Below are 72089 nucleotides of genomic sequence, written 5' to 3' on the forward strand. Positions count from 1 at the left end.
GTAGGAATTTTTATTTCGGTGTGGACGTTATTAATTGCCACTGAGACTTCAGAGGCAGACTCCTCAGATACAAAACCTTCATGAGAGGCTGTGTCGAGGTGATAATAACTGATGATGGTGAACAGATACAGCTTCCAGAGCTGCTTTCAATTACCTGCTTTCCTGCCTGAGAGAGCCCAGAGGTTTCCTGGGAGGGCTGGCCCGGAGCTCAAAGAGTACAGTGTCAGCCGACATAAAAACAAGGTTGTGCTCACAAGCCCCATGACCTGACCCCAATCAAGGCACTCACAAAAGAGAAAGATGCAAATTCACTCCCTCTTTCTCCAAGAGAACACTTGCCTGTGAGATGAGTCAAAAGACATTACAATTCCTAAATATTTTGAAAGTTTCGAAACAAACAAAAACAACCACCCCAGGAGTCAATGATCTGTTTGATATATTAAACCTCCAGGAAAGGTTTCCTGAAAATCAACCACCTCCCTTCAGGAAGAAATATCCTTTTTATCTAAATACCTCTGCTTACCACCTGATTGTGGCTGGAAATGATTGCCTGGTGTGCCAAAGCTCAGCAAATCCCAGCTCTACAGAGTGAATTACCGATGACACACAGACACTGAGATTAACCTTCACTACTGCCTGGTCTGCTCCCCTAAATACTATAAATTAGGTGATAAGAATGCAGATGTGTGGGGCTGCTGAAGGCAGTTTTCTCAGCTTCAAATCACCCAAGAAAATACTTTGCTTTGACGAGTTTTCATTGTTAGGGATGGGTTCTGTTTTCAAAGAAAGCATGTCACAGCCATTGATTCTGTCTTCCTATGTCTTGTTGTTTAGTCACTAAGTTGTGTCTGATTCTTATGTGGCCCCATGGACCAGGCTCTTCTGTCCAGGGGCTTTCCCAGGCAAGAACACTGGAGTGGTTCGCCATTTCCTTCTCCAGGGGATCTTCTTGATCCAGGGATTGAACCCGTGTCTTCTGCACTGGGAGGCAAGTTCTTTACCACTGAGCCATCAGGGAAGCCCTTCCTAATCTCTTAATCATTCTTAAAACCCAACCCTACTCTGACTCCACAGTCCATCCTACCTGACAGAGCCTTGCAGCCAATTGACTGAAGACAACGACAGATTAAAAGAAGATGCAGCGTATGTTCATCTTTCTCAAATCTGGACAGCCATGGTTACCCATGTCATTTTTCTCCTCCATTGCCTTTGTGGTTCATATAGCCCTTCCTTGGGTTTATAAATCCTAAGTCAGTGAGATTTCTCCTAGAAAGCAGACTTGTTAGTAACACACTTTTTCAAAAGTGTTTACACACCAGAAGATGATGAGAGCCTAAAAACACAAAATTAACTTTGCTTTATATAGTTTCAGATGAAGAAGCAAAAATTGTTCCAATGTAGATGTCTCCCCTGGAGAGGTATTGTTCTTCAATTACTTAAAAACCAGTCACTTTCTTCCAGTTACTCAGCATCTCAAATGACCACCAAAAAACAGATAACCGACACAGCAGCTAACAGCCTGAGCCAGAACAAAGCAATAGGTTCGTCATTGCCTATTCATGCCATTTAATTTTATTTCCCCTGTATTTATAGGGTATAGGTCTGAGGATACAACAAACCATCTGCAAAAGAAAGAAGTGAGCAGGCCCAGTTCCTGATCAAGGTAAACCTATGAAATTCAGAGTCTGAGTATGTAAAAAGCACTTGGAAGAAAGTGCTTCAGCCATACTTCCTTTGCTGAGTGAGGACCAGGATCAGATACTGGGCTCTTCTGTGAAAGGCTAAAGTTGTCCAGAGCGTCTTGGTTGGAAACCAGAAAAATTAGCAGGTGTATAGAGAAAATGAGCTGTTTGTATTAATGAAAGTTCTTCACTTTCAGAACAATTCATGCTACTTTCTACAATCCAACTGAACAGTTAGTTAATTTACCTCCACCCCCCCAGCAATCAAGTCTACTTTCTGGTTCAAAAGAATTAAGGAATCAAAAAAGAATAAAAATGAAAGGTTCAACCACCTTTGAAAATTCAACTTTGGCATTACAATGGAATAGTTCACCTGTGAAGAATAAGTCTAAGCTCATACAAGTAATCAGATACCACATCGAAAAACTGTAATAGTAAGGCTCAAAGACAGTGCTTTCAAAAGCCTGTGCTTTCCTGATTTCTTAAACAGTGTATACTTCTCAGTGAGCCTTTTCAACATGTCTAAAATTTCAGTTATTGATGCAGAAATAGAGGGTATACAGGTCTATCAACTGTTAGGCACTGGCTAATGGGTGGAACAAGATCAAGAACTGTGGCATGTTCACATGTATAGACAAGTACAGAGAGGGAGACAGATAAGACAGGTCATTGGAGTAGAACAAGCATGGAGAGAAAGAAGATCAAGACAAGAATATGAAGCACAGAACCTCGATAAGATTAAAGAAAATGGCAGGTTCCCATTTATGAGTTGCTGAGGTTCAAAGTAAGGGCTTTTGTAAAGTCTGGTTACCAGACCCAGAGTCCAAGCTCAGAACATTTCTGAAGTGTTTTTTAGTCAAATAATGTGCTAAATTTGAGCTTCCCTGGAGGCTTCCATGGTAAAGAGTTTGCCTGCAATGCAGGACACCCGGGTTCAATCCCTGGGTTAGGAAGATCTCCTGGAGAAGGAAATGGCAACCATCTCCAGTATTCTTGCCTGGAAAATCCCATGGACAGAAGAGCCTGACGAGTCCCAGTCCATGCAATCACAAGGAGTCGGACACGACTGAGTGACTAACACTTCAATGTGCTAAATTCAGGGTCCTTAAAGTGTTTTCTACTTAGGAAGCAACTGGTCTCAGGATACTGAATAAGCTGAAGCTTTTCTTGGAGAGTCAGACGGTCACAGCTGTTGGCAGAAGAAGGCTCTTCCATCAAGAGTCAAGAGTAGTTATGCCAGGATGATCATCTCTCAGTACAGAACTGGCCTTGAAAAATGATTTCCTCACAAAGTCCCTGATGTCATGGTCATTTGTCTCTTTCTTGTGAAGACTGCATAAGTCACCTAAGTTGCAGCATCTCCTTGACAGTGAAATATTGCTTGCTTTTTGCATAAATAATTAGTGAATTACAACTGAAGGAAGTAGCCTCTGTGTAATTAATTTTTGCATCCTCCAAAACCATTTGCTCTGTTACTTAACAGGGTCTTTTAACTTTTCACCACCTTTCTAGGCAATATTTACATTTTGCAAACCACACAGCAGTACTCTGGACACTGCTTTTCCGGTCGTCTAAGCCATACATTCACTGATTCGTGGATCAACAGAAAAGGAATAATCAATATCATTTCTAGAATTCACATTAAGCTGTTTTGAAGAAGGTTCACTCCAAAGCTTGTAAGTGCCTTTTCAACATTATTGGAAAATAACACATTTTTAGATGTGAGACTGGGGTCAGATTTCCCCAAAACTTGCCTTAACGCCTACTTTCAAAACCCTTCATCAGTGATGCCTGGCTACCTCTCTAGCTTTGCTTCTCTCATTCCCACAAACCCACCCTAGTTATAAATATATTGTTGCTGTTTAATTGCTAATTTGTGTCCCACTCTTTTGCCATCCCATTTACTGTAACACACTAGGTTCCTCTGTCCATGGGATTTTCCAGGCGAGAATATTGGAATAGGCTGCCATTTCCTTCTCCAAGGGGGTCTTCCTGACCCAGGGGTCAAACCCTGATCTCCTGCATTGGCAGGTGAGTTCTTTAACACTGAGCCATGAGGGAAGGCCAGCTTTAAACATACCAAACTATCAATAGCCTCCCAAACATGATATGTTGGGCTTCCCTCCTGGCTCAGATGGTAAAGAATTCCCCTGCAATGTGTGAGACCTGTGTTTGATCCCTGGGTTGGGGAGATCCCCTGGAGGAGGGCATGGCAACCTATTCCAGTATTCTTCCCTGGAGAATCCCCATGGACAGAGGAACCTGGCAGTCTACAGTCCATGGGCTTGCAAAGAGTCAGACACGACTGAGTGACTAAGCACAAACATGATATGCTCTTTCAAATGACTGTGCCTTTACACATGCTGTATTCCTTATTTACCTGGAACATTCTCCCCTGGCTGAAGTTTCTCTCCTGCTTCTACTGGAAGATTCAGAGCAGCCATCACCAACTGCTGCAGACACCTGTGACTTGCCTGGATGCTACCTGAGCAACTGTATGTATAGGCCTGTCACCTGCCATTGTTTGTTTACTTATCCGTCTGCCTAAAACATGAGCTCCCTGAGGGCACTCCTTCTGCCTTCCATTCCAGTGCTGTCCAATGGAAATATCATGGCAGCCGCATATGCAATTTAAAATTTTTTAGTAGCCACATGATAAAAGGCAAAGGGGAACAGGTTAAAGTAATTTTAATAATATTTTATGTAACCCAATAGATCTAAAATATTATTTTTAAAATATGTAGCCAATATAAAGAACTATGAATAAAGACATTCTACATTCTTTTTTTCCCATGGTGAATCTTCAAAATCTAGCATATATTTTCCACTTGGAGCACACGTCACAATTGTGTTTGGCCCAGCCACTGTTGAAGTGCTCAACAGCCAACATACGGCTTATGTCACCATGTTGGACTACATAGCTCTATGCCATTGCTTCTAGGGCAGTGTCTGCAACCCATAAGATACTCAAGAAATGTTGCTGACAAACGAGCATCCATCACAAGCAACAATAATTACTGCATCTTTAGTGTCATAAGGTTGAAAATTCCTTGTATGTCATTATGATAAAAATTTTTTAAGTAAATCTTCCTATAATCTCCGGGTTCTATAAATTACTAGGTGCATGGATTGATTCAGTTAATCATGTCTCATAATAAGTAACAGTATGACCAACAATCTTACTGTGCTTCAGCCTTCTCCTCCATACTGTGTGGAATAACTTAGGAAGAGAACACTTTTCCAAGAGTTAATTGTCTTCTTAGGGCACAGATTCCCACAGGGTCCAGAGATATGCAAGCTTCTTTGATTCTAATTTGCTTAATTTTCTTTAAAATGTCTTCTGTCAGATCAGTTGCTTGGGCACAATCCTGTTCACTTCCTGCACCCTTTCTGTTTCTCAGTGATTACTCTGTTTACCAGCTTTCCTAACAAGGCAGAGGTGGGGCCAGTAGCACAAATGGAACCCCATCTACCACATATCTAAATACTTACAAACCATATGAACAAACTGTTAAATAAAGTACATTCACCCTTCACTGTTAAATAAAATACATGCACCCTTCACCACTGACAAACGTATACCAAAAATACAAAAATTCAAAATATTCATGTAAGGTTTTAATTTTTTTTTATGTTCTATTAATGGGCCAGTATTGACTCATTGGAAAAGACTTTGATGCTGGGAGGGATTGGGGGCAGGAGGAGAAGGGGACTACCGAGGATGAGATGGCTGGATGGCATCACGGACTCGATGGACGTGAGTCTGAGTGAACTCTGGGAGTTGGTGATGGGCAGGGAGGCCTGGCCGTGCTACAATTCATGGGGTTGCAAAGAGTCGGACATGACTGAGCAACTGAACTGAACTGAACTGAATGGGCCAGTGATATTTAGAAGAGTAATGAACATAAAAATGTATGATTGATAATTGTTCACTTAAAATATAAAAGTTATTTTTCCTGAAGATATACTGTGTTATTATAATTAAGGTTTTCATATACTTTGTGTTCTAGAGAAGGGACTGATTGAAGGCAGGAATCAGCGAACGTTTTCCGCAAAAGACAAACAGTCAATATTTTCAGCATCGTGGGCCACATGGTCTGTTGCCACCACTCAGCTCTGCTGTTGTCATGGGAAAGCAGTTATAAGCAGCACATAAACTGTGACTGGGTCCCAATTAAGCCTCACTGATAGACATTACAGACAGAATTTCATATGATTATTTTATACCACAAATATTACTGTTCTTTTGATTTTTTTCCAACTATTTAAAATGTAGATACATCCTTAGCATGCAGACTACAAAAACAGGTACACATTTGGTCTGCAAAGGATAGTCTGCTAAACTCTGCTATAAATAATTGAAAAACAAAATGCAGTTGATTTCAAAGTGTGCAAAGTTTGAGTCTAGTATAGAAAAATGTAAATTAAAATAAACATAAAAATACAAAAATAAATAATTTCTCATGCTTTCAAAAAAGTTATTTTTATTTTAAAATATTAAAATTGACTACTAAAAGGCAAATATACATTTCAATCACTCAATATAAAATTTTAAATTAAAATCATTTAAATATTTCAGAAATTCTCAATTTCCATTTCAGTCCCCATAATTCTTAGTTTTTTTAATGCCAGTGCCAAATATAGTCCATTTTCAGCTTTTATTTGAAATGGAAGGTCTTTATTTTAAGCCCCTTCTGTTCACTTCCCAATTCTAATTAACAATTTGCACACTTGAGAAATACAGCATGGTTTATTTTAAGACTAATTTTTTTCAGTGTCCTACTTAATTTGTACTCAGCCTGAGAAATTACAGATAACAGCTTTTAATTACTGAAAAACAGATCTACAAAATGCTTAGGCATGCCATTCATATATCCTTTGACAGATATTCTTTGACCAATATGAATACCTCAATTTATCATCTATTTCAGTAAAACTCAAATGTATACGATTGTCTTTTGCATAAAGTTGTGTCTTGGACATTCTGGGAGATGACGCCAGTGGGAAAAGAAAAATTACCAAAGGTAGATAATGATAATACATTCTATTATTGCATTAGTTTGCAAAGCACTTCCATATACACTATTTCTTTTAATTTTTAAAAATTCATGATGTCAGAAGTGCCCCTATGCTTGACTTCATTCTCCCCGTAGTACTTTTGGCTACACTTCTCAGCTTGAAATTCCCTTCCTCCATGAAACCATCCCCAGTTTTATAAAAGTCCTACCTCTATGTGACCAATGCTCCTTGTACCTCATTAAACTAACCGAGCTGTTTGGCAAGAGCTGGGTCACATCTGCAGACTGTGACCTTCCTAAGGGTTAGGACTGCAATTTTATTCATATTTGGATCTCAGCAGCCAGCATGATGCACAGCAAGGTACATGTGCTCAGGAAATCAATGACCAGTTCATGTGTTCATTTAACAAATATTTGTTAAATGCCTTTTATGTTCCAGCTAAGGTTCTTTCTAGGTGCTGGAGATACAACAGTGAAACAAAAGAGATAAAACCCCTGATCTTGTGAAGCTGTCATTCTAAGAGGGAAGACAATCAATGAAACAGATCAGGAAAATATACAGTATGTTTGATAATTGTAAGCACCATGGAGAAAAATTGAGCGGGGAGGGGCATAATGAGTGTTGTTGAGACTGGGTTACCTCATTGAGAACGTGACATTTAAGTAAAGACTTAAGGAAAGAAGGAAACAAACCACACAGATACCTGGGGGAAAGAGGGCGGGGAGGATGCCTGGTCTGTCAAGGCCAGAGTGACTGGTACCAGGTGAATGAATGAGAATCAGTCAGGGTAGAGGTCAGGGGAGAGACAGGCATTCAGATCCACAGTCTCGAAGATTACTGCAAAGACTGAAATCCATTGGAGGGTTTTGAGCAGAGTAGTGACATATTCGATTGAGGTTTTAGCAAGATTACATTCATTAAAAGAATGTACATGTGGAGAAGCTGATGCATAAAGAAAGCATTTTGCCTGAACACACATTAACACTTAGAAAATGTGGGATGAGAATTTAGGCTTCCTAACCTGTCTGATAGTTCTCATGAGTGTCAATATGGTTGAAAAGAATGATTTTTGTTTCCCTGTAAATTGTTCATTGATTATGTTAGGGCCAGTTGATTACTCACAGGAAAAAGAAATCGATCAATTCTGATATTTTAACTGGATAATCCCAACTTTCTACATATGTTGAATATTTAAAATTGTGCCTTTTTTTTTTTTTTGGCATTGTCCAGACAACATATTTGGAAGTGAGATAAACTGTTTCATTTTCATTTAGCTACCCTTGGGTTATTTATGTACCAAATTGGTCTCTTCAATTTTATTTATGTTCATGACAAGTATCACTTGGGGGCAGTTAGCCATGAATTTGAAAGTTATATGACATTCATTTCTAAAAATAATTCTACATATATTTATACATAAGTATCATAATATCAAACGAATTTGTTTTATTTTCCCCTACCCTCCTCCCAACATCTGAATCCTTAGGTACAGATTGTCAACCTGATGTTTAGGTCATATAGACATAACATTGATTACTTATCTCCCTGAAATATTATCTCTGTTCTTGAAAGGAGAAAGAATATTCACTTAAACAGCTGACAAATGGTATATAACATGAGATATTATCAGTATTACAATACTGCTAAATTGCCATTATTGAAATAAAACTTCTGAATAGTACATTTTTATTATTCAACACTTCACTGGCAAAAGGATATCACGGATGATGGTTAAATAAATTATTGAGATAAATAAAAGTGATGACTCAACAGGGATTTAAACAGAGTAGGAGCTACAAATATTTAATGAATTTTCATTAAAGACAATGGACTGAGAAAGAACCCTGAAAATTGTCATCAATTTCATTAAACTTTTTAAAATTTCAACCTTATTGATGTATAATTGACATATAAAACAGTAAAATATTTAAAGTGTACATTGTGATGATTTGATATAAATATATTTACGTATTGTGAAAGGATTCCCCTCCATCTAGTTAGCTAATACATCTATCACATCACATATTATTTTATTTTAGTGAGAACATTTAGTTCTACTATCTTAGTAAATTTCAGTTATAAAATAGAGTGCTATCAACTATAGTCACCGTATTTTACATTTGATCCTGAGATTTTATTCATCTCATAGCTGGAAGTATGTACCCTTTCACCAACCTCTCCCTATTTCCTGCAAACTTCAGCCCTTGGCAACCACCTTTCTACTCTTTGTTTCTATGAGGTTGATCTTTTTAGATTTCACACTGAAGCGGTAACCACACATTATTTGTCTTTGCCTGATTTATTTCATTCAACACAATACCCTCGAGTTTCATCCTCATTGTTGCAAGTGGCAGAGTTTTCTTCTTCCTTATGAGTGAATAATATTAAATATATATCTAGATACATACCCAGTAGTAAGATTGCTGAATCACATGGTAGTTGCATTTTTAATTTTTTGAGGACCCTTCATAGTTTTCCATAGTGAAAGTGAAAGTGAAGTCACTCGGTCGAGTCCGACTCTTTGCGACCCCATAGACTGTACCTACCACGTTCTCTGCCCATGGGATTTTCCAGGCAAAAGTACTGAAGTGGGTTGCCATTTCCTTCTGCAGAGTATCTTCCAGATTCAGGTATCAAACCTGGGTCTCCCGCAGTGTGACCAGATGCTTTACCGTCTGAGCCACCAGGGAAGTCCTTTCCATAGTGGCTGTACCATTTGCATTTACTACCAACAGAGGAGGAAGGTTCCCTTTCTTCCACATTCTCAACAACACTTATCTCCTCTCTTTTTGGTGACAGCTATTTTAACAGGTGTGAGGTAACAGATTTTTGTTTTAGTTTTCATTTCCCTGATGACTGGTAATATTGAGCCCTTTCTCATGTATCTGTTGACCATCTGTATGACTTTTTTTGAAAAATGTCTGTTCCGTACCTCTGCCTAATTTTTTTTTATCAGGTTTTGTTTTGTTTTGTTTTTTGGCTATTCAGTTGTATGAATTCCTTATATATTTTGGATATTAACTCCTTAGAAGCTATATGCTTTGCAAATATTCTATCCATTCCATAGCTTAACTTTTCATTTTGTTTATGATTTTCTTTGCTATGTAGAAGCTTTTTATGATGTAGTCCATTTGTTTCTTTTAACTTTTGCTGTCTTTGCTTTTGGTATTGTATCCTGAAAGTCATCATCAAGACTAATAAAGGAGCCTATCCCTGTGTTTTCTTCTAGGAGCTTTATGGTTTCAGGCCTTCAGTTAGTTCAGTTCAGCCACTCAGGCGTGTCTGACTCTTTGTGACCCCATAGACTACAGCATGCCAGGCATCCCTGTTCATCATCAACTCCTGGAGTTTACCCAAACTCATCTCTATTGAGTTGATGATGCCATCTAAACATCTCATCCTCTGTTGTCCCCTTCTCCTCCTGCTTTCAGTTTTTCCCAGCTTCAGGGTCTTTTCAAATGAGACAGTTCTTCACATCAGGTGGCCAAATTATTGGAGTTTCAGCTTCAGCATCAGTCCTTCCAATGAATATTCAGGAATGATTTCCTTTAGGATTGACTGCTTGGATCTCCTTACAGTCCAAGGGACTCTCAAGAGTCTTCTCCAACACCACAGTTCAAAAGCATCAATTCTTCGGCCCTCAGCTTTCTTTATAGTCCAACTCTCACATCATACATGACCACTGGAAAAACCATAGCCTTGATTAGATGGACCTTTTTTGGCAAAGTAATGTCTCTGCTTTTGAATATGCTATCTAGGTTGGTCATACTTTCCTTCCAATGAGTAAGTGTCTTTTAATTTCATGGCTGCAATCACCATCTGCAGTGATTTTGGAGCCCAAAAAAATAGTCAGCCACTGTTTCCACTGTTTCTCCATCTATTTCCCATGAAGTGATGGGACCGGATGCCATGATCTTCGTTTTCTGAATGTTGAGCTTGAAGCCAACTTTTTCACTCTCCTCTTTCACTTTCATCAAGAGGCTCTTTAGTTCTTGTTCACTTTCTGCCATAAGGGTGGTGTCATCTGCATATCTGAGGTTATTGATATTTCTCCCGGCAATCTTGAATCCAGCTGAGTTCATCCAGCCCAGTATTTCTCATGATGGACTCTGCACAGAAGTTAACTAAGCAGGGTGACAATATACAGTCTTGGCATACTCCTTCCCCTATTTGGAACCAGTCTGTTGTTCCATGTCCAGTTCTAACTGTTGCTTCCTGACCTGCATTCAGATTTCTCAAAAGGTAGATCAGGTGGTCTGGTATTCCCATCTCTTTCAGAATTTTCCACAGTTGATTGTGATCCACACAGTCAAAAGCTTTGGCATAGTCATTACATTCACATCTTTAATCCATTTTGAGCTGATTTTTGTGTGTGTTGTAAGGTGGGGTCCAGCTTCATTCTTTTGCAGGTGGCTGTCCAGTTTTCCCTAACCATATATTGAAGAGACTAATACTCTTGCCTCCAATGTATATTCTTGCCTCCTTTGTCATAAATTAATCAACCATCTGTGTATGGGTTTATTTCTGGGCTCTCTATTTTGTTCTCTCTATTCTTATGGAAAAACCCAAATGAACTTTTTGGCCAATCCAATAATTAGTAGCTTGTGTCTAGACATACCTCTCTGGGCTTAATCACTCACTGACTCTCCAGACACATCTCTCTCAGGCCCCACTGGATTTAAAGTTAAGCATCATCTGATAAAAGCTAAGCTACACTGTTACCCTGCCCACATCTCTCACCACACTTGCTAACCTAGGCATTGTCAGACCTGTGGATTGCATGGATCAGTGATATTTTAGAAGACAGTTTTACTGTTGTTGTTAGGGACAAAGGCTACTTCATGGGTTGCCTTACTTTTATTTCACTAAGTTACAACAATTTTAAAGTACCAATTTCTAGAATTACCATTTTACTCCATGTGTTTTACTGGCCCAGTGACTTGTTCAAAGTTAGTTACTATGGGCTCTTCATTACTTAAGACTTGGTCTTCTGATCCAAGGTCAGTGTTAAGAACTGCAATTTCATTCTAAAAACACCATAGGTCTGCTAACCAAAAATCATGATTAGATATCTGAAACAGAGGGAAAATGTGGTGGGGAGAGAAGTTAGAAAATGGGCTTGAACAGGTGCATGAGAATGGAAGAAAAAAGAGGTAACATCCTTACAGTAGCACAAACCAGTTAGAAAATGATGATTAGGTAAGTAATAATTGGGATTCTGTGAAAAATAATAGAGGTTATGATAATCATAGATGATACTTGATGAAAATCACTCTATTGGTGCATTTAGAAAGTGAAAAGTCTTAATCAAAGGAGTTGGAAGGACTTAAGTAAAGAGGAGATGCTGGAGATGGCAGTTAGAAAGATTGTGGATAAGGTCAGGAATTAGACAAGAATCAGAAAGTTGGAACAGAAATATAGAGAGGTATCTGAAAAAAAAAGTAGTGAAGGCAGCAATGTGCTATTTTACAAATAAGTTAGAACAAACATTCAGAGCCATCAGTGAGCGCTCACTAATTCTGGGCTACTGAGGCATAGATTTTCAATACCATTAATTTGGCAATTAATCATATGCTGTCTTGTGACATTCTTTATATTGTTTGAGCAGTTATTACATCTTGCATTATTGAGCATATCTGATTATACCATCTCTTCAGGATGTTCTGGGACTGAGGACATTTCGGGTGAAGCTAGCTGGTGGGAGTGAAGTCTCAATTCTATGTGAGATGGAAAAAAATTCTGGTTTTTGAACAAATTTTGTCTGGAAGATGGTCTGTATGCCCCAATTCTATGTAGATTATGCAAGGAAAGTGTCTAGTATGTAGGCTTGTATCTATTATTTGATGGTAGTGAGGAGATACTCAAGTGAACTAAAGTAAATTACAACATACAGGTCATAAGGTTTCAAATGGGATTAACATTTCTGACAGATGGTAGGAGAATATTGAAAGGAGGCTACAGAATCTTCCCTAGAAGATTTCAAAGTATCTTGAGATAGTTTGGAACATAATAAAGATGGGATTTCAAATGCCAGACTGTCACCCAGTGCTTTTCTGTACAAAATTTTCACCAGTCTCCAGTGAAATGAGAAAAACAAACAAAGAGAAAGGCAGCACAATAGGTAAGGATGCAAACTCATAGATGGCACAGTACAGGTACAGTTGCTAGATGCTCTTTTTGGAGAAGGACTATTCATTCCGTACTGCAAGATTTTATCCTTTCTAGATTTGGCAGGGGGGGGGGCCGGGGGACGCGGATTAAAATACTTTTAGTAAAATCATGGAGATAGGAGAAACTAGTATTTTCTAAAGGTCATTAATTATTAAGTAAAAATTATCATTCTTAAAAACTTTTTTCCCTATCAAAAAAATGTCTTTTTAAATATTTGTTGTCCCATGCAAACTACAGGTGGGCAACACCTAGGGTATTGGTCATGGAGGGAGATATGGGCGAGGAGACAGGCAGCTCTGCTTTTGCCAGACGATTCTTTAAAATGAGTGGGGCCTATGACAGATGGGTCCAGAGAGTCAGCAGATGTATCAGCCTGGGGAAGTACATCTAGACACAAATTGCCAGTAATATCAAGAGGCAATGGTTATTAAAAGATTACTCTATGTCACTATGTGAAATGAATATTATCACTAACTCATTTTTACAGATAAGGAAACTGAGAGGTAAGGAAGATTAAGTAACTTGTCCAAGGGCACAAACTGGCAAGTGCTGATAGCAGGATTTGAACCCATATTTGCACAAATTAAATGCTTGAGTTCTTGTTTACTGTGCTATTCCAACTTCCATTAAGTTTAAGTGGTTGTTAGAATCCCTCAGTACAGAAAAGCCTGCCAAGAGGACCAGTGTGGAAAGAAATTTAAAAACCAAGAGAGAGTGGTCCTTGGCTAAAGGCAAGAGTGATAGTGAGACAAGATGGTAATTCACTCTGTCCAGTGTAAGAGGGAGCTAAAGCACAGAAGCTATTGGTTTTGGCCAACATGAGGCCACCTGAGGCCAACCTGAGGTCACATCAGGGAATGGAATGAGCTATTTATAGAGTTATTTAGCTAGAAGCAATATCACAAAGAAAAGAGGCGACTGATTCAACCAAACCACACATCTGGATCCCGATAGATGGTTTTAGATCAGAGCAACCAGCTAAATAATTCAAAAGAGTGCATAGAGAAAGCATGAGAGCAAAGAAATCCATGGTCAGATTTAGAATTATCAAAGAATACATTGTTTATTAGTTCAACAAATATTTTAAGTGTTCATCCTATGTCAGGATTTAAACACCAGGGTGCATTGGTAAACAGGCAGACAAATTGCCTGCCCTCATGGACCTTACATTCTAATGTGACCAAGGGACAATAAAAAATAGATATATAAAATATGAGAAAATGATCAAGACAAAGGGACAAAGAGTAGCAGAGTGGGTGCAATTTTAGACACTTAGTGGTGATATGCATCATACACCCCAGCACTCTACAACCACTCTCAAAAACTTTAGCACATCTCAAAATACTACCCTCTAACATATTTAACTTATATGCAGAGTACATCATGAGAAACGCTGGGCTGGAAGAAGCACAAGCTGGAATCAAGATTGCTGGGAGAAATATCAATAACCTCAGATATGCAGATGACACCACCCTTATGGCAGAAAGCGAAGAGGAACTAAAAAGCCTCTTGATGAAAGTGAAAGAGGAGAGTGAAAAAGTGGGCTTCAAGCTCAACATTCAGAAAACGAAGATCATGGCATCCGGTCCCATCACTTTATGGGAAATAGATGGAGAAACAGTGGAAACAGTGTTACACTGTTTTGGGGGCTCCAAAATCACTGCAGATGGTGACTGCAACCATGCAATTAAAAGACGCTTACTCCTTGGAAGAAAAGTTATGACCAACCTAGATAGCATATTCAAAAGCAGAGACATTACTTTGCCAACAAAGGTCCATCTAATCAAGGCTATGGTTTTTCCAGTGGTCATGTATGGATGTGAGAGTTGGACTGTGAAGAAAGCTGAGTGCCGAAGAATTGATGCTTTTGAATTGTGGTGTTGGAGAAGACTCTTGAGAGTCCCTTGGACTGCAAGGAGATCCAACCAGTCCATTCTAAAGGAGATCAGTCTTGGGTGTTCTTTGGAAGGAATGATGCTAAAGCTGAAACTTCAGTACTTTGGCCACCTCATGCGAAGAGCTGACTCATTGGAAAAGACTCTGATACTGGGAGGGATTGGGGGCAGGAGGAGAAGGGGACAACAGAGGATGAGATGGCTGGATGGCATCACCAACTCAATGGACGTGAGTCTGAGTGAACTCTGGGAGTTGGTGATGGACAAGGAGGCCTGGCGTGCTGCGATTCATGGGGTCTCAAAGAGTCGGACATAACTGAGTGACTGGACTGAACTGAAATGAACAGAGCGACATATGTAACAACATGTAACATATAGCTTCTGTTAGAGAATATTTTAAAAGCAAAATATCGGTCAATAGGACAATATCACAAGAGACAGACCAAGATGATTATACTTTATATTAGAAGACAGTCCTGTCAAGACTCATCTCTTGAGTTGGGTACCTGCCTATATCCTTCGCCCTTCAGGGTGTGTAGATGGTAATGAATTCAGTACAATACAGGCATCACTCCACAACATCACTGCCAGGTTCAATTCTTGACATAAAACTAAATACCAGATTAAGAGCCAGAATATACAGGATACTTTACTCTGAGCCTATCAAGTGTTTCATTTTGCGCTGAAATGGTTTCAAAACATTATGAACAAACCAGGATGTTTAAGACAACGAATGGACATATACCCCCATCCTGTACACAAATCTATATTAGCTATAATGTATCCAATGACTATGACTTTGAAAAGCATTATCTAGATCCAACCAGTCTATCCTAAAGGAGATCAGTCCTGGGTGTTCATTGGAAGGACTGATGTTGAAGCTGAAACTTCAATACTTTGACCACCTGATGCAAAGAGCTGACTCATTGGAAAAGACCCTGATGCTGGGAAAGATTGAGGGCAGGAGGAGAAGGGGACGACAGAGGATGAGATGGTTGGATGGCATCACCGACTCAATGGATATGGGTTTGGGTGGACTCCAAGAGATGGTGATGAACAGGGAGGGCTGGTGTGCTGTGGTTCATGGCATCGCAGAGTCAGACACGACTGAGCGACTGAACTGAACTGAACTGAACTAGAGGGAAAGGGCCACATAAACCCTTGAATGATGGGTGGATTAATTAGTCAAGTGGAGGATCTGCGATGAATTTTGATCTCATGAGTCACTTCCACGTTGCTCTGTCTGACTCTCTGCACTAGCTGTAGCTCTCATTTCTGCCTCCCAAATTGTAGAGGTGCCATTCCGTTTCTTTCCATTACAAACTGCAGAACAATTTTATATCTCTAGCAGTAGAGCTGAGGAAATATTATCTCTGGGAAAGCCACAGGGAGTATATTATAAATATTTTCTGTTATAGATTCACTGAAGAAATGTTCATGGAGTACCTACTAGGTGCTAGACACAGAGTCCTACAACTTCTCTTTTGCAGTGAAAGAAACAAGAACAAAGATTTCTTTCTCTGTGAGTTCCATTTATTATATGCAGTTTTAATTCCTATACCAATAGTTCTAGGAAATTCATTTCCTTTAGACCACAGGGTCCTTCACAACAAATCAGGAAGTACTTTTGAGTGTCTACTATGTCCTCAACTTATAATAATAACATTTTCGTAGATTATGTTTATTGACCATTTAGAAGGCTACATCAAACTACAAATCCCTGTTTCCTAGCTTTGCTAATATGCAATCCTTATCTTGAGATCAATGAAAAGTAGAGTGATGATAGCAAGATGTGCTAACAACAGAGAACAGTAAAAAGTGTCCCTTCTTTGGAAAGTTCCCAAATTCTGTATTAAACTATTATTGAAATCAGCAACATGCAAAATAATTATTTAGCATTCTGAGAAAGAGCAAGAGGTAAAGCTGGCTGTTTTAGAACTAGCTTGTCTAAAGGAATTCAGTTTTCACTAAACAAAAGTTGAAGAGTTTCCACCTATTCTCCTACTTGGATTTAGGTATTTTCTTTTTTATTCTTCTCCAGGTATCTAGTAAAAATAGAACCCATTATCAATATTAAAAACTATACCTTTATGTTTTCTGTCAGAATAGGACTTTTTTGTTGCTAAGTCATGTCCGACTTTGCAACACCATGGACTATAGCCCACCAGACTCCTCTGTCCATGGGATTTCCTAGGCAAGCATACTGGAGTGGGTTACCATTTCCTTCTCCAGGGGATTTTCCCAACCCAGGAACTGAATCTGAATCTCCTGCATAGCAGATGGGCTCTTTGCCACTGAGTCACCAGGAAACCCCAGAATAGGGCTAAATAACACCAAACAAATGACCTCCAATGAGACAATGTCAATGTGCAATCCCGAATACCACCCTTGAAATGAGCTGACCAAATGTTAGCAGAGATACCAGGTAATTGTCCTGTTTCTATATGAAAATAGTTGTTGGGTGGGGGGGGGGGATGATTGGGCTGGTGAATGTTTTGTTAGGGGTCTCACAGAAATTCAGATAATAAAGTATGACAATTTCATCTACCAAATCCTGCCAGATGGCCACTTGCACAGATGTGTATTTGTCTGGTGGGGAGGAACAATTGCTGTGGTATTTACTCAATATTTCATTATTGGACAACCCGCAAGGGCCCATCACCCTTTGGGTTCATTACTATCACATTACTAGCTTTCGAGCCAACGCAGCAGCTGTTGTGCTCATCTGTCTTCTCTCTATCTATGCTTCACTCTGCTCCTTATGGAAGAGGAAATTTTGCTTACTATCAAAAGACAAGGTCCTTGATTATTTTTTACTTTCTTACATCTACATTAAAAAGACTATTATTTATTAAAGTGATTTACTTATTTATTATGTCAATCTTTTTAAAATCTTTTCAATCTACTCCTTTCACTTTTTAATGAACTTAATCTTATGGCGGCTCTTTATTTTCCTTGTCAACCTTCCCTAAGCCAGACCTTGGTCATGACCAAGTTAATACACTTAACCTAAGAAGAGTAATATGAGTTTAATTTCAGAAAAGTTATAATTGAGAACATTCAGAAGAAGGAAATTGAGATGGCAGAGAGGGAAATGGGGTAAGAAGTCAGTGTTAAATGGAGGCTTTTTGAACTAGGCTTCTGTCTGTGCAGTTTTCTGCAGAAGGACCCATTCATCCTGGTACAGGAGAAGGTGATAAGCATCGATGATGGTGAGGGAGGAAGAAGCAGCGAGGCAAAAGTTCTGTGGAGGGATCAGCCCCCAGTGATGCAGAGAAAGTGATCTGGAGAGAGGCCACAAGCAGGGCAAGAGAGGACGGTAAAGGTCCCCCTGACCAATATTTATACATGTTCTTGCCAGGGATGACAGGCTCATGGTCAGATGTGCAAATGCTGGGCTCTGTTCTATGGGCAGGAGATCCTGGGCCTCTCTGGTGTTCCTGTGGGCACCCAGTGACGTAGAGAGGAACAGGACAATGCATACAGCAACACTTTCCACACGATTCCCAGCTCATCTATGAGATTGGTTGTGGTGTCAGGGGGAGAAAAAGCAGTTCTTGGTAAAATGCAGCTAATCAAATATTACATTATGAAAAGCCTGCCTTATTGCTGAATCTTGACCTTATTGGGTAACTTTAAAAGTCCAGGCACTTGAGGATTTGAAAGTGAAACAGAAGTAAACAACTGTCTCCTCACGCTGTACAAAGTTCTTCAGTAAAACTCACTGGCTGCCTTCTCTTTCACAGCAAACATTCTTCATCACCTTTTTCAATGAAATTTGAAGGTGGGAAAGCACATTACTCAGCCACTAAAAAGAATGAAATAATGGATTTGCAGCAACGTGGATGGACCTAGAGACTGCCATATTGAATGAAGTAAGTCAGAGAATGAGAAATATCATATGACATCGCTTTTATGTGGAACCTTTAAAAAAATGATATATATGAACTTATTTACAAAACAGAAGCAGATGCAAAGACTTAGAGAATGAACGTAGGGTTACCAGGGGTTAAGGGAAGGGAGACAGAATAGTTATGGAGTTTGGGATTGACACGTACACACAGCTATATTTAAAATTGATAACCAGAGAAGGAAGGGAAAGATGGCGGAGGAATAGGACGGGAAGATCACGTTCTCCCTCACAAATTCCTCAAAAAAACATTTCAACGCCGAGCAAACTCCACAAAACAACTTCTGTAGGCTGGCAGAGGACATCAGGCAACCAGAAAAGCAGACCATTGTCTTCAAAAACAGGTAGGAAAAAATATAAAAGACGAAAAAGGAGACAAAGGAGGTGGGGAGGGAGCTCCGTCCTGGGAAGGGAAGCCCGTCCCGGGAAGGGAATTTTAAGAAGAGAGGTTTCCAAACACCAGGAAACACTCTCCCTGCCGAGTCTGTGGCGAGCCTTGGAAACACAGAGGGCAACATAACAGGAAGGAAAAATAGATAAATAATTAAAACCAAGAGATTACAAGCCCACCAGTAACTCCCCCAGCGGAAAAGCAGCACAGACGCCTGCATCCGCCATTGGGAAGTGGGGGCAGGGAAGGGACGCGCTGGAGGCGCGGGCTGCAGAGCTTTGTAAGAATCGGGCAGGAACGCCCCACGCGCAACCAGAACGACCTAACTCGGGCTAGCAAACCAGACTGTGGGATAGCTACCACGCGAAAAGCTCGAACATAAGACCCCACCAGGACCGAGCACAGAACAAAGGACGGAATGGAAAAAGCCGGCTGCAGACCATCCCCCGCCGGGGACAGGCAGCCAGAGCCATAAGGACTGGAAAGGGGCAATTGCAGACCCGGAGAGACTTTACTTACCTAACTGCAAGCAGGCTCCTTTGCTAAGACTTCTGGGGGTGCTGGACAGTCACAATCTGCCTCACGGGGTGCGCCAGCGGTCCACCCAGAAAGCTGAGCAGCAGCGGCAGAAAAGGTGACAAGCCGCGGCGATCGCGCTCGCCAAACTCCTGAGCTACTCGGACCTGGGAAGGGCACAAAGCGCAGTCCCAGCCGTATTTGTGCCTCTGAGGGCTGCCTGAGGGCCGAACCTGAGCGGCTTGGACCGGGGAAGTGCACGCAGCCTAGGGCCGGCCCCAGACGGTTCCCGGCTGAGCGTCGTAGAGCCGGAGCGGTTTGTGCGCCGCGAGAAAGGACAGGTCAAGCGGGGCAGAGATACTGTGTACACACGACAGTGCTATTTGTTTGCAGCATCCCCCCTCCCCACAGCGCGACTGAACTAGTGAGCCTAAAAACCAGCAAACAGAAGAAGTTAAACAGAGGGAACCACCTTGGAAGTGAGCCCACAAGGCCCATAACATCAGAGAAGAGCCAGATATATTTTTAATTTTTTAATATTTTTAAATCATTCTTTTTTTGTTTTTTTTTTTTGCTTTTTTTTTCTTTTTTTTTTCCGAGCTTTTTTTTAATTGTTAAGTCTTCTATTTCTCCTCTAATTTTTATTTCTATAACCTAGTATTACTATTTTTTACAAAAAAAGACTTTTTTTTTTTTTTTTAAGGCAAACACCATATATACTCTTTGGATGGTTGTTGGTGTTTTGTTTTGTTTTTTTTTGTTTGTTTGTTTGTTTTTTAATAATTCTTTTTTTTTCTTTCTTCCTTTTTCCTTCTGCTTTTCTTTAATATCGTATCTTTGAAAATCCAACCTCTACTCTAGATTTTTAATCTTTGCTCTTAGGTTTTTGTTGTAAATTTTGTACATTTAAAAACCCAAACTTCACTACCCAAGTTTACCTGAGAGCGAGATTACTGGCTCGACCACTCTCTCCTCCTCTGGACTATCCTTTTTCTCCACCAGGTGGCCTCTGTCTTTTTTCTCCCCCATCTCTTCTCTATCCAACTCTGTGAATCTCTGTGTGTTCCAGACGGTGGAGAACACCTAAGGAACTGGTTACTGGCAGGATTTGTCTCTCTCCTAATCATTCCTCTCTCTTATCCTCCTGGTCACCTCTGTCTACTTCCTCCCTCTCCTCTTCCCCGTATAACTCTGTAAATACCTCTGAGCAGTCCAGACTATAGAGCGCACATAAGGAAGTGACTACTGGCTAGCTTGCTCTCTCCTCTCTTGATCTCACCGCATCTCATTCCAGTTACCTCTAACTACCCCCTCCATCTTCTCTTCTCCTTGTAACTCAGTGAACCTCTCTGAGTGTCCCTCAATGTGGAGAAACTTTTCATCTTTAACCTAGATGTTTTATCATCGGTGCTGTATAGATTGAGAAGTCTAGAGGCTACTGTAAAAATATAACTGAAAACCAGAAGCAGGAAGCTTAAACCCAAAGCCTGAAAACATTAGAGACCTCTTGAATTCAGGGAACATTAAGCAATAGGAGCTCATCAAATGCCTTCATACCTACACCGAAACCAAGCTCCACCCAAGGGCCAACAAGTTCCAAAACAAGACATACCACACAAATTCTCCAGCAACACAGGAACACTCCCCTGAGCCTCAATATACAGGCAGCTCAAAATTATCCCAAAACCTTTGATGTCTCATAACCCATTACGGGTCACTCCACTGCACTCCAGAGAGAAGAAACCCAGCTCCACCCACCAAAACTCCAACACAAGCCTCCCTAACCAGGAAACCTTGACAAGCCACTGATAGAACCCCACCCAAAGTGAGGAAGCTCCATAATAAAGAGAACTCCACAAATTATCAAAATATAAAAAGGCCACCCCAAACACAGCAATATAACCAAGATGAAGAGACAGAGGAATACTCAGCAGGTAAAGGAACAGGAGAGTTGCCCACCAAACCAAACAAAAGAGGAAGAAGTAGGGAATCTACCGGAGAAGGAATTCCGAATATTGATAGTGAAAATGATCCAAAACCTTGAAATCAAAATGGAAACACAGATAAATAGCCTAGAGACAAGGATTGAGAAGATGCAAGAAAGGTTTAACAAGGACCTAGAAGAAATAAAAAAGAGTCAAAATATAATGAATAACACAATAAATGAGATCAGAAACACTCTGGAGGCAACAAATAGTAGAATAATGGAGGCAGAAGATAGGATTAGTGAAATAGAAGATAGAATGGTAGAAATAAATGAATCAGAGAGGAAACAAGAAAAACGAATTAAAAGAAATGAGGACAATCTCAGAGACCTCCAGGACAATATGAAACTCTCCAACATTCGAATTATAGGAGTCCCAGAAGAAGAAGACAGAAAGAAAGATCATGAGAAAATCCTTGAGGAGATAATAGTTGAAAACTTCCCTAAAATGGGGAAGGAAATAATCACCCAAGTCCAAGAAACACAGAGAGTCCCAAATAGGATAAACCCAAGGCGAAACACCCCAAGACACATATTAATCAAATTAACAAAGATCAAACACAAAGAACAAATATTAAAAGCAGCAAGGGAAAAACAACAAATAACACACAAGGGGATTCCCATAAGGATAACAGCTGATCTGTCAATAGAAACTCTTCAGGCCAGGAGGGAATGGCAAGACATACTTAAAGTGATGAAAGACAATAACCTACAGCCCAGATTACTGTACCCAGCAAGGATCTCATTCAAATACGAAGGAGAAATCAAAAGCTTTACAGACAAGCAAAAGCTGAGAGAATTCAGCACCACCAAACCAGCTCTCCAACAAATTCTAAAGGATATCCTCTAGACAGGAAACACGAAAAGGGTGTATAAACCCGAACCCAAAACAATAAAGTAAATGGCAACGGGATCATACTTATCAATAATTACCTTAAACGTAAATGGGTTGAACGCCCCAACCAAAAGACAAAGACTGGCCGAATGGATACAAAAACAAGACCCCTCTATATGCTGCTTACAAGAGACCCACCTCAAAACAAGGGACACATACAGACTGAAAGTGAAGGGCTGGAAAAAGATATACCACGCGAATAGAGACCAAAAGAAAGCAGGAGTGGCAATACTCATATCCGATAAAATAGACTTTAAAACAAAGGCTGTGAAAAGAGACAAAGAAGGCCACTACATAATGATCAAAGGAACAATCCAAGAAGAAGATATAACAATTATAAATATATATGCACCCAATATAGGAGCACCACAATATGTAAGACAAATGCTAACAAGTATGAAAGGGGAAATCAACAATAACACAATAATAGTGGGAGACTTTAATACCCCACTCACACCTATGGACAGATCAACTAAACAGAAAATTAACAAAGAAACGCAAACTTTAAATGATACATTAGACCAGTTAGACCTAATTGATATCTATAGGACATTTCACCCCAAAACAATGAATTTCACCTTTTTTTCAAGTGCTCATGGAACCTTCTCCAGGATAGATCACATCCTGGGCCATAAATCTAAACTTGATAAATTCAAAAAAATCGAAATCATTCCAAGCATCTTTTCTGACCATAATGCATTAAGATTAGATCTCAATTACAGGAGAAAAACTATTAAAAATTCCAACATATGGAGGTTGAACAACACACTTCTGAATAACCAACAAATCACAGAAGAAATCAAAAAAGAAATCAAAACATGCATAGAAACTAATGAAAATGAAAACACAACAACCCAAAACCTGTGGGACACTATAAAAGCAGTGCTAAGAGGAAAGTTCATAGCAATACAGGCATACCTCAAGAAACAAGAAAAAAGTCAAATAAATAACCTAACTCTACAACTAAAGCAACTAGAAAAGGAAGAGTTGGAGAACCCCAGAGTTAGTAGAAGGAAAGAAATCTTAAAAATTAGGGCAGAAATAAATGCAAAAGAAACAAAAGAGACCATAGCAAAAATCAACAAAGCCGAAAGCTGGTTCTTTGAAAGGATAAATAAAATTGACAAACCATTAGCCAGACTCATCAAGAAGCAAAGAGAGAAAAATCAAATCAATAAAATTAGAAATGAAAATGGAGAGATCACAACAGACAACACAGAAATACAAAGGATCATAAGAGACTACTATCAGCAGTTGTATGCCAATAAAATGGACAACGTGGAAGAAGTGGACAAATTCTTAGAAAAGTACAATTTTCCAAAACTGAACCAGGAAGAAATAGAAAATCTTAACAGACCCATCACAAGCACGGAAATTGATACTGTAATCAGAAATCTTCCAGCAAACAAAAGCCCAGGTCCAGACGGCTTCACAGCTGAATTCTACCAAAAATTTCGAGAAGAGCTAACACCTATCCTCCTCAAACTCTTCCAGAAAATTGCAGAGGAAGGTAAACTTCCAAACTCATTCTATGAGGCCACCATCACCCTAATACCAAAACCTGACAAAGATGTCACAAAAAAGAAAACTACAGGCCAATATCTCTGATGAACATAGATGCAAAAATCCTCAACAAAATTCTAGCAATCAGAATCCAACAACACATTAAAAAGATCATACACCATGACCAAGTGGGCTTTATCCCAGGGATGCAAGGATTCTTCAATATCCGCAAATCAATCAATGTAATTCACCACATTAACAAATTGAAAAATAAAAACCATATGATTATCTCAATAGATGCAGAGAAGGCCTTTGACAAAATTCAACATCCATTTATGATAAAAACTCTCCAGAAAGCAGGAATAGAAGGAACATACCTCAACATAATAAAAGCTATCTATGACAAACCCACAGCAAACATTATCCTCAATGGTGAAAAATTGAAAGCATTTCCCCTAAAGTCAGGAACAAGACAAGGGTGTCCACTTTCACCGCTACTATTCAACATAGTTCTGGAAGTTTTGGCCACAGCAATCAGAGCAGAAAAAGAAATAAAAGGAATCCAAATTGGAAAAGAAGAAGTAAAACTCTCACTGTTTGCAGATGACATGATCCTCTACATGGAAAACCCTAAAGACTCCACCAGAAAATTACTAGAGCTCATCAATGAATATAGTAAAGTTGCAGGATATAAAATCAACACACAGAAATCCCTTGCATTCCTATACACGAATAATGAGAAAGTAGAAAAAGAAATTAAGGAAACAATTCCATTCACCATTGCAACGAAAAGAATAAAATACTTAGGAATATATCTACCTAAAGAAACTAAAGACCTATATATAGAAAACTATAAAACACTGATGAAAGAAATCAAAGAGGATACTAATAGATGGAGAAATATACCATGTTCATGGATTGGAAGAATCAATATAGTGAAAATGAGTATACTACCCAAAGCAATTTACAAATTCAATGCAATCCCTATCAAGCTACCAGCCACATTTTTCACAGAACTAGAACAAATAATTTCAAGATTTGTATGGAAATACAAAAAACCTCGAATAGCCAAAGCAATCTTGAGAAAGAAGAATGGAACGGGAGGAATCAACTTGCCTGACTTCAGGCTCTACTACAAAGCCACAGTCATCAAGACAGTATGGTACTGGCACAAAGACAGACATATAGATCAATGGAACAAAATAGAAAGCCCAGAGATAAATCCACACACATATGGACACCTTATCTTTGACAAAGGAGGCAAGAATATACAATGGAGTAAAGACAATCTCTTTAACAAGTGGTGCTGGGAAAACTGGTCAACCACTTGTAAAAGAATGAAACTAGATCACTTTCTTACACCGCACACAAAAATAAACTCAAAATGGATTAAAGATCTAAATGTAAGATCAGAAACTATAAAACTCCTAGAGGAGAACATAGGCAAAACACTCTCAGACATAAATCACAGCAGGATCCTCTATGATCCACCTCCCAGAATTCTGGAAATAAAAGCAAAAATAAACAAATGGGATCTAATTAAAATTAAAAGCTTCTGCACAACAAAGGAAAATATAAACAAGGTGAAAAGACAGCCTTCTGAATGGGAGAAAATAATAGCAAATGAAGCAACTGACAAACAACTAATCTCAAAAATATACAAGCAACTTATGCAGCTCAATTCCAGAAAAATAAACGACCCAACCAAAAAATGGGCCAAAGAACTAAATAGACATTTCTCCAAAGAAGACATACGGATGGCTAACAAACACATGAAAAGATGCTCAACATCACTCATTATTAGAGAAATGCAAATCAAAACCACAATGAGGTACCACTTCACACCAGTCAGAATGGCTGCGATCCAAAAATCTGCAAGCAATAAATGCTGGAGAGGGTGTGGAGAAAAGGGAACCCTCCTACACTGTTGGTGGGAATGCAAACTAGTACAGCCACTATGGAGAACAGTGTGGAGATTCCTTAAAAAATTGCAAATAGAACTACCTTATGACCCAGCAATCCCACTGCTGGGCATACACACCAAGGAAACCAGAGTTGAAAGAGACACATGTACCCCAATGTTCATCGCAGCACTGTTTATAATAGCCAGGACATGGAAACAACCTAGATGTCCATCAGCAGATGAATGGATAAGAAAGCTGTGGTACATATACACAATGGAGTATTACTCAGCCATTAAAAAGAATTCATTTGAATCAGTTCTAATGAGATGGATGAAACTGGAGCCGATTATACAGAGTGAAGTAAGCCAGAAAGAAAAACACCAATACAGTATATTAACACATATATATGGAATTTAGGAAGATGGCAATGACGACCCTGTATGCAAGACAGGGAAAGAGACACAGATGTGTACAACGGACTTTTGGACTCAGAGGGAGAGGGAGAGGGAGAGGGTGGGATGATTTGGGAGAATGACATTCTAACATGTATACTATCATGTGAATTGAATCGCCAGTCTATGTCTGACGCAGGATGCAGCATGCTTGGGGCTGGTGCATGGGGATGACCCAGAAAGATGTTATGGGGAGGGAGGTGGGAGGGGGGTTCATGTTTGGGAATGCATGTAAGAATTCAAGATTTTAAAATTTAAAAAATAAAAAACTAAAAAAAAAAAAAAAACAAAAAAAAATAAAAAAAAAATTGATAACCAACAAATGACCTACTGTTTAGCACAGGGAACTCTGCACAATATTCTGTAACAACCTAATTGGGAAAAGAACTGAAAAAGAGTAGATACATGTATATGCATACCTGAATCACTTCGTTGTACACATGAAACAATGTGTTAATCAACTATACTCCAATATAAAACAGATAAATAAAACTGTCCATTTTACCTCCTTGGTTTGTTAGATATATAAATAATCAAAATTCATTTCATTGTTAACTAATTTTTATATATACATATATATGGATAAGTTACTTGTCAGTCACTACATATATATGTGTATACATGTATGTGTGTGTGTGTGTGTGTGTATTACATTGTGAAAATAAGAAGTGGGATTATATGATCATATATGACTATATGATCATATATGACTATATGATCATTAGTATAAAAAATCTTCCCCTTCCCTCTTTCCTCTTCTCTCTGTTTCTCTTCCTTTTCTTTAAATGGAGGAGGTTGGTGACGCTGATGATAAGAAGTCACAGCGGAAGGAAGAAGGGAGGGAGGGGGACTGCTAGCCAGAAAAACCCAGAGCAAACTGTAAGAGACATTGCATTTCTGAGAGGAGGTTTTCGTATCTTGTTTCAGGCTTCTAGTTCAGTTTAGCTATTAAATCCAAGACAGGAAGATGATCTGATACTTACTCTGTGTGATCTAGTCATATAACTAGGAATGCCATCACTACACCAAGAAGTCTCAAATGTACATCTCTAACTCATACTTCTCTACCAGATCTGCAAAGATATCTAATATCTATCTTAACTTTCAATATGTGCTGATGTGTAATATGTATAATATTATATTCATGCCTTGTCCTTAATCACTTGATGGGAATTCCACCCTTTCAGTTCCTCAGGCCCAAAATAAATGGAGTCATTTTTGAACAGTCTTTATAAAAATCCGAACTCACATCCAAACTCTTAGAGAATCATGTTGGATGTGCCTTAAAAATATACCCCAAATTCAACTTTTCTGACCTCCACTGCTAGTAACCATTGTCCTTACAACCTCATTTCTCTCCAGGAACACCACAATAGATTCCCACTGCTTCCCACAATCTATTTTCAAAACACTTTCTGGAGAGATCCTTATAAAATGTGAGTCAGGTGAAGCAAGGCCTCCTCTCAAAACCCTGCAAAGGTTCCTAAAGCCTTCAGAGTGAAAACTAGACACTTTGTAATGGTCGACTTGGTCCCACATGCTCTCATTACCCAGCCATCAATTAATTCTATGATCTCATCTCCTACCCCCGTGCTCTGTTACCTCCAGCCAGTCTGTCCTTCTTCCTCTTCCTTTGACACTCTGGGTATGCTCCTTCCTCAGGCCTTTTGCACTAGAAATGCCTTCTGCCTGGAATGCTCTTTCACTGGATAACTTTATGACTAATCCTCTAACCTTTATCAAGGAAATGCTACCTTTTCTTAAAATGAATCATTTAAATAGCAATTTTACCTTCCCCGAGCACTCCATTATTTCATTTCACTTTCTTTTTTCCCATAGCATTCTTCACTTTCCAACACAGCACTTAGTTTACTTACTTATTATATTAACGTTTTATTAATTTGAAAAATGTTTTACTCATCTGAAAAGACCCTGATGCAGGGAAAGATTGAAGGCAGGAGGAGAAGGGGATGACAGAGAATGAGATGATTGGATGGCATCACCAACTCAATGAACATGAGTTTGAGTAAACTCCGGGAGTTGGTGATGGACAGGGAAGCCTGGTGTGCTGCAGCCCATGGGGTCACACAGAGTTGGACACAACTGAGCAGCTGAACTGAACTGAGTGTTTTATTATTTGTTTCCACTGGTTGGACTATAAATTCCAGTAACATAGGAGGTTTTTTTTTAAAGACAAGTTTTTCTTTATTTGCTCACTATTTTATTCCAAATGTCACAAAAGGTGCCTGGCATATAACACGTGCTTAAATGTTAAATATATAAAAGTGAAAATAAGCCAGATGTTGTTAGAAAAGAATTGAGAATTCCATAGCACACACCTGACACCAGGGAGCAGTCGATGGACAATTTCTTGCCTCTTGATAGCAGAGACCAAGGTCTCCCAGCTCTGAATCACCAGCACTGTATACACCTCATCCTGATTTGAAAACAAGCGGTCAGTAAAAGACTGCAGAATAATGTCCCCATGACAGAAGCTACTGATGCCCTGGAGAAGAAAAACCCAATGCAAAAAGCATTTATGAAAATATAAATCCTGTCAGCCTGATGCAGCAAAGAATGAAGAGGGAGGCACAGGGCTCACTAAAACCAGCCCCATCTCCAACTGAATCTGAGCTTAGCTTTCTTTTGATGCCCTGGTCTAGGGGCATTTTTATAATAACTTGTCATAGCTCAAAACCTAAACCAGCAAGAAACTGCATGCTGAATAACTCCATTTAGGCGACATTCTGAAAAATGGCAACACTATAGAAATGGAGGACAGATCAGAGATGACCAGGGACTAGGGATGGGGAGGACTTTGACTACAAAAGATATTGAAACGGGTCTGTTTCCCTGTTTGTCATGGTGGTCATGAGATCTCTGCATTTGTTAAAAAAAAACTCATAGACCTATGCATTAGAAAAAGTGAATATCACTGTATGCAAATTTTTAAACTGACATTTCCCCTTATCCTGCCTTCCCAGTATCTTTACAAGATACTGCTGATGCTCTGTTAAAATCTAAGCTGTAAGGCTACGTGCTCATAAATTTTAAAGAAAGTAGAAAAAGCTTAATGGTCCCAGGGGTTCCTTATGATGTTTGCATTGAACATCTTTAGACGAGCAGGGAGGGCTCCTTTGGGTCCAGTTATTTACATTTGTCCAGTCATGCATTATTTGGCAGTGAAAATTTCTGGGTATGTGTTTGCTCCAAGGTGTCATTTATTAAACCCGCCCTGGCCTGTCACCTCCGCATGTGTATTGTCAGCTAGCAAATAAATTGTTGTTCAGTTGCTCAGTTGTGTCCGACTCTTTGCAACCAGGAAGGTACACAAAAGTCACACCTGTGGGTCTTTGTTTTTTACAATAGGCTTGCCATTCACAATGACTGCATGAGATGAGATCAGCTTTCACTTTATAAGAGCTACCTACTCATGCATCAGATGACTTGTTCTTTTAAAGGACAGATTTTCTTAGAGAAGCATACAGTCCTTTGATTATTACTTTAAGGAACAAGCTTCTTTCTGACTGATCAGCCATTTCCTTCCCTGACACGGCATTTTGATTCTATTCTAATTTCCAGTTGGGTTTCCCTGGTGACTCAGTGGTGGAGAACCTGCCTGCCAATGCAGGAGACTTGGGTTAGGTCCCTGGGTTGGGAAGATACCCTGGAGAAGGAAATGGCAACTCACTCCAGTATTCTTGCCTGGGAAATCCCATGGACAGAGGAGGCTGGTGGACCACAGTCCATGGGACCTCCAAACAGTTGGACCTAACTGAACGACTAAATAATAACGACAATTTCCCGCTATTTTGCTTAGACTCTATATTTACTATGTTTCCTACAGTTTACTATAGATGTTATCTGTTATGGATGGCATCTTTTAATTTTCATACTAACTGATTAAGTGGAGAGACAGCTAGTATCGTTGCCATTACAAAAATAAAAGACATAGAGGTTCAAGATGGTTAAGTAACTTTCACAAGGCCACATGACCCATCAGAGGCAGGACAAGGACTAGATTCATTCCTGTTACATGTAAGGGATCAGTAATCCTCATTTCTTTTATGAAAAATGAAATCTCACACCATTTTATGCGACTCTGAAACCTATTAGCATATAATCATGTTCTTTTCAGTCTCATCCTTTAAAAGATTGATGAGTACTAAGCTATATAGACATTTGACTCGAATACCATATGAAAGTCCACGCACACTTCAGCTCACAATGCTTGCATTTTTATTTCCCCTACCAAGGGACTCTTTCATAAGTGTACCTTAATTTTTCTTAGTCACCTACCTATTTTCTAGGCTGCCTTGTGGATTTTATGCAGATTACAGTATTTTAAGCCTACGTGATGTGATGTACCAAGAGGAGTTCTGTCCAATTGTTTAAGCACCTGTTTTTGGCAATGACTTTGACACTCTGTGAAGTATTTGCTTGGGAAGCTTAAAAGTCAACAGCAAAGTTCTGCTGAAGCAGTTTCATCAATAGCAGGGTGGCTCGTTTTGAGAAGCGCAGACTGTTAAGACCTTCAGTCTCTCACTGCCCCCTGGGAGCCCCTGCCATGCTCTGGGGGGAGAAGGGGGTTGATTCCTGTCACAGGTCTTCCAGTAGGTAGGGCTATGGCACTGTACCTCAGGCCCGTGCTTCACACTCAAGTTACCACTACTGCTTGCTCTTTCCCTGATTATGCTGCAAAGTTTTGCCTTTGAGAGGCTGTTTGCTCTGCCTGGATTGCCTTTTTCTCCCACCATTCCTGAGGACTTGCCAGACACCTCCAACCACCTTTATGGGGGTCCTCAGATAGATGCTGAGTATAATAAAAGGTGATGGAGCAGCCAGGCATGTCCAACAATTTCCCATCTGACTGCCCCCACCTTTCTTTCCTCCTTCCCCTTAGGCTCTGTGTTTGCCTCCATGACAGCCATTGATGGCTCCTGGTTCTGTGCTAAATCAAGCCCCTACTTACTTTGTCTTTCGGTTGCTATTCATGCAACCAGCGGTTCCCAGGTACCAAGTCTCATCCTCCAAAATTTGGTTTAGATACCACCACTCCCCTCCTCCCACCAGTGGAAGCCTTCCCCTGTGCTTATCCCGTGGAGGCAGAGTTGGTTGTTCTTAACCTGACCTTCGATGGCCATCTACACATGGCTCCCACAGCACCCTCACATTATTCCTCAGTTCATTATATCCTGTGGCCCTCCTGGAAGGTATGATTCCAAGGGTAGTGACTGTGTTTGTTTGTTTGGTTTTTTAAATCCATGCTTTCATTACATATGGAAGATAGTGCCTGGTGCTCAGTATTTTTTCCATATATGTTTCTTGCTTCAATAAAGAAATAGATACTATATACTCATTCTTAAGAGGATTTTATACATATTAATATAATAGGGAAACACTTCAATGAAATAAAAATGTTGATTCCAAAATCAAGATAAATGCAACACTTTTAGCAGATCCCACACTAGAATTCATTCATAAACTTTGGTTAGATGTATGAGCCATTCTAGTCTATGTAGTAGGGGCTTCCCTGGTGGCTCAGATGGTAAAGAATCCGCCTGTATTGCAGGAGACCTGGGTTTGATCCCTGTGTTGGGAAGATCCCCTGGAAAAGGAAACTGCAACCCACTCTAGCATTCTTGCCTGGAGAATTACATGGACAAAGGAGCCTGGAGGGCTACAGTCCACAGAGTCGCAAAGAGTCAGACACAGCTGAGCAACTAAGCACATTGCACAGTCTATGTGGCAATTCTCCCCTAGAAACATATGTTCCAAAGGGCAACAGTTCCTGCTCTCTCATGGATAAAATGCACCTGAGGCCCACTTGACTGGTTGTCCAGCTAGTATGTGTGTTTTTGTGTGTGCTGTTTGTGTGTCCATGCAGATTTTGTGCCAAGTCTGAAAAATATACCTCTCCCTAGAATTTCAATTATTCTCAGTAATCTTGAAATGCATAAGAAAAAAGCACGTTATTCTTAGTCTGCGCTAAGTTTTTTCATGTGGGCATCTGATAACATCTTACTATGTTCTGTGATGGCTCACTCCTAAACTCAGATTTTCTCAGCTTTATTTTCATAACAAAAGCCACCATTGCTAGACAGGGAAACATTATGAATACAAGTGATACTCGAATACAGGTAAGCTATCTCTCCATTTCAAAACAGCCTCCTTTTCTCTCTTTTCAAAACTCATTCTACAAATTTGTGTTAAGCTGTCTTATCTTAAATTTGATCTAACTCAGTTCAAATAATGAGAATGCAGTGAAATTATGGAAAAGGAACACATAAAACTAAGTTGGTTGTTTGAATTTATTTTCGGATATCCAATTTGGTTTAAAAGAATTGAATCCATTTGCCATGTTCTCTTTGGGAAGCATTGTGAGAAGTATAATTTAGAACTGCGCTCTCTTTAGCGTGGCCTCTGTCAGACATAAAGGGTGCTCGAAATGCATGTTTCGGCTCTAATGAAGGCTCTGTTCCGTCTGTCTGCCTCCGTGTGAACTGCTCCTTCAGCCAGAAAGTTAAAAACTATAATGAGTCAAAATTCTCCCAGGCCCCAAACTACTCCTAGGGAGTAAATTCGGCATCTCTGGATTCTTAATTCTTTCAGACCCGAAGGTGTATTGTTTTCTTTTCAAAAGTTAGTGCTGGTTCAAGAAACTTGATTCTAATTAGCTAATGAGGTGTAGTTAAGCTCACGATCTCCTCACACTGTCTTTTTCCATCTTAAAATGCCTAGTTCAAACTCTAGCAAAAAAAATCAAGATAAGAGTAGCAACAGAAGCTAAATAGAAGACCACTTCCAAAACAGCTGAGCACAGCACCATGGTAGTCCAAAACACAGCAAAAAATAATCCCACCAAAGCCTGAGTGTGGATCTACCCACCATTCGGAAGGACTTTAATTTTGGCTTCATTACAAAGAGAAGGTAATCTGGCATGGCCAAGGGCACATGGTATTGTAGGTCCTTGGGGACTTTTCATGGCCTACAAGAATACATTCCAAGTATAGTATAGGGCTAAACAGTAGAAAACTCAACCCTAAGAGAAATTTCTTCAGTGTAGACATTGTGTGTGTGAGTGCTCAGCCACTTAGTAGTGTCTGACTCTTTGCGACCCCATAGACTGCTCCCTGCCAGGCTCCTCTGTCCGTGGGATTCTTCAGGCAAGAATACTAGAATGGGTTGCCATTTTTTTTCTCAAAGGATCTTCCTGACCCAGGGATCAAACTTGGGTCTCCTGCATTGCAGGAAGTTTATTTACCGCTAAGTCACCAGGAAAGCTCAATGAGCAGAACTGGCCTTCAACAAAGAATTTCACATTAAATTACTAATCCCAGTTTCTAAAATCAAGTAGCAGGGAAAATGACTTCATGAAGCACAGTAGTAGTATCCTAAGTCACTACGGTTTGTAATCTCCCTGGAGAAATTCTAATTTAAATTGTCCAGGTCAAATTTATCCTCATCAGGAAAAATATGGTAAGGTGGGAAATGGCAGAGATTTGGTAATGAGGATGAGTGGCAGATGAGGGTATTAGGGGCTGGGTTGGAGGGTTGCAGGGAGGAGGGTTCAGGAAGGATCAGGATTATTATGACTAGGGAGTGGAGAAACTCTTCAAGAAAGTGAATTTAATTTTGAGTCCATGATAAATACTGAATACTAGAAATGCAATAGATGCTTATCAAGTTTCTATTTCATGCATCTGAAGAAATTGATTTTCAGATTTCTGAGTACATAGCAATCCGATCTTATATAATGTCACCTTCCTGTGCACTAATGACTAAGATAAATGTCCTCAGCCCCGGCTGTTTTGATCTAGTCATTTCCTTGTTTTTGCTCTGACACAGTAATGGTGTTGGAGGGTTCAATGCAAGAGAGATGCTGCATTGGGATGAGTGTCATTGATTTATGCCTCCTGACAGATTTCTAGGGAGTAAATTATTAGGTGGCTTTTCATCCTTTTAGAGGACTTGCTCAGTTTCTTTAAACTCTTCCCCAGCAAATTTGAGGGTATGTGTGTGTGTGTGCAGGCGTGTCTCTGTGTGTGTGTGTATTAAAGCGTCAAGTCTGTCCTTCCCGCCTGTTTTGTTGTAATGTCTTCAGGGTAGGACAACCTCAGAAAACTGTAGATGTGACCCAAAGCCACCCTTTATCTGTAAACTGGGCACAACCTGGCAGGTCTAGTGGACTTGCAAATGCTTTGTCAATAAACACAGCCAGAAGTTCAACCCATCCTTGGGAGGAAATGGATTCAGCCTTGCCAATCTAGTTATGTTTAGCATATTAATTAGCAGGATAGAAAAGGCAAGAAATTCTTCCAGTAGAACCCATTTCTCTCTGTGGCTCCTTTAAATATTATGATGAAGTGTCAAACTAGAATTGTACTTGCATTTTCCTTCCTAACACAGTTCTGGTACTGGATGTGAAATAAATGCTACAAGTTTTTTTCTTATAAATAGCTATTGCATTTAGCATTTAAAAACGCTAACCCTACTAGTACTCTTAGTAAAGTTTTTCCCTTTACCTCCACCAGATTTTAAAGTGAGAGTTACCCTGGAATCAATAGTCCTTCTATTTAGTGAGAAATCACCATTTAAGCTATCCTCACTATACTTTTTCCTCTGGAGAATAATCACTTCCCATTCTTCAAATTTCCAATAAGAAGAATGTTATAGAAGTCTGGTTTATAGAATTTAGAACATGAAATGAAGGTTTTTTTTTTTCTTTCTTTAAATAGCCATTGAGAAACTCTAGACACATTTTTCTGAAAGAAAATATGCACTGGGTGTCTTCATAATATTCAGCGGAAAACTTCTATGAATTAATGCAGTGATAAATATTACAGATATAGCCTCTGGATATATAGTAACATGGTGCTTCTAATTAGGATGCAGGAAGACTCTCAAATACAAAATTGTTATTTTATATTAAGAGCCAGAATTAGAATAGCTTGTGTTAAAGATTACACTAACTGTAGCACCACCCCATTTCTGCTGTGTATTTTCAGTAAAAGCTGTCTAAGTTAATTTTTTAAGAAAGAGTACTGAAATTGTGGAGTGACTCTAGTTCAAATCAAAGATTAGATTTGTTCTTAATGTTGTAAGTCAGTGAGTAAGAGGAATTTTTCATTCAATTTCATTGTCATTTAGAAGTTCATGGGAAATGAAAACACAAATAAAAGTTTAAAATATCTCTAGTGGTAATAGGTTTCATAAAATTCAAATTTTATGAATTTGAATTTTATTCACTAGGATATGAAACAATTTGTAACTTTAAGATTCGCTGTCAAAACTAGTAAAAAGTTATTCTAAATTAAATCAATGCAGTAGACAACAAATATTTATTGAAAGGCTACTTTGTGTACAGGAGGGTAGCAAGTGGTATTTAATGGAAATGATGTTGTATTTCTTCTGGATGAAAACTCACTGTAGATTCCCTGTTGTGGTTTTAGTTTAACAGATAGAAGATAAATAGATACATTGGGGGTAGAGATTCTATTCTAATTAATACAAAGGCTACAATACTAAATACAGTACTATTTTCTTAATGAAGAAAACAGTAAAATATCTGTACTTAAGCTTTCTTTTTAAACTATTTCCTTTGTTATTACACCTACAGAAAGAATAAAACAATCAGAATGCCTTCCACTCACATGATCATATATATTTTCAGCCCTGCTTCTTCCTCCCCCTTTTTGCATATGAAGATCCAAATAATTTTTGCAGATTTATGCAAACTCCTCTCCTTAGCCCTTATGTTAGAATATGCTCAGGTATGCTAATTTCTACCTTATTTTTTCCCTTTGATTCTTTAAGAACTGAGTATGAATTACAAGTGGAAAAACCAAACTCTGTCTAACAAAACTTCAGAAGTTTAGACTCTGTTTGCCACATGGTAATTTCTATTCTATTCATAATCAGCCAGAGTATATCTGAGCTCTCTTGTACTTAATCACTTACGTTTGCTCAAATGTATGGGGATAATTAGCTGAATTTGCAACTGAGCCCTGGAAACTGGATTAGAGGTACTGGCGTGGGATGCCCAGTTCACATTTAAGGGTAACCTTTAGAATTACCCTTAAAGGGATGAACAGACGGTTTCCCTCCATTCAATCTACTTCTTCTATCTGGCTTAAATGTTTTGTTTCCTAACACCTCACCCATCACCTCTACAATTTTTCTTATAGCTATGCATCATTGGAATTATTGCTTACTCAATATGTTTCTTTAAACTGACTCTTTTACAAAACTCAAGTACCTAAGTTACCTTCATCCTAAGCAATATCTCTGAAATCGATGATTATAAAGTAATAATTTTCCTTAGAAGCTCAACAGTTAAAGAATCTGCCTGCTATACAGGAGATCCTGGTTCAGTTCCTAGGTCGGGAAGATCCCCTGGAGAAGGGATAATCTACCCACTCTAGTATTCTTGGGCTTCTGGGTGGCTCAGATGGTAAAGAATCTGCCTGCAATGTGGGAGACCTGGGTTTGATCCGTGAGTTGGGACGATACCCTGGAGGAGAGGATGGCAACCTACTCCAATATTCTTGCCTGGAGAATCCCATGGACAAAGGTGCATGGTGGGCTGCAGTCCATGGGGTCTCAAAGAGCTGGACACAACTGAGTGACTAAGTACAGCACATTTCCCCAATATATGTTAAAGTAAGAATCGAACTATTAGAAATGTTCATCTCTTAACAAAGATATTTAGTGAGGGTGCAGATTAGTGACTGCCAGGGCTTAGGGAAGGAGGAAGAGAGCATGTGGCTATGGCTCTAAACAGTAATATGAATCCTCATGAGGGAACTGGTATTTATCTTGATTGTGGTTGGTGCATAAATCTACACTTTGTAAAAGTGCATAGACTACACACACACACACACACACACACACACACATGCACACACACTGTTTGTAAAACTGGTGAAATGTGATCACTGGATCATATCATTGTCAGTTTCTTAGTTGTGCTATCATACTATAGTTATACCTGATATTACCATTGGGAGAAGCTGGATGAAGAGTTATACAGGATGTCTGTATTATTTCTTACAATTGCTTATCAGTCTACACTTATGTAAAAAAAAAATTAATACAAGGTGCACCACTAAATGTGAATTTCAGGTAAGCAATGGGTAATTTTTTAGTATAAGCTTTGCTGTGCAATATTTGGAAGATATTTATTCAAAAGAGACATTTGCTGCTTATCTGAGATATGAGTTTGGCTGGGCATCTTATATTTTGTCTGGCAGCCCTACATTTAACTTCAGACCTAAATTGAAAGAAGATTCTAGCTAAGTAGACTGAGGAATACAAGTATCACAGGCAGAGGGAACTGCATGTACAAAAGGCCTGGTGTAGTTAAGGGGCCTGGTATAATTAAGAAGCTGAATGTATCCTTGTGAGGAAGGTGGGAAATAGAACAAAATGAGGGCTTGTGAGAATCTGGGGTTTCTGCGGTACAGCGCCAAACAGGGTAGAGATGCGATTACTGTCAGGTCTGCTGCAGATCCAAAGTCCCTTAATGATGAAGCATGAAGGCTGTTCAGACTTAAATGGGACAGTTCAGTCAGTTCAGTTCAGTTGCTCAATCGTGTCCGACTCTTTGCAACCCCATGAACCACAGCATGCCAGGTCTCTCTGTCCATCACCAACTGCCAGAGTCCACCCAAACCCATGTCCATTGAGTTGGTGATGCCATGCAACCATCTCATCCTCTGTCATCCCCTTCTCCTCCTGCCTTCAATCTTTCCCAGCATCAGGGTCTTTTCCAATGAGTCAGCTCTTGGCATCAGGTGGTCAAAATATTGGAGTTTCAGATTCAACACCAGTCCTTCCAATGAACACCCAGGACTGATCTCCTTTAGGATGGACTGGTTGGATCCCCTTGCAGTCCAAGGGACTCTCAAGAGTCTTCTCCAACACCACACTTCAAAAGCATCAATTCTTCGGTGCTCAGCTTTCTTTATAGTCCAACTCTCACATCCATACATGATTACTGGGAAAAGCCATAGCCTTGACTAGATGGACTTTTGTTGACAAAGTAATGTCTCTGCTTTTTAATATGCTGTCTAGGTTGGTTATAACTTTCCTTCCAAGGAGTAAGAATGGAACAGGCTTGGACAACTCCTGGGAAAATATTTTTTATTCTTCTACATCTTTTCAACAGTGAGACTAAAAAAACAAATAAACATATCAATACATTTTTTAAAATTCTCATCTCAGTAGCTCTCAAACTTATCCACTGCACCAGTGGTAGTCTTGTCTCCCACAGTGCTGGAGATAATGATTAAGTTTGCTTCACTCTGCCCTGGAAAAGTTGTGTTATCTGTAGCCCCTCCCTTCATGCCTAAGGCTTCAGTTTCCCCCTTCTGTACAGTAAGAGGTTTGACAAACTCTAAGATTCCTTCTATGGCCTTCCCTGGGGGCTCAGGGGCTTAAGAATCAGTCTGCCAATGCAAGAGACAAGGTTCTATCCCTGGGTCAAGAAGATCCCCTGGGGAAGGAAATGGGAAGAATACTCCAGTATTCTTGCCTAAGAAATCCCATGGATAGAGGAGCCTGGCAGGCTATACAGTCTGTGGGGTTGCAAAAGAGTCAGACACAACTTAGTGATTAAACAACAACAAGGTTCCTTCTAGATCCGATGGTCTATGATTTCTCTACCCATTTTGCTGTGCACTTAATGTACCATACACTGGGGTTAAGCCAGTGAAGATACTAGAACACAACTGATGCAAAAATTCTTTCACTCTCATCTCCTACTCACTAGTGTATACCATGCTGCTGCTGCTGTTGCTAAGTCACCTCAGTTGTGTCCGACTCTGTGCGACCCCATAGACGGCAGCCCACCAGGCTCCCCCATCCCTGGGATTCTCCAGGCAAGAACACTGGAGTGGGTTGCCATTTCCTTCTCCAATGCATGAAAGTGAAAAGTGAAAGGGAAGTCGCTCAGCCGTGTCCGACTCTGAGCAATCCCATGGACTGCAGCCTACCAGGCTCCTTCATCCATGGGATTTTCCAGGCAAGAGTACTGGAGTGAGTTGCCACTGCCTTCTCTGTTTTTCTAATGAAAATAACCTTAAACACATTTATCAATTTTTCCCAACTATTTTTCTTTGAACATGAATGTTTAAAGTACCAAGTTTATTTTACGGAAACATCAATCTCCTCCAATTGCTTTTTCCCCATCACTATTTTTAATTAAGAGTGAAAAAAAAATCAAAGCAGACTATCAAGTTTAATAGTCACAGTTTTACACTTCAGGATAAATAATTACAATAAAACCAAATGTTTTTTACTATATAATTTCTGATTTTAAACATGAAAACTTTCCACCAAAAATCTCATAAATTTATTTATAGAAAAAAGCATGCAGCTTATACCATATGAGATATCGTGTTGTGACAAAACAAGTGTAGGTTTTGAGGTCAAAAGAGCTAGGTTTTAACTTCAATTTTCCCACTTTCTTGTTTCTCTGAGTTTCAGTTTCCTAACCTTGCAGTTATTCTGTGGTTAAAATGGGGTGAGATTAAATCCACTGATACATACATGTAAAGCATCTAGGAGCCACATACAAAGTGCTTAATAAATAACAGCTATTAAGTGACAGTGAGATGTGATCAAGAGCCTAGACTTTAGAATCTGGAAGAACTTTATTTGGATACAGTACTTACCACATAGGGCTTCTGTGGTAGCTCCCCTGGTAGAGAATCTGCTTGCAATGCAGGAGACCTGGGTTCGCTCCCTAGGTTGGGAAGATCCCCTGGAGAAGGAAAAGGCTACGGCATTCCAGTATTCTTGCCTGCAGAATTCCATGGACTGTATAGTTCATGGGATTGCAGAGTCAGGTGCGACTGAGCAGCTTTCACTTTCACTTACTACACGAACACTTTTAGACAAGTCAGTTTAGCCTTCAGAGCTTCCTTGATTTGTTGTAAAACAGAATAATAATATTTGCATAATTCTGAAGATTTTTAAGCAATTATAACATACAATGAACATCTTCTTTAAGCCTGACACACAGTGTGACCCTTCTATAATTCTTTTTATCCACTCTGCTGTTGATGGGCATTTGGGTCAATGACATATCATGGGTAAAATAGATAACTACTGGGAAGCTGCTGTAAAACCCAGGGAGCCCAGTCTGGTGCTCTGTGACAGCCTAGAGGGGTGGAATGGGATGGGGGAGGGAGGCTCAAAAGGGAGGGTATATAAATACTAATATAATTATAACTGATTTGCATTGTAAGGCAGAAACTAAGACAACATTATAAAGCACTTATCCTTCAATTAAAACATTAAAAATAAAAAAAGATGCAACTACAAATATTTTCAAATACATCTTTATATATATTTGTGTGAGTGTATGTGTGTGTATTTCTGCCAAGTATATACCTAGGAATAAAAGTGCTGGGTCCTGTGGTATGGGCAGCATAGTGGTGGGCATGTAGTAGATGATGATGAAGTGATAGCTAGTAATATAGTCTGACAGGGGTGTTCAGATCTCCATGGTTGACAAAAGAGCAAAACACTTCACAAAAAAGTGAGTATACTGAGTGGAGGCAGAGGATGACTGTATCAAACTCATGTGCATGCAACATTACCATTCTAAAGCTTAGGCTATGACTAACAATTCAAAACAACAAATAGCAAGTAAGTAAATACAGAAATACTACAGGCTCCAGTCCGCCAGACCCACCTCTCATTCTGATACAAGTATTCTTTTTGGAGGACATGTGAGCTTTAGACTATACTGCGCCCATCACAAACACTGAACATCCACTGGTGCACTGTGAAGGAAGTTTAAGTTATTTAGCTTTTTTTATTTTTTTGGCAATATAGCCATGAATGGAACTGATGGATTGTATGGTAATTCTATTTTTAGTTTTTTTGAGCAATCACCATACTGTTTTCCATAGTGGCTACACCAACTTACATTCCCACTAACAGTGTGAAGGGTTCCCATTTCTCCACATCCTTGCCAACATTTGTTATTTGTCTTCTCTTTGATAATAGCCATTCTGAGATATGAGGTGATATCTTACTGTGGTTTTGGTTCACATTTCCCTGATGCTTACGATATTGAGTATCTTTTTATGTGCCTGATGGCCATCTGGATTTCTTTAGAAAATACATAGTCAGTTCTTCAGCTTGTTTTTTTTTTTTTTGATGTTGATTTATAAGAGCTATTTATATATGTTGGATATATATAATCCAATCCTTTACCAGTCATATCATTTGCCAATATTTTCTCCCATTCACTAAGTCATCTTTTCATAACTACCATCTTTAAACCTAACCTTCTGTTTATATAAGGAAAATGAGGTTCAGAGATGTAAATTACTGACCCAAAGACCCTAATAAGTAATAGATCTGAGACCAGAGCCCTGAATCCCAGGCTGTTGCTTTCCCTAAAAAAATCACATATAAACCTTTCAATGTACATGGAAATGTATATCATACGTATATGCATGTGTATCATATATATATGCAAGTAGTCATTCAGTAAAGTTTGGACAGATAGGTAATAACAACTATGATAATAAAACAAGAATAGTTTTAATATACCTCAGAGTTTTTCAGCTTTTACCTATGCAAGGCATTGGAGTGAAAACTTGACGTACATTAACTTCCTTAACTTATAAAACAATCCCAGTGAATGGCATCACTGTTATACTATTTTCAAGATGAGCAAAAGAATTAAAGGATTTTAAGGAACCTGCCCAAGGTCACAAAATCAATAAAGGGCAGAGCCAAACTGATATTCACTTCTTTCTGACTCTGCAGAGGGACTCAGCCATCAATAATGAATAATGATACTTGCAGAATTATATTATTAAATAAAGTAGCATAGGAAGTACATCTCCTATCTCTATAGCCTGATTTACACTTGAAAATGTGAACATTCCTTTCACAATATAGAACACAGGTGCTCTCTGCTATTACTGGTAAAAACTCAGTGAGGGTCTGGAAATTTGGTTAGCACACCAATCATCACCAATCCTGAAAAACGTAGCTCTGAGGATGAATGTTATCTTTCCACTAAAAAACCTGGCATTCATTTAAATAAAATAGAAAGTTCTTGCTCTATAATGTCCCAATCCCACTACAGTCACCTGTCATTAACTCAACACGTAATTCTTTCATTCTGGCTGAATAATGTTCTGGAAAAGGCAGCTAGACTACTCAAACATTCATACTTATTTTGGGTAGGAATTCATTTTTCAACCACTGAATACTCATTCCTTATGGACAAAAAAGGTAAGATATGAGTGAAATATGTATTGAAGGAGGAACTATTTCCCTAGGACAGTTGAAAATAGGTGGAAAGCACTCTAGTAATTTCTTTGCAATTGCATAGTTCCTTTGCTTATTAAATTTTGAAAAGGTTATCAATTTGGAATATAACTTAAAGAGTTTATGTTTCATAATTTTACTTTATTGCTGAAATATTTATGCAGATATTCAGTGTAGGAAGATGCTGCCAGATGGAAATGCAATAGTTGTGGAATTCTTCCTGGCATTTCCGACAGAATATATAATACTGAATCGCTTTATGCTAATGTTTTGCAGTGGAATACATATTTTATAGCTACTTTGAAATGCAAATTTAAAAGATCTGAAGTCTTTAGAAATCATAGCAATGCAAAATAAATTAATATAAAAAGTAGGAGTTAGATAGATAAATTATAGCAGTGTCATATCAATTGCATTTTGGTAAAAGTAATGAGCCACGTCTTTATAGCCTTTGTATATATAAACTTTAATATTTAGAAGTAAACTGTGTTTTGGCAAGATTAATGTTAACTAACCTCAAGATAAATGTGACATCTGTCAAATATCTAACTTCTAAGAGGTACATTCAAGGATACTTAACTTCTTTACTCCATTTTCTCACACCAATTATCATCATTGATAAATTCTATGATTTGGGTACATGGTATCTTTACTACAGCCAGAAAATTTGAGGTACACACACTAAAAGTGAATTTGAATTACAAGAGGATTAGTTTTTTTTATTATTGAAGATCTTCAAGTCTGAAATTTAAGTTTCTACAACTTATCAATCAATTATATCTCACTACATTATAATAACTTGTAAGAATCAATATAATATTCTGACCCTATCATTTCTCAAAACTGTGGTCAGAAACTCAGTGTTTAAACACTAAGACATCTTTTTTAAAGACACCAGAAAGGTCAGTCATCTCACTGAGTCCACTGAACAATTTCTTCTTCTCAAATTAGGGTCAATTTCATCCCAGGATTTTGAACTAAATGGCATCTTATTTTGAAAGGCATGGTTATTTCTGACAATGCCTTTAATTTGCATTCTCATTTCTAGAGCTATTTTAACACCAATCATGACTCAGGAATTGAATCTGAGCAAGAAAAAGGAAACTGAGTTTCTCATGAGTGATTAAAATTATAAGCCTCAAAGCTTTATTTTAAATAGCTATTTTGATTCATTTAAGGTCCAAAGATACCTGGAGCGTTTTCTCTTTTATTCCTTCTTATTCTTAAGAGAGACTATTAAGAAACAAACAGCAAACAACAGTACCAACAGTCTCTTTTGTATACAGTATTATATCCAAATCCAAGAAAAAGTGTTGTTGAATTCACTATTAATATTTTACTATTTGACCATACAAAATGCTTTAATAGTCATTATCACATTCATTCCTTGCAGTTGCTCTAGCAGGCAGGTATTATTATTTCTTTTTGACAGTTGGGGAAATAGAGATGTTAACTGATTCGTCCAAGTCACATATGGAAGGGATGTTACTGCTGCTCTCTTAAATTTAGTGGTTTAACTTTGATAATTTAGGTTTGGCTTAACTTTATGCTGTAATCAGGTCTTAGAATGCTCCAATGTTAGTTTCGCTCTGCCCCTCTTGAGTTGTTGTTTTAGTTGCTCAGTTGTGCCCGATTCTTTTGAGACTCCATGGTTCTTTCTGTCCATGGGATTTCCCAGGCAAGAACACTGGAGTGGGTTGCCATTTCCTTCTTCAGGGGATCTTCCTGACCCAGGGATCAAGCTCACATTCCCTGCATTGGCAGGGAGGAGCCACCCAGAAAGCCCTTCTGCCTCTCTCATCAGGGACAAATTCTTTAGAATAACTGTTACCTTCTGCTGCTGCTGCTGCTGCTGCTAAGTCGCTTCAGTCGTGTCCGACTCTGTGCGACCCCATAGACGGCAGCCCACCAGGCTCCCCCATCCCTGGGACTTTCCAGGCAAGAACATTGGAGTGGGTTGCCATTTCCTTCTCCAATGCGTGAAAGTGAAAAGTGAAAGTGAAGTTGCTCAGTCGTGTCCGGCTCTTAGTGACCCCATGGACTGCAGCCTTCCAGGCTTCTCTGCCCATGGGAACTTCCAGGCAAGAGTACTGGAGTGGGGTGCCATTGCCTTCTCCATTTCCTTCTAGTCACCTTCTTTTACTCACGACAGTCTCAAGACATGGAACTATACTTAGTGTAGTTCTAGTACACAGTATTCTACAGAAAGTACTATTGTATAGTATATACTATATATGCTTACTATGGTCTAAAGACTGGGAACATGTGAGGTATATGTATTTGTAGGGCAAAGAGCTTGTAAGGAATTTAGATTTGGTAATGAAGCCAATGAGATATGAAACTATAGGGGAAAAAAAAAATTGGAATAACAGTCATTTTCCTCCCATCCAGCTTCATTGGAAGTCCTGACCACGACTGCAAGTGGACCCCTGTCCAGAGGTACTTTTTGGCTCTGAGACCTGGCACTCAAATGTGGTCCTACCCTTGCAAATTTGAATCTGATATTGCAGGAGTTTTATTTATTAACAAAAGTGCTACTGCACACATGGATTTTTACACAGAAATATTATTCATGGCATTAGAATTCCTGGGTGAATAGCTGTAAAACACGCCCACTAAGGCAGGTGACCATGCCTACCCACGCCTACTTACCTCACTTAGCAGGGGTGCTGTAGATGGTTATTTTTCATAATAAAATTACTATTCTCTACAACGTACAAACCCAAGCTAATCAAAAATGAATCATGTGGCTCCCAACACATTTGAGGTAAATTAGGAATCACCATCTGGCAGAGAGTTTCTCTTCTTAAAATTGCTCTCTCCTTTTTTAATTAAAATGTGTTTTAATTAAAAATAGACATGTCAAGAAGCACTGTATATCAATTCCATGACTGACAATATGCTTTCGTTTTTTTTTTTTTTCTGAAACATGTGAACCAGAAATGGGATGTCAAGGTTGCTCTCCAGAGAAACAGTAGAATATAAAGCAGAGAGAGGACTGCTACTGGACGCCATTTCAGCTTTATCAAAATCCAACCATATCTTTTCTTGAATGTTTTATTGCGTTGTTTAAAAAATTGAGAGCATAATTACTCTTATTTTTTGATGCATTTAATGGAGTTTTGCCTTTATTCTATACAGTCAATAGTTTAAGAAGGGTTCTCAGATGTTCTTAGGCAGCCTCCTACTAGTGACCCTGGGATGTTCCAAGACACTCCCCCCCACCCCCACCCCCCTACACACACTGCCAGTCATTTGTCTTAACCCTTTCCTGTCCATGTTCCTCTCTTTCTGAGAAGCACAAGGTAATAATAGCGTTTATGTGTATGTGTGTGTGTGTGTGTGTGTGTGTGTGTGTGTGTGTGTATAACCAGGAGGGCTAAGGGTGAAGGGTTCAGGAGGGTATCAGTAACCACAGGGAGGATGGATGGTACCCCACATACAGTGTGTACGTGTGAGAAAGAGAGAGAGAGAATTCTGTCAAACCAACAAGACTTTCATTCCTAAAGACTGGCATGCGACTCTTCCTTGCTTTTTCTTGACTTTCCTGGTGGCTCAGATGGTAAAGAATTTGCCTGCAATGCGGGAGACCTGGGTTCGATCCCTGGGTTGGGAGAATTCATTGGAGGAGGGCATGGCATGCTTTGTCTTAGGCAGTCCCAGGGCAATGCTTTCAGAATACCCAGCTTTAAATGTTTAAAGATCAAATATTAATGAGACGTATTCAGCAAGAGTTACATAGTTTTTAGCTTTGACTGGGTTTTTGCAACTGCCACAATTATTTAGTATCACTAAATTTCCTTCTTGAAACTTTTTTCTGGTATTTGTTTTTTTCTTTTAATTAGATTTTACTGTTTTTCTTTCCCCTATATCATTGCAATTTAATATTTGTCTTAAAGAAACTTGTTTTAGATAGTTTTATATTTACATAAAAACTGTGAAGATAGTACAGAGTTCCCATTCACCTCACACCCAGTTTCCCTCCTATTAGCATCTTATATTAATTAGTATGGTGTATTTGTCACAATTAATAAACCTGTGTTTATTAATAAATACTGTGTTAAGTCACTTAGTCATGTCTGACTCTTTACAACCCCATGGACTATAGCCCGCCAAACTCCTCTGTCCATGGAATTCTCCAGGCAAGAACACTGAAGTGGGTTGCCATTTCCTACTCCAGGGGATCTTCTCAATCCAGGGATTAAACCCAGGCAGACTGCAGGCAGGTTCTTAACCGACTGAGCCACCAGAAAAGCCCTGATAAACCCATATGGATACACTGTTATCAGCTAACATGCTCAGTTACTCAGTCCTGTCTGACTCTTTGTGACCCCAAGGACTATAGCCCTCCAGGCTCCTCTATCCACGGGATTTCCCAGGCAAGAATACTGGAGTGGGTTGCCATTTCTTTCTGCAGCGGATCTTCCTGACCCAGGAATTGAACCTGCGTCCCTTGCATCTCCTGCATTGGCAAGCGGATTCTTTATCCTGAGACATCTGGAAAGCCCATTATGAGCTAAAGTCTATCCTTTATTCAAATTTTCTTAGTTTTAACCTAATGTGCATTTTCCCACCCCAGGACTCCATCTATGATGCCACATTACATTAGACATCGTGTCTCCTTAGGCTGCTCTTGATTGTGACAATTTCTCAGACTTTCTTTATTTTTTAATGACTGGCAATTTTGAGATATACTGGATAGGTATTTTCTCAAATGTCTCTCAACTGAGATTTTTTAAATGTTTTTCTATGTTGTGTATTTTGGGAGGAAAACCATAGACATAAACTGCAGTGGTAAGTCAGTCACATCAACCTGACTTATCACCACTGCAGTTAATCCTGACAGCCAGCTAAAGGTAGCGTTTGTCAAGTTTCTCCAAGTAAAGTTACTCTTTTCCCCCACTTTTTCATACTTTTTCCTTTTATTGGAAAATGCTATTAGAAACCAAGATGCAATTTAATTTTAATTTATGCATATGTTCTTTTTTAACTTTTTATTTTTACTTTATTTTACTTTACAATACTGTATTGGTTTGCCATACATTGACATGAATCCACCACGGATCGCATGTACGCATATGTGTTTTTTTTTTTAAACAGCCAATCTTGTCTCAAAATACTTTTTAAGCTTTATTAGTTTTATTTTTCCAAATAGCAGCAGAATTTTTATTTTAAAAAGTAAAGAATTGGTATAAAGAAAGAAGCTGCACTTGATAATTTATAATATGTTTCTGTTTCTATTCTGTGTAGCATCTGTGATATACATATACCTTCAGTTCATAGACCTATCATGTACAATGTTGACTGTAACAAAAGAAAGCATTCAACCTACAGCACTGTACAAGAAATATGTGATAGACTGACTTTGTGTTAGAAATATTCTCTTTCTTAGGAAAGAAATATATATTCCCATGGGGTGTGGCATATTTCTCTGTCCCACTGACTTGGAACCTGGACCTGTGATTTCTTTTGGCCCATGGACTGTGAGCAGATGTGATACAAGGAGAAACCTAAAATCTGCTTATGTGGTTTGGATTATACCCTTGCACCACTGTGCTTTGCCATAAGACAAACATGCCTTAGGGAGCTCCTGGCCCAAGGAGAATATGATGACACTTAGAGCAGATATAGACCCAATTCTAAGGCTGAAGCTAAGCCCAGCTGACCAACTGCTTGAAGCAGTCCTCCTAGCTGCCCTACATTCATGGGATCAAAAAACAACAGATCCTGATTATCAGAAGCCCTCAGTTTGGAGTGTTCTATTACATGGCATCATTGCAGAAATAACTAGTTAAAACAAAGCTTATGTATGTCAAGAATAAGACTTGATACTTGGTGTCTTCAGTTCAGTCACTCAGTCATGCCCTACACTTTGTGACCCTATGGATTGCAGCACACCAGGCTTCCCTGTCCTTCACCAAATCCCAGAACTTGCTCAAAATCATGTCCATCAAGTCGGTTATGCCGTCCCACCATCTCATCCTCTGTCAACCTCTTCTCCTCCTGCCTGCAATCTTTCCCAGCATCAGGGTCTTTTCTAATGAGTCAGCTCTTTGCATCAGGTGGCCAAAGTATTCAGCTTCAGCATCGTTTCTTCCAATGAATATTCAGGATTGATTTCCTTTAGGATGGACTGGTTGAATCTCCTTGCAGTCCAAGAGACTCTCAAGAGTCTTCTCCAACATCACAGTTGAAATGCATCAATTCTTTAGTCCTCAGCTTTCTGTATTGTCCAACTCTCACATCCATACATGACTACTGGAAAAACCATAGCCTTTACTAGACAGACCTTTGTTGGTAAAATAATATCTCTGCTTTTTAATATTTTGTCTAAGTTTGTCATAGCTTTTCTTTCAAGGAGCAAGCATCTTTTAATTTCATGGCTGCAGTCACCATCTGCAGTGATTCTTGGAGCCCAAGAAAATAAAGTCTGTCACTGTTTCCGTTGTTTCCCCATCTATTTGCTAAGAAGTTACAGGACCAGATGCCATCTTAGTTTTTTGAATGCTGAGTTTTAAGCCAGCTTTCTCACTCTCCTCTTTCACTTTCATCAAGAGGCTCTTTAGTTCCTCTTAGCTTTCTGTCATAAGGGTGGTGTCATTTGCATATCTGAGGTTATTGAGATTTCTCCCTGCAATCTTGACTCCAGCTTGTGCTTCTTCCAGCCCAGCGTTTCTCATGATGTACTCTGCGTATAAGTTAAATAAGCAGGGTGACAATATACAGCATTGTCGTACTCCATTCTCAATTTGGAACCAGTCTGTTATTCCACTTGGTATCTTAGAATATAACTATTCAGCACGTGGGCCTCCAAGGTGGTGCCAGTGGTAAAGAATCTGACTGCCAGTTCAGGAGACACAAGAGATGCAAGTTCCATCTCTGTGTTGGGAAGATCCCCTGGAATAGGAAATGGCAATGTGCTCCAGTATTCTTGCCTAGAAAATTCCATGGACAGAGGAGGCTGGCAGGCTACAGCCCATGGGGCCACAAAGAGCATGACTGAGTGGCTGAGAACAGCTGCACACACACATTTAGCACATAAATACACTGGAAAATAGTATGGTCAAGGGTATTGTTTTGAGACAGATCTGGGTTCAAATGCTTGCTATGCCACTTACTGGTTATTGCTTAGACAAACTATCTGACCCACTAAGCTTGGCTTCCTCATTTCCAGGATAGAGACAATAATACTTATTTCATAGGATGCTATAAGAGTCAAATGAAATCATCCCTGTAAAAAGCTTGGCACAGGGCCTGGCATAGAATGAATGTTAGTTGCTATCGTTAGTTATCAAGTGAAAGTCACAAAATATCAACAACTTAAGATTTACTGCATTCAAAACCTTATGCACCACAATGAAATATTCTAATTAAAGGAAGAGAATCCTGACTTACTGAGAAATGTGAAGTTTAGGGCTGCTTTTACATTGTTCGATAGATACACAAAAGGAAAACCACAGTTCTTCAGCTTTCAGGGAACTTACTTTAGGTCAAAATATAAGACTGACATACAGTCAGCATTTTAATTGTTTGGTTACCTCAAGTGTTTGAGGATTTAAAACTATTTCATTTAATTTTTAGTTAATTATGATTACACAGTTAACTTACATTAAAAGGACTGATATTAAGCAAGCTTCATTCTATTTTATGTCCAGATAATTATAAGTCTTGAATTGATAGAGATTGAAAAAAATACCTTTTTGCACTGTGGACTATCTAATTATTGACACCATAAAAACAAACAACAACAAACAAACAATGCAACCAAAATTTACATACAAATAATTTTGCTGAATTGTTTTTAGTTATCAAATGGCAAAGTCTGCAACCTATGAAAAAGAGATTACCATTCTTTTCTTCAAATATGAGTTAAAATAAACAATTTTTTAATCTTTTAAATCTGACTGGATTCAATGCCAAAGTGAATCTTATATAATGAAAACTTAGGTTTTAAAGAAGGAAATTAAATCTATACATGATATACTAAAAAAAACAAAATCTGTTTCCTGTAATATATGTTGAATAGTGTTTATTTTGGAGCAGACTGTTTAAAATTGCTGACTTGGTTAAAAAAAAGTCTGTTATAACAATTTAAAATATATTTTCCAGGAACAATTCTAAAATGTATTACATTTGAGATAGAAATGGAAATTTATTTTATCTGAATCAAGGATGTTTAAAAATTATATATCTTTGAGATGAAAATTATAAAATTCATAATGATAGCTTTTAAAATCTCTTCTTCAAAAGAGTTCTAGGCTGCTCCAAATGTCTTCAGTTTCCATCTAGAGAGAGATTGGCAAGGCTTTGACCTCATTCCATTACAGCCTACAGAAAGAGGATTAGAGCCAAGCCTAGAGAACCCACAGCCTAAAGCAAAACTGGGCCAGTCAAACAACTCCTATGATCAGGAAAGAATAAAAAAGATCACCTTTATTATTATGGCTGAGATCAATCATGTACTACCTCCAAAAAAATATTAAGAATTATGTATTCCCTTACATTTTTAAAGTTGACATTTAAAACTTTTCATTATAAGTTTAAATAGTTCTGAAGGATGTGCTTCTTGGAATACTGTATAAATTTAATCTTTTCAAATCGAGCTGAAACATCACTTAGAATGAAACTAATGGGATCTAAATACTGAATAATATCCACTGTTCTCAAGTTTAATATATATTTGAATAGAACTTCTGGTATGTATATAGAAAGTCACAATAGATCATTGCCCCTGACTTAACAAATAAAAATCTTAAATAAGCTGCAAGAAAAAAAAAACAACAGATAAGCTGTAAAGATACATAAATAACAGAAATTCAGAAAATGATAAGCTTTTCCCGGGAGAGAAGAAATCTATGGCTCCCCCCATAAAAAAGTAGGTATAAGAACTGAAGCCAGTCAAACATTAAACAAATATTGAATAGCCATATTGTGATGACATGACGGAGGACATGCCTAGGAACTCCAATCAACTCTGTGAATATGTACCTACCTACCAACTTTTACTCACAGATTTTTAATGGGTATAGAAGGTAATATGCCCAAAGAAGAGGCTGAGGGCAGGAAAGCTGAGAAACATTTCTCTTTGAGGCTCACAAAGACTCTCTCCAATGCAAAGCTCCCACCTCCCAAAAAGTGGAGAGTGATGGGGGGCATGGGAAGAGAGCTGAGGGAAATGCATCGAAGCACTCCAAACTTTCAGCTACCAAAGATTAAAAGCTGGTAAGAGAAGCTTTTCCAGGACATTCCTGGTCTTCGTAGTGCGTGATGGCAGCACTCCAAAAGTGAAGGAAGTTTCAATCAGGCTGAAGGTTCAGTCTCCATAGGCGGGGAAAACAGGGGCAGAACCAGTAAGTGGAGAAAACTGCCCAGTAACTCAAAAGCATATCAACTGGGCTATAAGCAAGGAAATATCACCCATTGTTTTGAACTCCAAAGCACAGGAAGGGTTCTGGAATCTTTCCAATGCTATCTTGTTGGAAGCAAAGTCTGGATCATGCCCTCTGAAATATCTGAAATCAATGGTGGTTAACCAAATCAGACTACTGGTGCAAAAAGCTTCAAGTCTGTTCAAACACAGTTCAAACTGAATAAGTTTCCACTGTAGTGACCTGATAGGAAATAAATGTTTACCTTTTTGAAGATGTCATTTTTTTCAGTCTACATTTAACCCTCATACAAACTGTTCTTCCTAAGAAAAATTATAATGTGCAAAAAATGCAAGAAAATATGATTCATGGTCAAGAGAAGAAATAATCAACAGAAACAGATTTAGAGGTGGCTCAGAAGTTAGAACTTTCAGGGTCAGAGGTGAAAACAATTATGAAAAACTGCTAAAAGATCTACAGGAAAAGGTGGCCATAAGAATGAGCAGATGAGGAATTTGACATTTTGTTTCGACTACAGAACTTTATCTAAATTTAATATAAATTATATGCTTAAAAGTCTTTTGATTTTCCCTCATAGCTCAGTCAGAAAAGAATCTGCCTGAAATGCAGGAGACTCAGCTTCGATCCCTGGGTTAGGAAGATCCCCTGAAAAGGAAATGGCAACCCACTCCAGTATTCTTGCCTGGAGAATCCCACGGACAGAGAAACCTGACAGGCTAGAGTCCATGGGGTCACAAGAGTCAGACACAACTTAGCAACTAAACCACCACCACCACAGAACTTTATCTAAATTTACTATAAATTATATGCTTAAAAGTCTCTTGACTGATTACTCAATCTTATTTCTCTGCATAAAATGTGAATGCATTGTTAGAATTTATTTCCTATGGCTGTAAGGCTTTAAGCATTTAAAATTTATTCTAGTTTTAATTATAATTATTAGTAGTACATAATTTACCAAAACAACATAAATATATTACAAATTTTGATAGATAATTAACAAAGGAAAAATTATTTTTATTGGGATTGCATCATTTAATGAGATGAATTAAGCCATTTTTCTATTGGTTCATCTATCTTTGAATAAGTATTCCTTTCTAGGAGAATGAGAGAGGGTTTTGCATCATTTCTATTTATCATCTTTAGAGATGTAAGCCTGAGAAGGCTTATTTATATGAATAGATAAACGAGAATAAAAGTTTCAGTTCTATAAATGTTGCTTAAGTCTCTAAACTCTTTGTAAGTCATATTCTTAAAATTGCAGTGCCTTTCATCAAACATTGCATTTAATGATCTATCAGCTGAAAACTGAATTAGATCCTCCTTCAACTTCATTAAAAACTATCTGACTTGCAAAACACCTGACTTGCAAAACAATTTACTACCTAGTCATTGGAATCAATCCCTTTCTGAAAATCAGGGTTAGTATTTTATGTCTTGGACATTGTAACACCTTGGGCAATGCTGCATATTAAATTTTTGGTGGGTGAGATATATTTTCTCTTTTTTATGTGGAAGAAGTGCTTATAAAGAAAAAGAAGGAAAGGAAAAAAATAACCTGAAGTATGTTCTCATGTAGCTCAGGTCTAGAGAAATTTTAATAGAAAATTGAAATTATGAAAGCATTTGTCCATTAAAAAGAATTCATGCCGTCATACTCCTTGGAAAATCTATGTAGATCCCTAATTTGAATACTATGGGCTTAACATATCCATATAGTAAATCAATACATGAATGCATGCTTCTTTAACAAGTTGGTGGCAAGGAGGACTTTGTTCTTTTCAAAGATAAGAGAAACTGCTACCTGAAATGCAACTTCATGTTTCAAGATGTTTAGTAGAAGACCAGAAAACATTTATGTATGTAGAAAAACTTCATATTCTCTTCCCACTTCACAAATGAAACTTCTTGGAAAAGTGGCTCTGAAGAGGGAGGTGATGCTTGTGACCTTGGACAGATTTCTTTCAAATCTGTTGGCAAAGACTAACACCAGTACTTGCTGATGTGGAAGCAAGGCTTTTTTTTTCCTCACCAAAATATCCAAAAAAGATGTGTGATCTAACATCATAGTGTTACTTTCTGAATAGAAAATACTACGATTTGTTTTCTAATCACATTATATTTAGCAAAGACAATTTTCATCATTTTGAATATGTCAGAGGCATTTGTAATTTTTGAAAGGGTCTCACAATATAGTAACTCTTTGAGGTAATAGGCATGCACAGAAGAGATGAAATCCTTGAGGGAGCTTCACTGGATTGTTTAAACTGGCTGCTTTTGAGCAGCTATGGAATCTGCCAGTATCTCCATAATCAGCTACAAAATGTTAGAGAAATGTCCTCAATACTGGAGATGGATTGTATTATCTGACTGAGGCACTACACTTAAGCTGTAAACTGTAAATGGAGCATTTTCCTGAGCACATGGATTCAAAGTTCTATGATTGGTATAGCTGTAGCTTCTGCTTGGAATCGCAATATACATTATATTAATTCTTCAAGCACACCCCTATGTATTTGATGAAATCCAAACACTGGTAATATGCCAGCATATTAAAAATGAGTTTTTCTTTACCCTAAAAATAGGAGCAGCATAAAATGTATTATTAGAATGCTCAGATAAAAGTTATTCCTTCAGCCTGGTTGGCTTTATGGTCACCCTCGTCCCAGCCACCGTCATCTCTAACCTGGATCAGTCTCTAAACTGGTCTTCCTGCTTCCCCTCTTGGCCCCAGGTCTATATCGTATGCAAAAGTTATAAAGTCCATCACATCGTTTCTCTGCTAAAAATCTTCCAGTGGTTTCCCATCTTGAGTAAAAGCAAAAATCATCATAGTGGTTTACGAGGTCCCACATAGTATGGTCCACTGTTACCTCTCTGACCTCATCTTGTCAACCAGCCACCTAGGCTCTTTGCTGCTCTCTGATCATGCCTTGAAGCCCATGCCCTTGCTTCCTCTGCCTGTGACATGGTTTCAGAGATAGCTACAGGGTTTTCTCTCTCCTCACTCCAGTTTTCACGCAAACATCACCTTCTCACTGAACCTCTTCATATCTTCTCTGTTTAAGATTGCAAACTCCTTCCTTGCTTTATTTTTAAAATTTTTATCAAAGTAAAGTTGATTCACAGTTTCTGCTGTACAGCAAAGTCAACCAGTGATACAAATATACATACATCCATTCTTTTTTGTTCTCTCCAATTGCTTTTTGTTTATTTGAGATTTTTCTTGTTTCCTGAGGTAAGACTGTATTGCTATAACCTTCCTTCTTAGAACTACTTTTGCTGCATCCCACAGGTTTTAGATCACTGTGCTTTCATTGTCATTTGCCTCTAGGTATTTTCCTCTTTGGTTTCTTCAGCAAATCTATTGGCTTCTAGTACCATATTGTTTAGCCTCCACGTATTTGTGTTTTTCACAGTTTTCCTGTAATTGATTTCTAATCTTATAGTGTTGTGGTCAGAAAAGATGCTAGATATGAATTCAATTTTCTTAAATTGACCAAGGCTTGATTTTGACCCAAGATGTGACCTATCCTCGGGAATGTTCCACATGCATTTGAGAAGAAAAATTTTCTGCTGCTTTTGAATGGAATGTCTTATAAATATCAATTAGATCTATCAAGTTTAATGTGTCATTTAAGGCTTGTGTTTCCTTATTGATGACCTATCCATTGGTGTAAGTGAGGGTGTAAAGTCCTTCACTGCTGGAAAGAAATAAAAAAGATTGGTTCAAAAATAAATGAAATAAAGACAAACAAAACAATAATAAAGATCAAAGAAACTAAAATCTGGTTCTTTGAGAAGATATACAAAGTTGATAAACATTTAGTCAGACTCATCAAGGGAAAAAGGGAGAAAATTCCAATCAATAAAATTAGAAGTGAAAAAGGAGAAATTACAACCGACACCACAGAAATACAAAAGATCATAAGAGACTACTATAACCAACTATACGCCAGTAAAATGGATACTCTAGAAAAAATGGACAAATTCTTAGAAAGGTACAATCTTCAAAGACTGAATTAAGAAGAAATAGAAAATATGAACAGACCAATCATAAGTAATGAAATAGAAACTGTGATTCTAAAACTCCCAACAAACAAAGAGTCCAGGATTAGATGGCGTCACAGGTAAATTCTGTCAAACATTTAGATAAGAGTTAAAACCTACCTTCTGAAACTCTTCTAAAACATTGCAGAGGAGGAACATGCCCAGGCTCATTCTACAAGAATACCGTCACTCTGATATCAAAACCAGACAAAGATATCACACACACACAAAGAAAATTACAGGCCAATACCACTAACGAGCATAGACACAAAAATCTTCAACAAAATAACTACTAAACTAAACCCAACAACAGATTAAAAGGATTATACACCATGATAACATGGGATTTATCCCAAGAATGCAAGATTCTTCAGCATACCAAACCAGTCAATATGATATACCATGTTAACAAACTGAAGAATAAAAACCACATGATCACCTCAATAGATGCAGAAAATGATTCTGACAAAATTCAACACTCATTTATGGTAAAAAACTCTCCCAGAAAGTAGGCAAAGAGGGAACCTACCTCAAAATAATTAAAGGCCATATACAACAAATCCACAGGAAACATTCTCAATGGCGAAAAACTAAAAGCGTTTCCTCTAAGTTCAGGAGCAAGACAAGGATGTCCACTCTAAGCACCTTTATTCAACATGATTTGGGAAGTCCCAGCCATGGCAATCAGAGAAGAAAAAGAAATAAAAGAAACCCAAACTGGAAAATAAGTAATAAACTGTCACTGTTTGCAGATGACACGATACTACAAAAAATCCTAAAGATGCTTCCAGAAACAACTAGAGCTCATCAGTTAATTTGACAGTGTAGCAGAATATGAAATAAATATACAGAAATCTCTTGCACTCCTATACACTAACATCAAAAGATCAGAAAGAGAAATTAAGGAAACAAGGCCATTTACCATTGCAACAAGAAGAATAAAATACCTAGGAATAAACCTTCCAAAGGAGGCTAAAGACCTGTATATAGAAAACTATAAGATATTGATGAAAGAAATCAAAGATGACACAAACTGATGCAGAGATATACCATGTTCTTGGATTGGAACACTTTTCATGTAGAATATTACTTAACTCAACTATTTATTTTCTATTGTCCGATCTGCTCTAAAAATTTTAGCATTGTTAGGTCAAGTTTTATTCACTGCTGTACCCTAAGCACCTGGAAAACTTCCTGGCACAAAGAGGGAACTCAATAGATGTTTGTTGAAAGCAAGTTTCTAAAGAGGAAGAAAGGAGGCTTCTGCTTCATTAATGTTAACTTCATGTTAATGAAGTTAAAAGCAAAGGATATGTAAAGTTTTGTTGAGTGTTCCTTGACATTTGTCAATTTAAATACATAAGCCAGGCCCAAAGTAAGCAAAAATGAGTGCTCATCTACATAATTGCAATATATGTTTAATTACTGATAATGAGAAAGTATTCTAGTTGGCAGAGGATGGAGATGATAATGACTTCATAAGGCTTGACAATATTCAGAAGTATCTCATGTCATGATGCATTTCAGGATTGAAATGAAGCCACTGTATTAAATTAGAGAATGTGTCTCAAGGTTTCTTGACAGAACAATATGTGGTACCAGAGGGTCCCTGAAGATATGAAGAATAGAATTCTAACAATTATAAGACAAAAAGTCTATTAGAATAGCTAAAACAAACAAACAAAAGACTGATCACATCAAGTGCTTATAAGGATGTAGAAGACTTGGATTTCTCACACAGTGCTGGTAGAATGCAAAATGGTACAGCCACTCTGGAAAATACTTCAGCAGAGTCTTATAAACCTAGGCAGATTCTTATAAACCTGAGCATATATCATTTGGCTCAGCAATCCCACGCTTGGTTATTTACCCAAGCAGAATGGAAAAGAAATACATTAACAACAAAAACGCCCATACATGAATGTTTATAGCAGCATTATACATAGTAGTGAAAAACTGGAAACAAGCGAAACAGTTTTCTTTTTTCTTTTTTTTTTTTTTTAATTTTAAAATCTTTAATTCTTACATGCGTTCCCAAACATGACCCCCCCTCCCACCTCCCTCCCCACAACATCTCTCTGGGTCATCCCCATGTACCAGCCCCAAGCATGCTGCACCCTACGTCAGACATGGACTGGCGATTCAATTCTTACATGATAGTATACATGTTAGAATTCCCATTCTCCCAAATCATCCCACCCTCTCCCTCTCCCTCTGAGACCAAAAGTCCGTTATACCCATCTGTGTCTTTTTTCCTGACTTGCATACAGGGTCGTCATTGCCATCTTCCTAAATTCCATATATATGTGTTAGTATACTGTATTGGTGTTTTTCTTTCTGGCTTACTTCACTCTGTATAATTGGCTCCAGTTTCATCCATCTCATCAGAACTGATTCAAATGAATTCTTTTTAACGGCTGAGTAATACTCCATTGTGTATATGTACCACAGCTTTCTTATCCATTCATCTGCTGATGGACATCTAGGTTGTTTCCATGTCCTGGCTATTATAAACAGTGCTGCGATGAACATTGGGGTACATGTGTCTCTTTCAATTCTGGTTTCCTCGGTGTGTATGCCCAGAAGTGGGATTGCTGGGTCATAAGGGAGTTCTATTTGCAATTTTTTAAGGAATCTCCACACTGTTCTCCATAGTGGCTGTACTAGTTTGCATTCCCACCAACAGTGTAGGAGGGTTCCCTTTTCTCCACACCCTCTCCAGCATTTATTGCTTGCAGATTTTTGGATCGCAGCCATTCTGACTGGTGTGAAGTGGTACCTCATTGTGGTTTTGATTTGCATTTCTCTAATAATGAGTGATGTTGAGCATCTTTTCATGTGTTTGTTAGCCATCCGTATGTCTTCTTTGGAGAAATGTCTATTTAGTTCTTTGGCCCATTTTTTGATTGGGTCGTTTATTTTTCTGGAGTTGAGCTGCATAAGTTGGTTGTATATTTTTGAGATGAGTTGTTTGTCAGTTGCTTCATTTGCTATTATTTTCTCCCATTCCGAAGGCTGTCTTTTCACCTTGCTTATATTTTCCTTTGTTGTGCAGAAGCTTTTAATTTTAATTAGATCCCATTTGTTTATTTTTGCTTTTATTTCCAGAATTCTGGGAGGTGGATCATAGAGGATCCTGCTGTGATTTATTTCTGAGAGTGTTTTGCCTATATTCTCCTCTAGGAGTTTTATAGTTTCTGATCTTACATTTAGATCTTTAATCCATTTTGAGTTTATTTTTGTGTACGGTGTTAGAAAGTGATCTAGTTTCATTCTTTTACAAGTGGTTGACCAGTTTTCCCAGCACCACTTGTTAAAGAGATTGTCTTTACTCCATTGTATATTCTTGCCTCCTTTGTCAAAGATAAGGTGTCCATATGTGTGTGGATTTATCTCTGGGCTTTCTATTTTGTTCCATTGATCTATATGTCTGTCTTTGTGCCAGTACCATACTGTCTTGATGACTGTGGCTTTGTAGTAGAGCCTGAAGTCAGGCAAGTTGATTCCTCCCGTTCCATTCTTCTTTCTCAAGATTGCTTTGGCTATTCGAGGCTTTTTGTATTTCCATACAAATCTTGAAATTATTTGTTCTAGTTCTGTGAAAAATGTGGCTGGTAGCTTGACAGGGATTGCATTGAATTTGTAAATTGCTTTGGGTAGTATACTCATTTTCACTATATTGATTCTTCCGATCCATGAACATGGTATATTTCTCCATCTATTAGTGTCCTCTTTGATTTCTTTCATCAGTGTTTTATAGTTTTCTATATATAGGTCTTTAGTTTCTTTAGGTAGATATATTCCTAAGTATTTTAAACAGTTTTCAATGGGAGAATGGATAAACAAATAAGGTACAGCCACATAATGGAATACTATTCAGCAATATCTTTATATTTTTATCTTTATCTTTATCAATATCTTTATAGCTGAACAAACTGTTGATATAGAACATGAGTGACTTTCAAAAGCATTATATCAAGTAAAAAAAGCCAGTTTCAAAAGATCACATATTGAATAATACCATGTATATGGTATTCCGGAGAAGACATAGGAATGGAGAACAGATCAGTGGTTAACTGGGGTTAGGAGCTGTGGGAAACTAAAAAGAAGTAGGATGAGGGTTTCAAAGAGGCAGAGAAACCAGAGATCAAATTGCCAATGTTTGTTGGATTATGGACAAAGCAAAGGAGTTCCAGAAAAACATCTACTTTTGCTTCATTGACTATGCTAAAGCCTTTAACTGTGTGGATCACAACACTGTGGAAAATTCTTAAAGATATGGGAATACTAAACCACCTTACCTGTCTCCTGAGAAACTTTTATGTGGGTCAAGAAGCAAGAGTTAGAACCCAACATAGAACAACTGACTGGTTCAAAATAGTTAAAGAAGTACAACAAGGCTATTATCACTGCATTTATTTAAATCCTATGCAGAATCAGTTAGTTTAGTTCAGTTCAGTCGCTCAGTTGTGTCTGACTGTTTGCATGAATCGCAGCATGCCAGGCCTTCCTGTCCATCACCAACTCCCGGAGTTCACTCAAACTCACGTTCATTGAGTCGGTGATGTAATCCAGCCATCTTATCCCCTGTTGCCCCCTTCTCCTCCTGCCCCAAATCCCTCCCAGCATCAGAGTCTTTTCCAATGAGTCAACTCTTCGCATGAGGCGGCCAAAGTACTGGAGTTTCAGCTTTAACATCATTCCTTCCAAAGAAATCCCAGGACTGATCTCCTTCCAAATGGACTGGTTGGATCTCCTTGCAGTCCAAGGGACTCTCAAGAGTCTTCTCCAACACCACAGTTCAAAAGCATCAGTTCTTTAGTGCTCAGCTTTCTTCACAGTCCAACTCTCACATCCATACATGACCACTGGAAAAACCATAGTCTTGACTAGACGGACCTTTGTTGGCAAAGTAATGTCTCTGCTTTTCAATATGCTGTCTAGCATGGTCATAACTTTTCTTCCAAGGAGTAAGCGTCTTTTAATTTCATGGCTGCAGTCACCATCTGCATGTGAAATGATGGGCTGTATGAACCACAAACTGAAATCAAGATTGCTGGGAGAAATATCAATAACCTCAGATATGAAGATGATACCACTAATAGCATAAGGCGAAGAGGAACTAAAGAGTCTCTTGATGAGGGTGAAAAAAAACAGTGAAAGAGCTGTCTTGAAACTCAACATTATAAATCCTAGTATCATGGAATCCAGTCCCATCTTCATGGCAAATACAAGGGGGAAAAGTGGAAGCAGTGAAAGATTTTCTTTCTTGGGCTCCAAAATCACTGCAGATGGTGACCATAGTCACAAAATTAAAAGATACTTGATCATTGGAAGGAAAGTTTTGACAAACCTAGACAGAGTATTTAAAAGCAGAGACATCACTTTACCGACAAAGGTCCATATAGTCAAAGCTATGGTGTTTCCAGTGGTCATGTATGGATTTGAGAGTTGGACCATAAAGAAGGCTAAGCACCAAAGAACTGATGCTTTCAAACTGTGATGCTAGAGAAGACTCTTGCGAGTCCCTTGGACTGCAAGGAGATCAAACCAGTCATTCCTAAAGGAAATCAACCCTGAATATTCATTGGAACAACTGATGCTGAAGCTGAAGCTCCAATACTTTGGCCACCTGATGAGAAGAGCTGACTCATTGGAAAGGACCCAGTACTGGGAAAGATGGAAGGCAAAAGAAGGAGGTGGCAGATGAGATGGTTAGACAGCATCACTGGCTCAATGGACATGAATGTGAGCAAATTCTGGGGGATGGTAGAGGACAGAGGAGCCTGGCATGCTGTAGTCCATGAGGTTGCAAAGAGTCGGACATGACTTAGTGACTGAACAACAACAACAACAGATCATTTGTGTCTGCTGTGTTCTTTGAGGATGGAATTGTGAGAACTTGATAGATCATAAATCTAACTTTAGCCTCATAGGAAGAGTCAGCGGTGTGTATATGTGTGTCTAATATTGGCATCACAAAATAAAATCTCATGCAGTGATTATGCTTCCTATAGTAATATTAATGATAATTAGAGCAAGCATTAATTGATTGTTTGCCATATTCCATGTACTATATTAACTGTTTTATATTAATTTTCTCATTTATTCTAAGTTCTCAAAGAATGCTTAAAACTTTCAAGTCTCACATTTTGCATTAGGAATCCAACTGACCCAGAGCTTGCGCTGGGTGTGCTGTGTTTAGTTGCGTCCAGCTCTTTGCAAGCCCATAGACTATGGCCCATCAGGCCCCTCTGTCCATGGGGTTTTCCAGGCAAGAATGCTGAAGTGGGTTGCCATTTCCTCCTCCAGGGGATTTTCCCAACCCAGGAATCAAACCTACATTTCCTGCATTGGTGGACAGAGTCTTTACCACCGCACCTCCTGGAAAGCCCTGATCCAAGAGCTTAAATGGATGTTAAGGAAACATACTTGTGCAACTTCGGATTTGTGGAAAATTCTGAAAGAGATACCAGACCACCTGACCTGCCTTTTGAGAAATCTGTATGCAGGTCGGGAAGCAACAGTTAGAACTGGACATGGAACAACAGACTGGTTCCAAATAGGAAAAGGAGTACGTCAAGGCTGTGTATAGTCACCCTGCTTATTCAACTTATATACAGAGTACATCATGAGAAACGCTGGGCTGGATGAACACAAGCTGGAATCAAGATTGCTGGGAGAAATATCAATAACCTCAGATATGCAGATGACACCATCCTTATGGCAGAAAGTGAAGAAGAATCAAAGAGTCTCTTGATGCAAGTGAAAGAGGAGAGTGAAAAAGTTGGCCTAAAGCTCAACATTCAGAAAACTAGGATCATGGCATCTGGTCCCATCACTTCATGGCAAATAGATGAGGAAACAGTGGAAACAGTGACTGACTTTATTTTTGGGGGGCTCCAAAATCACTGCAGATGGTGACCGCAGCCATGAAATTAAAGGATGCTTACTCCTTGGAAGAAAAGTTATGACCAACCTAGATAGCATATTAAAAAACAGAGACAGTACTTTGCCAACAAAGGTCTGTCTAGTCAAGGTTATGGTTTTTCCAGTGGTCGTGTATGGATGTGACAGTTGGACTCTAAAAAAAGCTGAGCACCGAAGAATTGATGCTTTTGAAGTGTGGTGTTGGAGAAGACTCTTGAGAATCCCTTGGACTGCAAGGAGATCCAACCAGTCCATCCTAAAGGAGATCAATCCTGGATGTTCATTGGAAGGACTGAGGTCGAAGCTTAAACTTCAATACTTTGGCTACCTGATGCAAAGAACTGAGTCACTGGAAAAGACCCTGATGCTGGGAATGATTGAAGGTGGGAGGAGAAGGGGACAACCGAGAATGAGATGGTTGGATGGCATCATTGACTCAATGGACATGAGTTTGAGTAAACTCTGGGATTTGGTGATGGACAGGGAAGCCTGGCGTGCTGCAATCCATGGGGTCACAAAAAGTCAGACACAAATGAGTGACTGAACGGAACTGACTAATAGCTTTTACAGATAATTTTGTCTTTTAAGTTTCACAACATAAAAAAAAAAATACTCCTGTTAGGTGACCTAATTTTATCTTTGGAAATTATTCACTTATAATTTCCTAGGTACATGCTTTATTTCAAAAGTGGCATTCTTTCAATACATTTCCTTCCTTTTCATTGCTTACTTATTTCTAAATCCAATGACCACTGTGTATTGCCAGCATATACTGAAACTGATGCTGACTGTCAAGCATGGACTGTGGTGCATAAGTAGCTCTTGCAGGAGACTTGGATACATAAATAGTGCAGTAAAAACCAGAAACAGATCCATTTAACTGCTTTGTAATTGATGGATAATCATTTCACTTCCACAATCAGTGATGTATGAAAATTTACTGCTTATATTTCCAAATCTTCTCACCCTGCCCACCCCACAGGCCCCCACATATATCCTCTTGGCTGTCAAACTGACTGATGCTTATTTAAATTTCACAAGCTCAGAGGCATCACAATCTAACCATGGATATTCATTACCAGGATCTAACCCCCACACATTAAAGTTCCAGTACAAGATTCACAGGCTACTCTTAGCAAGCTCTACACTGAAACTTGTAGGTCTTTATATTGCTGATGGCTGAATATTTTGTTTCTAGAAGAAGTTAACATGAACACATTCATTTCTGGGAAATTAAAAAAATTCTGATCATTTTAAATTCATAAAGAGTGAAACAGAGGAAATTTGTACTGTTTTAGCAATACGTGAACCATGAACTTCCAGATGTTCAAGCTGGTTTTAGAAAAGGCAGAGGAACTAGAGATCAAATTTTCAACATCTGCTGGATCATGGAAAAAGCAAGAGAGTTCCAGAAAAATATCTATTTCTTCTTTATTGACTATGCCAAAGCCTTTGACTGTGTGGATCACAATAAACTGTGGAAAATTCTGAAAGAGATGGGAATACCAGACCACCTGACCTGCCTCTTGAGAACCTGTATGCAGGTCAGGAAGCAACAGTTAGAACTGGACATGGAACAACAGACTGGCTCCAAATAGGAAAAGGAGTACGTCAAGGCTGTATATTGTCACCCTGCTTATTTAACTTCTATGCAGAGTACATCATGAGAAACGCTAGGCTAGAAGAAGCACAAGCTGGAATCTAGATTGCCGGGAGAAATATCAATAACCTCAGATATGCAGATGACACCACCCTTATAGCAGAAAGTGAAGAAGAACTAAAGAGCCTCTTGATGAAAGTGGAAGAGGAGAGTGAAAAAGCTGGCTTAAAGCTCAACATTCAGGAAACGAAGATCATGGCCTCTGGTCCCACCACTTCATGGGAAATAGATGGAAAAACAGTGGAAACAGTGGGTGACTTTATTTTTTGGGGCTCCAAAATCACTGCAGATGTTGATTGCAGCCATGAAATTAAAAGACACTACTCCTTGGAAGGAAAGTTATGACCAACCTAGATAGCATATTCAAAAGCAGAGACATTACTTTGCCAACAAAGGTCCTTCTAGTCAAGGCTATGGTTTTCCCAGTGGTGGATGTGAGAGTTGGACTGTGAAGGATGTGTGGATGTGAGAGTTGAACTGTGAAGAAAGCTGAGTGCCGATGAATTGATGCTTTTGAACTGTGGTGCTGGAGAAGACTCTTGAGAGTCCCTTGGACTGCAAGGAGATCCAACCAGTCCATTCTGAAGATCAGTATTGGGTGTTCTTTGGAAGGAATGATGCTAAAGCTGAAACTCCAGTACTTGGCCACCTCATGTGAAGAGCTGACTCATTGGAAAAGACTCTGATGCTGGGAGGGATTGAGGGCAGGAGGAGAAGGGGATGACAGAGGATGAGATGGCTGGATGGCATCACCGACTTGATAGATGTGAGTTTGAGTGGACTCTGGGAGTTGGTGATGGACAGGGAGGCCTGGCGTGTTGCAGTTCATGGGGTTGCAAAGAGTTGGAAACGACTGAGCGACTGAACTGAACTGAACTGATGATGCTAAAAATCAATGCTCCTTAATAGTAAATAGAAGGAAGACAGAATTCAGAGGCAGGTTTGAATTCAAATTCTGATTTGATCATTCGTTAGCTCTGTGATCTTGAGTAAGGTGTTTAGCTTACTTGACCTCAACATTTTTATCTGTAAAGATAATAATACAATCTTATAGAATTGCTTTGAGGAGAAAAGAAAAGAATTTTGGCATGTTAATTAATTCATCAAATATCTATTGAACACCCACGGGAGCAGGTACTCTGCTAGTAGCCAGATGCTGAGACTAATAAAGGGCCTCTGCTCTTGGAGCACTTGGAGCTGAGTGAGGACAAGGGCAAATAAGTGGCCAGTAACACTGAAACATTAAGGAATGCAAGCAGGCACAGCCCCGTCAGGTGAGCAGTCAGGAGGAGGCATCCTTAGGAGGGGAGACTTCAGGTTGAGCTGCCCCAGTAGGGCCTGAGCTGAGGCTGCAGCAGCTCGGTGTGGCCTGAGTATGTGGTGAGGTGGGGAGGTGACCTGGGATGAGAACGGTGATACCATGAAGGGAGCACAGCCAGGAGTTTACACTCCACTCCACCCGGGACACTCATTAACGATGTTAAGCAGAGAAGGTACATTGTCAGAGCTACATTTTGGAATTGGAAGGAGAAAGGCAGGTAGACAGGTGTAACTGGTGGAGAGACAGTCGGGGCTAATGTAGGGCAGTGTGGGGAAAATGATGAGGGTCTAAAGTACTACTGAGAGAAAATGTAGGCAGAGTCAGGGTTTGCTGAGGAGAAAAATTGGTAAGATTCTGTCCCCGAGGAAGCCAGAGGGGGGTTGGTTCCTGGCTGGATCTAGGAGTAAATTGTAGCATATTCTTTGGGGTATGGAGGAAAAAACAAGTTTGGGGAGCCAGGTTTGGATATGCAGAGTTGGATGGATCCACGTGTGATTCGGTGGAATGGGCGGTCCCAGCGCTGTGGTGTGCTGCCCACACCCCTCTGTACAGGTGCTGGTCTCCTCCCACCCAAGTGTTTCCTGTTCCCCCACGTTCATGGGCATCCAAATCAATGCACTGGGGGACAGTCCCTGAAGCAGCCTGCTGGCAATGACCGAGGGGTTGAGGGATACACACTCCAGCTCCCCCAGCCCTCTAGGAAGGGTAAATCTAATGTATCTTCTGTGCTGTCTCCCAGGTTCTCCAACCCCAAAGGGACTGAACCCCAGCTGCACACAAGTGGCATTCTGCCTTGTGGTAAACCCTTGGCTCCTGTGTCACTTCCTCACTTCTCCTGCTGGAGCATTCTGGGAAACCCTCCCAAATTCACTACTCACACTCAAAGCCTGGTCTCGGGGTCTATCTGTAAGGGAAGATGCCACCTAAGCCATGCCCAGTGGGCTTCAGAGCCTGCGGATTTGTGCAGTGAAAGATATCTAGGTAGGAGATCTAAATTTAGAAGCTATCTGAATTTAGGAGATCCTGGAAGCCAGAAGAGGAAATAAGCTCATTCTGAGGAAGGGATAAGAGGGGAGATCTAGGACATAAAGTTAAAAATGAAAACTACTCAAACGTAGTCTGTGAAACCAGGTAGATTTAGACAGTACCACTTTCTTTCCAGTGATCGAGGGCAGAGAACTTTTCAAACAAAGTTATCTGGAAATACTGGACTAATTATTTTACAGTTATGTAATCAATTTAATTTATAGCTCTTCTGCTGTACCTTGAAAATTGAGTATTTACTGGTTCTTTATGAGCTGAAACATTTTATGGCCTGTCAGAGCATTGATTGATATGGTACACTGAAAAATAATCATATAAGATTACCTTAAAATACGTATCAGTATCTGTCATTTTGACAGTGGAACTGCAATACTATAAATCTACAAAGATTAAAAATTTTAAGTGGAATGTTCTAAGTTGAATATTTATTAAAATAGCACAACTGCACCAAAAGAAGAATCAGAAACAAACCACTAGTTTAACTTGAAGAAAATTTAGCCCTTGAATTCTAAGACTACACCAGATCTCAGACATTGATGGTCTGCCATTCTTACTACATGTGTTATGACAAATGATTTCTTGCGACAAATCAGAGTAAATGATTAGTGTGCAATCTTATAGGACGCATGGCTCCAGTTACACGTCTAAACAACACATAGAGAAACAGGCATTCTTGCTCTATGCATGCTTTGATAATAGTCTACTCCAAAAATCAGAATAAAATATATAAAATTGTGATCAACCTTCAACAATCTTAATGAAAAGATAACATGACTGGATTTACCTTTCTATGTACAACAGTCTTGCTTCAGGCCAGTAATTCCTGGCTATTGACCTCCTAATGTCTCTTTAATGTCCATCCATGTGTCAGGTATTTTGAAAGATTTCATGCATCATACTGGACATCCTGACAATTAATTTTCCATTGCTTTATTAATCAGAGGTAAATCCACTCAGAGCTTTCAATGGATAAAACATGACCATTGCCTTCATCCCTGATTTTATAGCACTCTAGACAAAGGTCATTGGTTGTCCTGTCTTTTGTTAATACTAAGAGTCTTGTGTCCTCCCTTTTTCTTCCATTGTCATGTGGGAGCTGAGGTCAATTGGGAAACACTGCTGTCGATCTACAACTAGGACTAGAGTTCTAATTCACTGTGTTAGTCACTCAGTCGTGTCTGACTCTTTGGGACCCCACAAACTGTAGCCACCAGGCTCCTCCATCCATGAGATTCTCCAGGCAAGAATACTGGAGTGGGTTGCCATTCCCTTCTGCAGGGGATCTTCCTGACCCAGGTCTCCTGCATTGCAGGTAGATTCTTAACTATATGAAACACCAAGGATGTCCTCTAATTCACTACATAAATACAATGTTCAATTGTTAAGAGAAAATTAGAAATCTGAGAAAGAAAAAAATGGGATTGAGATGATGGCCATAGAAAATAAGTAGGATTAGGTATGAAATCAGACTATAGATGGCTTTTATATAAATAAATAGGAAATCCAACTAACTCCATAGCTAGTTCTCCACATCCCAGACCTGCAATGCTCTCACAAAACCTACCATTTCCTTACTTCATGCAACCCCCTGGCTGAGGAGCCCCCAGGGCAGCCTCTCAGCCTCTAGAAGAGGAGGAAGGTCAGCCAGTGTCTATCTTTTTCTACCTCATGACTCCACTGGAGACCACCTTTATTTTCCTCCTCTATGTCAACATTACTTATTCCTTAGTTCAAGCAATTCTCTGCTTTCAAGCATACCCATTCCATCACTAAAAATAAATCCACAACAAACATCCACCCCCATCCATACACAGTTACACAATGCCAGTACCCACTTGGAGCTTTAGACTGTCTCCTTGGGCAGGTGAAATTGTATGTGGATGGGTGTGTGTGGGCACCATGGGACTTGTGCCCTTGTCTTACTTATCCACACATTCTTATTTCCACTCAGCATTAAGGTATATCAGTTAATTAGTTAAGACATACTGTGTCTCTGAGGGCACAGATGGGCCTCAATCACTTTGCTTCTTTCATAACAGCAAGGCCAAAAAACACAATATCTAAGAGTTTTAGATACTTTTCATGTACCAGGAATTCTGCTTTACCTACATTATATCATTTCATTCTGATATCATCCCTATGAGGTAGAGATAAAAGTCTCGTTTTACACATGAGGAAACTGAGGCTCAGAAAGGTTAAACAACTTGATGAAAACACAGTGAAATGTGAAACATTCAAAATGCTGACACTTCAACAAACCCCAACCATTCTCCACTCCATTCAGTTCAGTTAACTTCACTCAGTCGTGTACAACTCTGCAACCCCATGGACTGCAGCAACCAGGCCTCTCTGTCCATCACCAAATCCTGGAGTTTACTCAAACTCATGTCCATTGAGCCAGTGATGCCATCCAACCATCTCATCCTCTGTCATCACCTTCTCCTCCTGCCTTCAATCTTTCCCAGCATCAGGGTATTTTCAAATGTCAGTTCTTTGCATCAGGTGGCCAAAGTATTGGAGTTTCAGCTTTAGCACCAGTCTTTCCAATGAATATTCAGGACTGATCTCCTTTAGGATTGATTGGTTTGATCTGGCAGTCCAAGGGACTCTCAATAGTCTTCTCCAACACCACAGTTCAAAAGCATCAATTCTTCAGCGATCAGCTTTCTTTATAGTCCAACTCACATCCATACATGACTACTGGAAAAACCATAGCTTTGACTAGACAGACCTTTGTTGGCAAAGTAATGTCTCTGCTTTTCAATATGCTGTCTTGGTTGGTCATAACTTTCCTCCCAAGGAGTAAGCATCTTTTAATTTCATGGCTGCAGTCAATATCTGCAGTGATTTTGGAGCCCCAAAAAATAAAGTTAGTCACTGTTTCCACTGTTTCCCCATCTTTTTGCCATGAAGTGATGGGAGTGCATGCTATGGTCTTAGTTTTCTGAATGTTGAGTTTTAAGCCAACTTTTTCACTCTCCTTGTTCACTTTCATCAAGAGGCTCTTTAGTTCTTCTTCACTTTCTGCCATAAGGGTGGTGTCATCTGTGTATCTGAAGTTATTGATATTTCTCCCAGCAATCTTGATTCCAGCTTGTGTTTCACCCAGCCTGGCATTTCGCATAATGTACTCTGCATAGAATACAGAATTCTCCATAGAATAAGCAGGGTGACAATATACAGCCTTCATGCATTCCTCTCCTGATTTGGAACCCGTCTGTTGTTTCATGTCTGGTTCTAACTGTTGCTTCTTGACCTGCATACAGATTTCTCAGGAGGCAGGTAAGGTGGTCTGGTATTCCTGTCTCTTTAAGAATTTTCCACAGTTTGTTGTGATCCACACAGTCAAAGGCTTTGGCATGGTCAATAAAGCAGAAGTAGATGTTTTTCTGGAACTCTCTTGCTTTTTCTATGATCCAGTGGATGTTGGCAATTTGATCTCTGGTTCCTCTGCCTTTTCTAAATCCAGCTTGAACATCTGGAACTTCATGGTTCAAGTACTGTTGAAGCCTGGCTTGGAGAATTTTGAGCATTACTTTGCTAGCATGTGAGATGAGTGCAATTGTGCAGTAGTTTGAGCATTCTTTGGCATTGCCTTTCTTTGGGATTGGAATGAAAACTGACCTTTTCCAGTCCTTTGGCCACTGCTGAGTTTTCCAAATTGGATGGCATATTGACTGCAGCACTTTAGCAGCAGTATCTTTTAGGATTTCAAATAACTCAGCTAGAATTCCATCACCTCCACTAGCTTTTTTCATAGTGATGCTTCCTAAGGCCCACTTAACTTTGCATTCCAGGATGTCTGGCTCTAGGTGAGCGATCACACCATCATGATTATGTATGTCATGAAGATCCTTTTGTATAGTTCTTCTGTGTATTCTTGCCACCTCTTCTTAATATCATCTGCTTCTGTTAGGTCCATACCATTTCTGTCCTTTATTGTGCCCATCTTTACATGCAATGCTCCCTTTGTATCTCTAATTTTCTTGAAGACATCTCTAGTCTTTCCCATTCTATTGTTTTCCTCTATTTCTTTGCATTGATCAATGAGGAACGCTTTCTTATCTCTCCTTTGGAACTCTGCATTCAAATGGGCATATCTTTCCTTTCCTTTCCTCCTTTGCCTTTCATGTCCCTTCTTTTCAGAGCTATTTTTAAGGCCTCCTCAGGCAAAATGGTTTTCTTGGGGATGGTCTTGATCACTGCCTCCTGTACAATGTCATGAACTTCCAACCATAGTTCTTCAGGCACTCTATCAGATCTAGTCCCTTAAATCTATTTCTCATTTCCACTGTATAATCATAAGGGATTTGATTTAGATCATACCTGAATGGTCTAGTGGTTTTCCCTACTTTATTCAATTTAAGTCTGAATTTGGCAATAAGGAGTTCATGATCTGAGCCACAGTCAGCTCCCAGTCTTGTTTTTGCTGACTATATAGAGCTTCTCCATCTTGGCTGCAAAGAATATAATCAATCTGACTTCAGTGTTGGCCATCCTGTGATGTCCATATGTAAAGTCGTCTCTTGTGTTGTTGGAAGAGGATGTTTGCTATGGCCAGTGTGTTCTCTTGGGAAAACTCCATTAGCCTTTACCCTGCTTCATTCTGTACTCCAAGGCCAAATTTGCCTGTTACTCCAATATTTCTTGACTTCTTACTTTTGCATTCAAGTCTCCTATAATGAAAAGGACATCTTTTTTGGGTGTTCTAGAAGGTCTTGAAAGTCTTCATAGAATCATTCAACTTCGGCTTCTTCAGCGTTACTGGTTGGGGCATAGACTTGGATCACTGTAATATTGAATGGTTTGCCTGGAAACAAACAGATATCATTCCGTCGTTTTTGAGATTGCATCCAAGTACTGCCATTTCGGACTCTTCTGTTGACTACGATGAAACCTAAGAACTAAGAAACCTCCATTTCTTCTGAGGGATTCTTGTCAACAGTAATAGATATAATGGTCATCTGAGTTAAATTCACCCATTCTAGCCCATTTTAGTTCACTGATTCCTACAATGTCGATGTTCACTCTTGCCATCCATCTCCTGTTTGACCACCTCCAATTTGCCTTGATT

This window comes from Ovis canadensis, chromosome 1 (genome assembly GCF_042477335.2).
Source record: "Ovis canadensis isolate MfBH-ARS-UI-01 breed Bighorn chromosome 1, ARS-UI_OviCan_v2, whole genome shotgun sequence".
Classification (NCBI taxonomy): Eukaryota; Metazoa; Chordata; class Mammalia; order Artiodactyla; family Bovidae; genus Ovis; species Ovis canadensis.